Consider the following 72,089-nt stretch of genomic DNA (forward strand, 5'->3'; position numbering starts at 1 on the left):
AACACCTTTTTTGACTTCTGCATATGCTTCGTAGGGACCTCTACGATGCGTATTGGTTCTGATTTAAATCAGGAAAACCCCTACGCATCTCTGTTCTTCCCCAAATTACACCACACAAAACCCCTACAGGCGACTACGTATTTCCGACCGTATACACGCGAATTCGAAGTATAAACGAGGTATATACTAAACCTATTTAACTAATTTTGATTTTTTTAGTATTTTATCCGTAAATTAGGGCTGTATCATAGGTAAATTAGGGTTTACAGTGAACTAGGGGTGTTTGTTTGATTGTTGTGTATGGTTATTTCACCATATTTGAAGAGGTTAGGGTCAGAGCCGGTCCAAGTATAAAAATGGTTTGTTTGATATGTTTGATTAGGTTAGGGTTCATAATTTAAATTCTTGCATTTTTTACACATGCTAACATATATACGAAATATAATACTTTTAACATTCATAAAATGCAGAACTTATAAACTACAAAATTCATAAACTATATTTTATATAGATTAAAATTTGAGTTCTAATTTATTTAATTTACCCTTTTTTAAGAGGTTATTACATCCGAATGGGTCGGTTTGGCTTGTATTTTAACAAGAAAAATAAGGTAAAAAGAGAACAAGTCAGATCGGCTGTTTTCAGATTTCCGGCTGTGGTCTTTACGTACATTGGAACGCAGCCGTTGCTCCAGTAGCCGGCTGGTAGCCTTTCGGATTGGAACCATCCACACAACTGGTCTGGTTGACTGTTTTCATATCAGCTGACCTCATACATGGCTGTAACTTTTTGCTGCAGTGAAACCCATAACAATTTGTGCAGAATTTCATAAACAAACATATCAGCTGACCTCATAATATGTTTGTTTATGAAATTCTGCACAAATTGTTATGGGTTTCACTGCAGCAAGAAGTTACAGCCATGTATGAGGTCAGCTGATATGAAAACAGTCAACCAGACCAGTTGTGTGGATGGTTCCAATCCGAAAGGCTACCAGCCGGCTACTGGAGCAACGACTGCGTTCCAATGTACGTAAAGACCACAGCCGGAAATCTGAAAACAACCGATCTGACTTGTTCTCTTTTTACCTTATTTTTCTTATTAAAATACAAGCCAAACCGACCCATTCGGATGTAATAACCTCTTAAAAAGGGTAGATTATATAAATTAAAAGAATGACTAAATTACCCCTGTATCAACTTAGAGTAGTAGTCATTTTGGATGGATTTAGTTTAACATATGGTTGTATAAGTTTAACGTACAAGACTGATCTTGATGCATATAGTAAACCCTTATTGTCTGCGTATGTATTTTTTTTTTTAAAACAGAAAAATGGAGGAAATGGATTTAGAAGGAGATATTCCGGAGCAGCCGCAGCGGAAACGGCGGACACGTCCACCGCCGGATCCTCTCGAGAATCACCCGTATTTGGAGTTTCCTCCGGAGTCCGACGCTGCTCTCCGTTGCGAGAAGCTTCGGAAGATGCATATTGGTGAACATTTTACGGTTTCTTGGAAAACCCTCCGGAAGCTCGAGGTTGAAGATTGGGCGCGGGGGTTTGTTCCCGTTGATTCACCGTGGGATCGTCTGTTTGAGCTATCGTTTACGCCGAGCTACAGGGAGATACTGGTCGAGTTTCTGTCATCGTTCGAGTTTCATCCTCGTCGGCCAAATGAGGTTGTGGACCCCGCGCAGCCCCCTCCCCCGCCCGAGGTTTCTTTTCGCATGGCTGGCCAGGCGCGCGAAATGTCACTTGCACAGTTTGCGGTGCATAGCGGTTTGTATACGGAGGTTGAGATCGCTACGGATCTTTATACGAAGGTACGTTTAACACAAATTTTCTATTGTTATTATTATTATTTTTAATATATAACATTTAAGATTTAATATTAATTTAACGTTTAATAAACATTCGTGTAAACAGGGGCTCGTAATGGTTGATAAACCCACGCTGTTAGGGTTTTGGGATCAGATCGCGGACATCGCTCATTGGGACCACCACCAATCCAAGGGGAGGAGTACGCTGATTGAGGATCCGCTCTTCAGGTACGTTAGTTATTAACCAGCTTTTTTTTAAACAGATTTTTTTAAAACAAAATTTCTTTTTTTAATTATTTAGTTGATTTTTGTCATTTTGAAACATCAGGGACCATTTTTGTAAAAAAATGAAACTTCAGGGACCAAAGTGTAAATATATCAAAAAAGGGACCATTTGTGTCAATTTTTGAAACTCCAAGGACCATTTAAACCATATTTTTTTAAACATATTTTTTAGTCGAAGTCGAACCGTAACCGGCATTTGAACGACATATAAACCGTCAGCCGTTTGGGGCTGCGTTTGCAGCCGTAAACCAACGTTTAAACGGCTGCAAACACAACCCCAAAGGGCAGCGATTTCGCAGCTGTTTGGGGATGCGTTTGCAGCCGTTTAAACGCCCGGTTACGGCTGCAAATGCCACCGCAGACGGCAGCGAAAACGCAACCGTTTGCGGCTGCGTTTGCAGCCGTTTAAACGCCCGTTTACGACTGCAAACGCAGCCGCAAACAGCAGCGAAATCGCTGCGGCTGCGTTTGCAGCCGTTTAAACGCCCGTTAGGGACCTACGCGACTTACGGTTCGACTTCGACTAAATAATAAAAAAAATATAATTTAACGACGACGATCTTAGTTTTGACGCTTGTAAGGCGCGTACGGTCCTAACGAGCGTCGAAACTAAGTTCGTCGTTAAAATATATATTTTTTTATTATTTAGTCGAAGTCGAACCGTAAGGCGCGTAGGTCCCTAACGAGCGTCGAAACTAAGTTCGTCGTTTTATATTTTAACGAGGAACTTAGTTTCGACGCTCGTTAGGGACCTACGCGCCTTACGGATCGACTTCGACTAAATAATAAAAAAATATAATTTAACGACGATCTTAGTTTTGACGCTCGTAAAGCGCGTAGGTCCGTTCGAGCGTCGAAACTAAGTTCGTTGTTAAAATATATATTTTTTATTATTTAGTCGAAGTCGAACCGTAAGGCGCGTAGGTCTCTAACGACCGTCGAAACTAAGTTCGTCGTTTTATAATTTAACGACGAACTTAGTTTCGACGCTCGTTAGGGACCATTTGTGTCAATTTTTGAAACATCAAGGACCATTTTTGTAAAAAATTGAAACTTCAGGGACCAAAGTTGTAACGCTTCGCTTTTTCGTAACTTTCCTTAGTTAGAAAACGTGTCTTGTATTTTTATTTTTGGAAGCTTGTTTCAAACCATTCTAAATCCGAGGCTTCGATCATGATAAAACTTATTATTTATGAGAATGATACATTACCTATTCATGTTTACATAGTCGTTTAAATTCATATTCAAGTTTGATGCTTATTCGTCATTCGTATAAACACAATACTTTTGTGCACAACCACTCCATCCAATATTTACAACACGTCACCTATGATTGATATACTCCGATTTATACTTGAACCACGTTATACATACTTGTTACTACTTAACCACATACTTCCTTCTTTTCTTACCTGAAAACATATTTATTTTGTATATGAAATCTTAGGTTATACCTTAAAAAAAACATCATGTAACTAGGATAAGTAAAATATGTTATATGCATTACTTATATTGTTAAAACAAAAAAAAAAGAAAAAAAAATATAAAGATGGTAACAACTTCGATCACAACTCATGGTTGTGTAGTTGTTTTGTTTTTTTTTTCTACTCTCCCCACTACACATTGTTATAATTAATTTAGAGGTTAGTTAGGTGGTAAACTAATATAACATGACATATTAAATACCTAACTTATGTTTTTAACAAAAAAAAAAGATAAACAAGCATGGCCTTGCGATCGGCCAGCCTTATTGGCTGCAACTTATTGTTTTTTTTAATGTTAACATTGTTACTTTTGATTAATAGAAAGTGGTGTGATTAATAAATACTACAACTAACCTTTATTGCAACAAAAAGGATATATGTTGGTTGTATGCCTCTCGGCTGCCAGCCTCAAAAACAGCAACAATTTTATTTTTTTTAATTACTTAACACCCAACTAATTATCATTATGTCCACCAACCCAACCCTAATCCATATTCTATATAACCCAAGCCTCCTCTAAGCCATTTTCACTTTACAAACACCCTCACAACTCTCTCAATCATCTAAATTCGCAGCAACATCAGATTTTCGGCCAGATTCAGCAAGCTTCACTAAAGTGAGCATAACTTCTTCGTTTCTTATCCGTTTTGCCTCATTTTTTTTCCTATGTGCTTGGATTGACCTTAGCTTCGATCCCATGGGTTTTTCACAGTAAATAAGTCTCTGGAACTCTGGCAAAAAGGCTCCAAAGTTCACTGTTCGTTTTTGTTTTTATTCAAACTTTACTAAACTTGTTCAAACTTGAGTCTAGCTCATCTCAAACCTATGTCCTTATGCTTATAACCACTTTTATGGTTAGTTAGGCTTAAAAACAAGGTTGAGACATTCAAAATTAGAGGATTTATCCTCACAAACTTTCTGTTTTGTTCAAGGGTTTAACCCACAAGTAATGTTCAAGCTCAAAGCTTGATGTATGTGTGATATAGGATTAACTTGGGTTGTCCTACATAAAAATCCACACATTGCTTGATGATTTCTTATAGATTAGTTGTTTATATTCTTGTATTACTTGTAGTTCATGACCCTCCTTGAATGTTTTTACATCAAGTGTAGTGGTGAACACTTAGAGGTGCCTAAATGGAAGCGTGTTCTTCCTACCTCCTACATGAATTCTATGACACAATAGAGGTACCTAAATGAAGATTTATCTTCTACCTCATGCTTGACTAATGAACTAAATAATATCTATAATACTTATACATATATATACTATTCTAACCCTTGATGTTGGACTCGTGTTCATTCGTCAAGATATTAGAATAACATCACCTAAGACATAAGACTTGTCACGATTCTAATGGAACCTTGTTCCATGAAACCATATAAACTCCTTGGAGTACATAGTGTCAAGAACAAGTATCATATGTATTAGATGATTATTTTCACATGTTATTCTCATATGTTATTTTCATGATGTTTTATTCTGAATCTCGACTCTAAACATACTTGAACTTTAACCCCTATACATTCGGACTCTAAATCTCTACTCGTCAACAATTGGATAATCGGAAAGCATATGCAAACTTAGTGAGTACACTCGACCCATATACATTTTAAACCACTTTTGGGTTGTAACATGTTACCATACAAAAATTTCACTTACACACACTTAAACATACTTTGTGAACTCAATCCGTTATACATGCTACTTGTTATGCTAGATAATACATGCTTTATGCCATTACTATGTTATACCCTCGCTTAACAATTATAGCGCTATAGGAGTAGCACACCACCCGACGGGGGTTTGTTAAGTCAATATACTATACGGTCTCGTCACTTTTGTGGCGAGGGATGCTAAATACTAGTGGACACTTTGGGTTTAGACGTAATGTTATGCATGCTAGTTACCTTGTATACAAATTGCCATGTGGATTCGAGTAAAATGCTTTATACTTATGCTATACTATTTAAACCTTGTGTACTCGCCTTTGCTTTTGCATTGAATTTTATTTTAACATGTTACAGGTTGATGATGATGATGATGCTATGAAATGAAGTAGCGTTGATGCCTAGATACACATATAGACGTTTAGGTTTAAATGTTGTACCAATTTTGATTATGTTGTTATGTATTCCTTTCGAACTTGTTGTTATTTGAATTCCTTGTATTGTTGACAATTTAGTTTATGAAATGAAATCGGTTTATTAAATATTGACGCAAATAGTGTTATGAAGTCTCTAGCAATCTTCACACTTCGTCTCATCCCGATGTTTCCGCCATTGGTTGGGGTGTGACAAAAGTGTAAATATATCAAAAAAGGGACCATTTGTGTCAATTTTTGAAACTCCAAGGACCATTTAAACCAAATTTTTTTAAACATATTTTTTTTTAATTTTTTAGTCGAAGTCGAACCGTAACCGGCGTTTGAACGACGTCTAAACCGGCAGCCGTTTGGGGCTGCGTTTGCAGCCGTAAACCGGCGTTTAAACGGCTGCAAACAAAGCCCCAAAGGGCGGCGAAATCGCAGACATTTGCGGCTGCGTTTGCAGCCGTCTAAACGCCCGTTTACGGCTGCAAACGCCGCCGCAGACGGCAACGAAAATGCAGTCGTTTAAACGCCCGTTTACGGCTGATTATTATTTACTGACTGGTTTCCATTTATGCAGGTATTTGCACAAGATGATTTCCACTTCGATCACTGCTCGAAACAAAAGCCGGGAGTGGTGTACGAGTGGTGACTTGTTCTTTTTATATTGCCTCTTATACAAGAAGCCGTGCGCTCTCGCCTACGGGTTGGCGCAGTATTTCGCCTCCGCGCATCATCGACAGGAGCGCGGAATGCTATTCGCTGGCGCCTACGTGACCAAGATAGCCCATTCGTTGGGCTATCATCCGGAGAACGACCGCGGCCGTGTAGGCCCGGCGACACAGCCAAAGCGGATGGGGATGAACACAGTAAACGGGATGCATATTACCAAAGACTTTCCATGCGGGAAGCGGTTAAAGAAACTGGACGGCACGCAATACGAGCTTACACAACTGCCAGAAGAGTTCCCTCTGTTTTATCCCCCGCACGATCCGGAGCCGCCGGAGCCGCATGAGCCGGCCGCCGTTCTTCCGCAGCCACCACAGCCGCGTGGACCACCCGGGGCGCCCCAGTTCCCACGCCATGTTTGGCCCGGTCCTGACCCGTCACATCAGCGGCTGCTTCGAAACGTTGAAAGAAACAATTATTTGTTAGAGTGGGTGGCTGCGGCGCTGCAGCAGCATCGACAGCATGACGGGTTACCTCCACTACCCTTCATTGCGGATGCGGACTGGGATCAGCATCAGCAGCAGCAGTAGCACCATCAGGAGCAGCAGCAGCAGCATCAGGAGCAGCAGCAGTACTATTTTATCATTTTGTTATGTATGGACAAACTTTGTTATGTATATATCAAACTTCGGTGTAAACAGTTTCACATATTTTGAAATGTTATATTTTGAAATTCAGGCAGGTTATATAAACAGTTTCACGTATTTTGTTATATTTTAACGACGAACTTAGTTTCGACGCTCGTTAGGACCGTACGCGCCTTACGAGCGTCGAAACTAAGTTCGTCGTTAAAATATATATTTTTTTTATTATTTAGTCGAAGTCGAACCGTAAGGCGCGTAGGTCCCTAACGAGCGTCGAAACTAAGTTCGTCGTTTTATATTTTAACGACGAACTTAGTTTCGACGCTCGTTAGGGACCTACGCGCCGTTACGTGCGTTGAAACTAAGTTCGTCGTTAAAATATATATATTTTTTTATTATTTAGTCGAAGTCGAACCGTAAGGCGCGTAGGTCCCTAACGCGTCGAAACTAATTTCGTCGTTAAAATATAAAACGACGAACTTAGTTTCGACGCTCGTTAGGGACCTACGCGCCTTACGGTTCGACTTCGACTAAATAATAAAAAAATATATATTTTAACGACGAACTTAGTTTCGACGCACGTAAGGCGCGTACGGTCCTAACGAGCGTCGAAACTAAGGTCGTCGTTAAAATATATATTTTTTTTATTATTTAGTCGAAGTCGAACCGTAAGGCGCGTAGGTCCCTAACGCGTCAAAACTAAGTTCGTCGTTAAAATATAAAACGACAAACTTAGTTTCGACGCTCGTTAGGGACCTACGCGCCTTCCGGTTCGACTTCGACTAAATAAAAAAATATAATTTAACGACGAACTTAGTTTCGACGCACGTAAGGCGCGTACGGTCGTAACGAGCGTCGAAACTAAGTTCGTCGTTAAAATATATATTTTTTTATTATTTAGTCGAAGTCGAACCGTAAGGCGCGTAGGTCCCTAACGAGCGTCAGAAATATATATAGGTCCCTGATGTTTCATAGATTGGCACAAATGGTCCCTGTCAGGGACTATTTTTGTAAAAACTGAAACTGAGGGACTAATTTTGTACACCAGTTAACAAATACACTGCGTATTGGTCAATACTCAGCGTATAAGGAAGGCCATATACGCTGCGTATTGGTCAATACGCAGCGTATACAAAACTGGTAAACTTTTGATACTTCAAACCCACCCAAATAAATGACCCCATTTTTCCAGATGTTTTATATACGCTGCGTATTGACCAATACGCAGCGTATTGTTAACTGGTGTACAAAATTAGTCCCTCAGTTTCAGTTTTTACAGAAATAGTCCCTGAAAGGGATCATTTGTGCCTATCTATGAAACATCAGGGACCTATAATGTAAAAATGGAAAGATCAGGGACCAAATTGTAAATATATCAAAAAAGAGGGACCATTTGTGTAAAAGTCAATAGGATGCGTATTGATCAATACGCATAATAGAAACCTTGTTTTCTGTGCAATGATTGGTTATCAAGCACTGAGATCTAGGGTTTATCTACGCTGCGTAGTGGTCAATACGCAGCGTATAGGGTTAACCCAATACGCTGCGTATTGACCACTACGCAGCGTAGATAAACCCTAAATTTTGCTAGGGTTTGGTGTGCCAATAGGCACTTTAGTGTGCCAATAGGCACACTCTATCTCGATGTTTTCTCTCAATCCCAAGGCGATCTTCACAATGGTGATGATCACCTTGTATAACTACGATCGAGGCAGGCAGGAGCTTTGTTTCAAGATTCAACCGAACATGAAGGGCATGGGTTATGAAGCTTGCATGTTATGCTGTCTTCTTTTACAGTTCGCTTAGTTGGGTCAAATATGGGACCTGGTTCGAGGTGATATCAACACGGTTTGAGTCTATGATTATGGTTTGGGCATGAAGGTTCTATAGGTTGTTGTAGGTGTGTTGCATGGTGATTCTATAGGTTGCGCATGGGAGGTGAAAGAGTTACATGTGTGTGAGATGTAAGGATGTGGATCGGAAAGAATAAAAAAGAAAGAACGCCATGCACACCTGCTAAGTAATTCATGGGAGGTCCTCGGGTAAAGAAAGAAAGAATAAAGAAACAATAACACAAGCTAGCACATAGCTTAATTACTTACATCGGCAATATTGGAAAAGAAGCAAGCTAGTAAGCACCATGATTAATTAATTTATTTAAGCAAGCTAACAACCACGCCCCGAATTATTTGTGATGCGTGTATTTCGGTAAGGTTTCACTTGAGAACGTGGTTCGTGGCCGTTAGCTCTTGGATTTAGAATCTTTGTAACCGGTGAGTTCTAATTCCTTATTTTTCTTAAATATTTTCAAGGTTAGCATACATGCTTTTTACATTGTTCATACATGTTACAAGTTATTTAATTTACGAGCTTTGAGATTGTAAATGTTAGATAAATGTTTTCATCCGTTAATGGTTTTTATGAGGTATTAGTTAATTGGATTTTATTTGTCCGGCATAAACGTATTACATTTTTATAGTGATGTCGAGGTCGTAGGGGTATGAGGTGTGGTAGGTTTCGATATTAAAAGCACGACCTAGTCATGCGGAATATTAATTGGTATTACTATCATAGGTTTCAAACGTTAGGGGTAACAGGAATATGAAGGTAGCAGTTGCCGGGTAGTTGACATGCTTTAGACCTTATATGTATGTCTATGCTTTATGTGATTTAGCATCCTTGAGGTGCTTGATGCGGGTTACTCGTGATGGCGGTGTTACCTTCGGGGTGACGTCAGGTCACGAGAAACATCCTTGAGGTGTTTAAATGATTAGCCTTATTGGCAACACTTGATTCTTTGAGGGCAAATGATGATAAGCCTACGGGAAACATCTGATGTGTTAGGTTCCCAACTTATGTGCTTAAGTGTTTCACACTAGTTAAATGGTGGGTAAATGATGATTATTTGCCCAGTTGACGAATGATGTTAAATGATGCGAGCGATAAATGATGTTTTATTATGTAGTTGGCGAGTGATGTTAAAATGTGTTGTTCTCGGACGAGGTTAAGTTACAATTGAGCTTTTAGGCGTTTTATTGTTATTTCCTAGATACTGGTCGGTTTGATTAATCGTCCTATAAATTAAGATGCATTGTCGGTTATCCTTTAGTAATTAAGTAATCTTATCCACATCATAAATGATTAGTTATAAGATGATTGGATCTAGGATATGGGTAGAGTTTTGGTTGTTTCGGGTGAAGGGTTGGAGTCGTTAAACTTTAAAATGATGTTAACGTATTTTAATAAACGTTGGTGATTTTACAATGATGATGTTAAAATTTTCAAATAAAGCATTTGGGATGGGTTTTAAATGCTTCTACTTAAACTCTTAGGACTCACTTAGCATAGCTGACTTTTTCATGTATGTTAGATTGTTTTGCAGGTGTGTGATTGGAGTCGATGTTGCTCTTAGCTGTTGGATGAGATTACTCGTGATAGGTGGAAGACAGTTGGTTTGTTAATGATTAAATAACATTTTGCGTTTCAATTAATCATGTACTGTTTTAATTGAAAATTTCCGTTGCGTATTTCGAGAAAAAGTGTTATTTTCAAACTGTACACTTTTATGTGACCCAACAATAAGGTGCCCAGTTAGGGGGCCATACACAATCCCAGAAGACAACAGATATGCATAGCCATGCTTCATTTGGGGATGGTCATGCCTATTCCACATCAAGTCTAAAGAAATGAATCATGTGGGACAAAATAAAGTAAAGACAAACACAAGGCCTAACAGTTATTGTTAGGAGATAACCTGCAAAAAGGAAAAAAGAACTTTGTCCTTCTCGTTTCCCCTGGTACAACAAGTACTACCCTCTAGAAAGCTTTAGCCTTCAAGTATGTATAATATGCCAAAAATGCAGTCTCTGGAAGGATCAGCACCATCGTGCCCACATTAAGCACGGTCATGCATTAACCAACAATTCACCAAGACGTTAGTAGCTACGCATGACCATGGCATTTAAAGATAAAATTCAGAAGCATCGAGATCCAACAAAACTAACAAGATTGAAGACATAGTCAGAACACGTTCCCATGCACGACCGTGCATAATACCACACCTATGCCGAAACCATCCAGGGGGGGACCTGAATCTGCCAAAAGTACAAGATCGGTGGTTTGTTTGGAGACAACAAGTACACGTACAACTGTTCACTCGTACCAGACAACCACAATAAATAGAGGCCTTAGGTTCTTCATTTCTTCTCATCCCTGGAATCACATGATTCCCACACCCATCAAGGGGCTCTATAGCCCCCCAAATACCCCTTGGGGTTTGGGGATCACTCCACAACCCACTTGTAATAGACAAAGAGAAAGAGAAAAAAATTTGTAATTATTCATCTTCAAGAAGCTTTTTTTTTGTTATTGCACTTGTTCCTCCCGAACCTTGCCATGATCATTGTTTGTGAGCAAGCTTGTATGGCCCATGTTTGCTAAACTTCTTATATTTCTTCGGTTAAAGATGACGCTTGGTATGAATTAAATGTTTAAACTTTAGCAAAGTGGTGCGTTAGGTTTTGATAATTCTTTCGATCTTTTTTCTTTGTTTATGGGATTTTGTTATTTAGTTTTGGTCTTTGATCTTATGAGTGGTGTGAAGCTTATTAGTACATCTATGGTGTGTAACAACCTATATACTAGTAAAGGGATCCGATTTTCATAATGGCTAACCCATTTGTGGTTGAAAGATCACATCTTGATATTATCCCTTACTTATCAACAACTTCATTGGAGCCTATATGGTCCACATACTAGGCTTCAGTGTTAAGCCAAAACTTGGTTGACCGACATCGCCTACACAGTCTTTGTAACACCCCAAAAACCGAATTATTAATTTGCTAGTTTGTTATCATGTTTATCAAAATGAGGTATAATAACTGGGTTAGTAAACCTAGTTAAATGTCTAGCAAATTAAGTAAAGGAATGAAGGTAAGCCAAATATGATGGTGTCATGAATTTAAGGGGCTAAGGTTGCCAAATTAGAAACTTGAATTGGGTAAAAAAAATAATAAAAAGAAAAATAAAAACTCACACACATACGTGTGTGAGTCTGGACGATCGAACAAGGGAGCAGGGCAAGGTGAAACCCTAGTTTCACCAAATCCATCAAATTCAGAAGAGATTTCAAGGAAAATCGAATGCATGAGCCTCTATTCTTGAACATCTAACCTTGTTCATTGATGTGGTAAGTCCAATTTCGTGATTTGATGAATTGTAGGAAATGGGTTTCAACCCAATCATGAGTTGTAATATGATTTGTGTAAATTGGATGTTGGGACTACTCTTAGAACATAAATCATGTTCGATTTTTTTTAAGTTAGTTGAAATATTTTAGTATAAACCCATTTTGTGAGAATATGTTATGAGTAGGAGGATTGAAATTGATACAACTATGTGAAGTTTGAACTATTATGTTGTTAGAGAACTTGAATCTTGGACAAATGGGGGTAGGATGAAAGATTTCTATGAATTTGGTTGATTGTTAATATGTCACGTGAAGAATTAGTAGGAATCATGCTTTAAAAGCTTGTACATAATGTTTCGCAAATGCGAAACCCACCAAGTGTTCGATGAAATGCCTAAGAGAACAAATTTGTGAAATTGTATGAGATTTAGCATGAATATGTGTTAGAATCATCTTTGGAACATGGGTTAAGTATGGTTTTCGTTAATTTGATGATTTGGGATGAAACCCGTTAGTTAGGGTGAAGATGATGACTAGAATCACCTCCTATGTTCAAGTCTTGTTGAATGATTGATGTATTAAGTGGGTATGATGAATTATTGTTAGATGAATTAGGAGGAATATGATGATGCTATGTTTAATGTTCATTTGGAATGATATATGATGATTAGTAGTAGGATTTGATGGGTTATGTATGAGTTTAGAAGATTTATGTATGAATTAGTTGTACGTTATGCTTAAGAGGTGGTACACACACACACACCAAGCGTATGATAAGATGTATATAGTGTCGTCCGTATAGTCGATTATGATGTTACGGGTATATGATGATAAGTCGATAGTTAAGTATGGTTAATAGTTGACTTTTGAAAGTCAACTAAGTATAAGAAACATGATTTGACTCGTAGTCGTAAATGTAAGTTGATGGGAAGTCGTATGGTACATGTTATAGCAATCCGTGTTAAATGTAATGACATGATGAGTTACATGAGTTTAAACGTATACGGATATGATTATATGAGTTATGTTTGTTAGAAATGATTAATGAAAGTTGAGTGTGAAATATGTGATTGATATGATTGTTATCATGTACGAATGCATATGCTAATAGGAGTGTGATCTTGATGAAAAGAGAGTATAGGAATCATGTCAAAACGGACTCAAGCATAAAAGAATAACGGGTCAAGAAAAGGCGAGGAATTGGATACGAGCACGGACGCATAAGGTAAGTGATTCCGTAATCACTTCTTAGTTTGTTCAAGTAATGTAGCGTTTTAATTAATTAAACATGATGTATAATGTCAAATATGGTTTTAGTTGAATGAAATCGGTGAATTTTTCTAAGTAGACCAAACGGGTCAAAATGAGGTCTTATGATTATATCGAAATGTTGTATAAGAAATGGCTACGGTAGTATAACCGGTTAATGAGTAGAATTGCACATAAATACGCAATCCGGGAATCGGAGATGTGGTTTAATAGTCAAAAGACTCAGATGTGAGTTTGGTTTAATAGATATACATTTGCGCAAGTGGAGGTTTTAGTAACAAAGTTTGATTCGTAGATTTAAATGGAATGAATGAGTTTAATGAATACCGGGTATCGGGTGCGTAAACCCCAAGTACGAAACTCTGGATAAAATAAAAGTATTATGGTTATAATGTTCATGTATGTTTTGGGTTAAAACAAATGAGTGGTTTGATGAAAACATAAACGGGTCGAATAATTAGAAAATGATTATTAAGCCGAAAGCGCGTAAGTTAAGAATTTCCTTAAACCGAACGTGGGATTTCAAGTCCATATGATAGAGGATTAAATTACGATCACGTAGGAAAAAGAATCGGGTAAAACGGACAAGAAATGAGAAAGTTATGACCAAAACTGTAAAAATTCGTCATGCTGAAAGTTGCAGGTCTGAACCAGGCGCAAGGTTGCGCCCCCCTGGCACAAGGTTGCGCCCCTGACTGATGTCATCTGTATTGCGCCAGAACTGGCACAAGGTTGCGCCAGATTGGTTTCTTCTTGCGCCAATTGCTGGTTCTTTCATATTTTTCACATTCTTCAACTCTAAACTTGTGTGAAGGCTATCTAAATACGTTATATGCATTATATAACTATATGTAAGTATGTAAGAATGTACGTGTAGATGTGTTTATGTTTGCATGTATGTTTTCGGGTGTATTTAAATAGATGTATGACTATACATATATGAAAGTATGTACATATGTATTAAATGGGATTGAATGTACACAAAGGAATAAAGCTTGTATGTATGTATGTATGTATGTATGTATGTAAGTATGTATGTACATAAGTATGTATGCATGTATGTATGTAGGTATGAAATGTGTATGAACATACGTGTGTAGGTACTTATCCATGAAGTAGGATTTGTTGTGCATGAAAGAAAGGATTTTGTATATATGCTTATATATATGGCTCTAACATGTTTGAATGGTCATGTTACTAATGGCGTGCCATGGTGAATGAAGTGTAACGCAGGAATAGCAAAGAAGTCTCACCACGGGTCGTATGATCAGATGGAAAGCCGGAATGTAAAGAGTTAACGGAACGAAAAAATAAACGTGAATGAATTTTACATGTTTACGATGCGTACTGATGTTTATGAATTTTATGTGGTGAGCGCAGGTAGTACGAGATACGAAGGATCTTCAAGGGATAGAGATCAAGGACCGAGTCACAAGACAGATTGTACGGGAACGTTGGTGTTGAAATTTAGAAAACCCATGTCATGTATTTAATTGTAAATGAGTCGGTTGATGACTTCATGTGAAAAAGTTGTGTTAAAATGAAATTTTAAATAAGTTAAGGTATTTATAATGAAAGAAATTTTATGGCTTAAACTTCCGTTGCGACTTTTTGTCAATTACGAGTTAGGGTGTTACAGTCTTTATGCTAGGCTTTGGCGTGGTGTGTTCAGATTCCTGCAACGACGTTATAGATTCCTTGACCCACATGCTTGAAGTTCCACCTGTTAACGTGTGGCCTATCAACCCGGAGCACACACATACCCCTGACTCACCTGCAAAATTACAAAATGAAGGTCAAGCTCAATTAGATGTCCTAATGATGGACATAAAAGAGTTAAGGGATGGTTCGTACTCCGGATCACGTGCGCCACCAGTGCAAATGATATCGGATTATATGCTAAACAATTTAAAATCCATGATTTCGTATGAATGTTCGGTTATCATATATGTGATTCCATCGGATGCAGTTTTCTACGCCACTGTTGTTACAAACCTGAAGAATGTCTTTGAAAAGGTGTACCAGATCACCCTCACCAATGATAGGCACTGTGTTTTGGTAGCCACACCAGGCCCATCAATGCTTCCCACTTTCAGCTCTATTCAAGACGCCCAAGAATTTGATGCCACTCTGCTTAAGTCATCAATCCCCGCATTTACAAGAAAGCGACACCACTTGAGAAAATTCTAGATTCGTCCCCAGCAATTGTACATCCAACTAAAGCACCCTCTTTATATACACCCTCATTTTCCTCCAGTATCCAACTTGCTTGCTTTCTCGGTGTAAACATATCCGACCTTTCACCCACTTGGTGGAGTTTTCTGGCGAGTTCTAAAATCAATCCCACCACCATAAACCGATTTAACCAACACCAAAATAGGCCTTCGAAGGCTACTTTATCATTTTACAAATGTGGTGCGGTTGATCGTGGTGAAATGCAAAGAAGAGTCTTCCAAACTAACATAAGAATCGATAACGATGATCCACGTAATAACTGCTAATAGGGACGTGATGTGTGGCGGTATCTTTTTATTCGTTGTGATAATATGTCTTCTGCTTGGACAAGTTCTGCTATTGCTCTCGTGAGATTTATATATTCTAGCATATGAAATTTGTAAAATGGACTTTAATTTTTACATTGATCATAATTTTTGTCAAAATTCCTTCTTTTTATTTACATTCATATATTAAAATCAACATCCCTTCATTCATCTCTCATTCCTTTTGGCAATTCTGTTTTTCTTATTTTCAAGTTCGATCTTATTCCTTTTTGGTGATTCACGAGTGTTTACTGATAATGTCCCTATGGCTAATCCAAAGAACGTGAATGCGGGGGCATTTGGATGCTAGTCAATCTGCTAGTGATGTTATTGATAAATTCTTTAATATCCCTATGGCTAATCCATAGAAAGTGAATGCGACTACCATTGAAATTTACGATTATGAAACCCCATAAGAAATCTCTGGGTGTGAATTGGAAGGAGCGTCTTTTCAGTGAGAGGTGAATTCAATGGTTTGGCTAGATTTTTTGATGCATAAAATAGAATAAGTCTTGGCGTTATTTGAAGACGATTAAACTACCTAGAAGAGATGGGGCATGCTATCCAATTCATTGATGCTGCTTCCACGATGAATGAAATTTTTGTTGTAAATATTGAGATTTCTGAAACTGGAGGCACTGGGACCGAATTTCGGAGAAGGAGGAGGTACAAATATATCCCACATTATTATAGGCGGATTCCACAAAGAAGGTCATACTCCTAAATGACCCAAAGTCTGGGTTATTCTTTGATACCATTTTATAGTTTTATTTTCTTTGTGCATACTCCTTAAAAACATGTATATTACATGTGTTATTTTTTTAAAACAAATATAAAAAAATTGGGAGGTTAGAGTTTTCGGGGTTTTCTGAGTAACTATTAGTTTCCTATATATTCTCCATCTCACTACTAGAAAAATGGGCAATTGCAACCATAATTTGTCACCCAAAAAAATGGTAGCGAATTTAGGGACCGATTTCTCACCAAAATGAAAATTAAACACGCTTTCAATAATGCGGTGGCTAATCGGTGGAAAAATACAAATTAGGTGGCTAAAAAGTCCCAAATACAGAGAATTAAAAAGGTGTTTTTGAATTGCCACCGTTTTAGCGGTGACAACATGTGAAAATTAATTGAGCATGTTACAATTTGAATGGGCGGGCAAATATTTTCGCACTCCAAATGTTAGGGTTTTGAATAGAATCCCAAAATTAACCATTCATTCATATTCCAACTTGCTCTTCTCCAACACCTCCGTTTACTTCCTAAACCCTAAATTTGTTTCCCTCATTTCAGTACTCCTGCTGTTAGGGTTTTGGTGTGCTTGTGATGAAGAGTGATGGGAAAAGACATTCATGGCGGAAGCATACGGCGGAGGAACTTCCAGAAGTGGAACCTAGACGATCTTGTTCTTGCTATGGTGAAAGTATTTCCCGTTTGGCCTGCTACAGTATGTTTGTTGATTATTGATTATATGAATTTGGTAGAGGTGATGTCTGATGTATGTTCATTTGCATTTAGTTGGGTTTTGTTTGACTGGTTTGTTAGTGTTGAATAGATTATGCACTAGGTTAACTGAATGAGTTGTTGATGACGAACTGTTGTCTATTCTGCACACAGCCATTTCGGCTTCATTTAGAAGATCCATCTGATAGCATGAAATTGCGAATTAGTATCTGGACTGAGGCATTTGTGTTCCTTCATATTAAAATTGAGACAAGCATGTTAAAAAACAATTAGAGGTTGCTCTCAGTTTTGAAGTAACACAACAAAAATCCCGAGGATTTCCAGTTTGTATTTAAAGGTTGCTTTGAATCTACCAAATAGTATAATGAAAAAGGTAAACTTACCCTTCATTTTTATATGCACTGGTGTGCACCCAATTGCTTTCTAAAGTTATATTAGAGTTTTTGATATTTCATAGTGAGTATAAAATAGCCCTGTTCAAGTATCAATATGTTAAAATGAAAAAGGTCACCAACACAAATGGGCTAATCAAATTGATGCATGCTTGTTATTAGCATTTTGATAAATTCGGAGAACACCAGGCTAATGATGTTAGAGATTTGCAAACAAAAAATGTTCTTTCTTTTTTACAGAGTTTGCTGATTTAGGGTTTCATATCCCAAAACCCCAATTTCCTCATGACAAATCGATTATGACGTGATTTCAAACCATATTTAGATTGATCATCATGTTGATTATTGATATCCTCTGTCTTGGCTCGACATCCAAGCTAAGAGCATTGGAAGAAGATGAATCTGTTTGAATCACATATAATCTTTCTGTAAGTGAACATGGGTAATTGATGGATATATTATGTGATGGTTTAGGTAGTCAATTTGAATTTGAGCTTGATTGATGCTGAGATTAGTTTTTCTTTTTTTTTGCTGCAAGGTTTGCAAGTGAAAATGGCAACTCCTCTTAAGGAGCTTCTGATTGATGAAAAAAGGGTGGTGCTAAAAACGGCAACTCAGAGCTTGGTGGTTTTGTTGTCGTCGCCAAAGTTGGCATTATGGTTTAAAGGTACACTATTTTAGCCCTATTTGTTTTATTTTAGCCCTAATTATACTTCTTGCAATATGTTTTAGAGAGAGTCCTAGTATGCTCTATCAATATGTCTTGCAACATGTTTTAAAGAGATTCCTAGTATGCTTTCACCAGTTTATTAAACTATGCACAATTAATGTAGTCACTTTATTAAACTATGCACCATTAATGTTATCAGTTTGGTTTTAAACTGATAAAATAGTAAAATGTAGTCACTTTATTAAACTATGCACCATTGATGTTATCACCATCACTGGCTATTCACAAACTGAATTGAAATTGGGTAAAACTCGGCTGAAGCTCGAAATGTCAAAGGGAGCTGAAAACTTGAGCTTCAACACGGCTCGGATACAACTCGAGTCGATGCATGACTCGTTTTGACTTGAGACTTGTTCAACCAGTAATCAAACTCAATGCAGTCCGACCCGTTGTGGCTCACTATCCGACCTACATGACCTGCTATCTCTACTAGTGACTCACAGTTGTTATCTAGAAACTCCAGAGTTCATGGAACTAGAACCGTATTAAGAGGATTATAATGAACTCGTAGATATATATGCCTTTCTGATGTGCCTACTTGAATTGGTGACGTTTGGGTTTCCCTATACTGAATGTTCAAATGCTGTTGAAAGCCTGAAATATATAAGTGACATCTGTAAGTGTTTATGCCACCTGCTATGTCTGTTCATTTCGTTTGTCACATAGATTAACTTTATCAATTAGTAAGGTACATGTCTGTGTGTGTTATAAGAGATGCTTTATGCCTAGAAGAAATATACATTTCTTTACTATTAATTTAAGCTTAGAATAGTGAGTAAGACTGTCAACAACTAGCAAGTTTGCGAGTATTAAATAAACAGAGGCAGAAAACTTTGTTTCATCAATCTTAAGCTACTTTTAGTTATGGTTGCTTTAAAGGGTGTTTTGAGATGTAATTGCATCACTCCGTAGTTTAATATTTTCTATTTCAACACTTATAAAAATATAGTTAAATGCGGTCACAAGTCTCTTATGATGAGTCCTAGCTTTTGGGGATATTCATCTCAGCAACAAAACTTTTGACTCAGTTGTGGATTGCTTTTAAGGGTTCTCTACCCGTTTCACAAAATAGGGCGTGTTATCGGAAGGGGAGGGGCCTCTATTAAAAGTGTTAGAGAAGCTAGTGGTGCTCGTGTTGATGTTGATGACACTAGATGCGATGAATGCATTGTAACAGTCCAAGCAACAATAGTATGCATTTTATTTTGGTTTAATCACTCATAAAGATCCTTTTTTGATTCTTATCGTATTGTGACGTTTATTTGCAGTCATTGGATGATATAAAATATCACACCCCAAATTTCCACGTGTCACCGGTGGGCCCGGTGGGGGAGTATCATGACGTAGTTGATATCATCATAGTCAAACAACACAAATTATAATGCACAGCGGAAGCAAAAAGATAGATTTATTTCAACCAAACAAACTGTAATATCCAAGTATCACAATGTAGCTGAAATAGATCCACAGACGGATCAAAATAAAAAGGAGAATTGTTCAACAGATAAACGACATCCAAGTTTGCGAGACTCTAACGATGCTAAGAAGTGGCCATCCTATTACGTGTAGAACCTGCACTTAATCTTTTTGGGAAAGTACGTCAGTTTACACTGGTAAATACAATTTAACTGACTCATTTTGAAAACATTTTAAAAATTGATTTGAATGCACATGGCACAAAACTTTTTATAACTTGGGATAATTAATCAAATTTAAACTTGTAAAAGAATTACATGTTTGTTATGCGTTTAGTCGCCCGGTTCGTGCGGGGTTTAAGATTAATAGACACACCACATATTATAAATCTGCGGCGGGAAGCCAACGGTTATACCTTAATAAATATGGACACATTGTCGGGTGTACGCCTACACCCGCGTGTCAAGGTCGTGGCCATTTCATGAATGATGCCAAGGATATCCGGGACATGGTCATTAAACTCCCAAAGGCGTAAAACAAACAAAACAAATTTTCAAACGGGTCATCTTGATAATACTTAACCACTAATCGATTAAGGTCAAATGCCCGACCAAGCGGTATTTTATATACCGTACCCAAAGCCCGTATAAGGGAAAATAAGTTAAAAGTATTTACCCGAGAAAGTTAAACCACAACAAGCAAGTGCAAGTATCTTTTACTGGATCTCCTATTCTGGAACGAAGGTTTATAATAACATATTAGAATCCTAACGGGTCCTTTATTTAGCCTAAGCTTAGACCGGTTAGTTTCAAAGGATAAATACGGTTTAATCGCATGGAAGGCAAAAACCGGGAAGGAATGTGATTTAGGCCCAACAAGTTTGGAGACTTGTATAATATGGGTAAACTAAACACATTCTGGATTTTGAGACAAAGATGATACAGTTTGACCCGTTTCGGCTAATATGTGTAAACTAGTTACATAAGTCGATCCGAACGCGAAAGTGCGTAACGGGTAACCATATAAATCATATACAAGTTTCCTGAGATTATATGCACTAAATATGTTGTGATATCAGTAAGATATATCCTATTATGCCCAAAATAATTTTAAACTCAAATTATGCCTTATAAGGGCATTTTGGTCATTTTAAAGGGTATAAAAGGGTTAAACTAGTAACCTGAGCTACATATCTGAATAAATCAGCAAATATACTTAGTTTACTATGTTATAACAGTATAGTATCAAATATATGTGAATTTTATTAACTATAATCATTTTATGCACCGAAAAGGCATTTGTAATTTTACATAAGCCTAAAAGGTCAAAACTGGAAACCTGAGTTTCAAACTTTAGTTTACTGTTATTATATAAAAATTTACTGAATATATCAGTAGGTATCAACCCTTATACATATAAACTAGTTTTGACAAATACTATGTCGTAAAAATGCCTAAAAAGGCGATTTGGAGCCAATTCCGGGTTTTAAAAGAAAAGTTGATATTTTTATAATTTCAGAAGGCTAAAAATAATATATTTAATATAATAAATCAGTAGAAAAAGGTTTGAGGTCAAAATGATTTATAAAACTCATTTTATAGCCTATAAGGGCATAACCGACAATAACCGAATTAAGCCTAAAACTCTAAGTTATGCTCAGCCTAAAAATAAATAAAAATCTTTAAAAATCCCAAAATATTATTATATATCAGTGGTTATAAAGTTTGATATAAAAATTTGGGTTTAGAGAGGCTATATGCTAAATATGCTAATTAATTACTAAGAAAGCTTCTAATTACGCTAATGAGCATAACTCTCAATCTAGACCTCAAACTGATGTCAAATTTTAGGTACAAGTTTATAATTCAGTAACTAAGATGTCTACCCTTTTATATTTTCAAAAATCATATTTTATGGACATTTGGGCATAATGGTCAACATATGGGCATTTAACGGAAACTTGCATATTAATTAGACAACTAGTTAACCAAGCCGTATAATCACAGAGGGTTATACTTGAATCATGGGCCAGAGCTACTTGGGTTTAGCCCGCTGAACATCATTTGGATGGGCTCGGATACTAACATGTAACTAGGTCCAAAAGAAGCTCTAAGGCAATCCTAAACTTGGCTAAAACGGGTCAGAACTGAAAGTCAAAGCGAAAGTTAAACTATGCGACTTTCGGTTCCAAACCGGGTCTAAACAGAAAATTGTCGAGTTGAACATGTTGGGACATGTTCTTACATTAGTTACTGTAATATGCGAAATGTTTATAACCCTAATATAATAAATACTATAAGTTTTATGATAAGTTATTATGTCGGAATGTAATATTTGATTTTAATGTTAAGTAGTTTCTTAATAATAATAATAATAATAATAATAATAATAATAATAATAATTGTACTGTAACTATGTTTTCCCTTCAAATAGTCAAACCATTTAAATGCATATGCATTTGAATTAAAACGAAACCATATTCTCTAAACATTTAAATGCATGAAGATATTTACTATTGGTTGTTGGGTAGTGTTAACCGACAACAAAGAAAAGGAAATAATGAATTATTTGGAAAGTCAAACAATAAACCAATAACATCCTCTGCCTTTCTTTCGCTTTTCAAATTCGATTGACACGGTTTACCTTCTTCTACGATTCCAAACAAGGCAATGTAAATCTCTACAAAATCTATATCCCCTTCCAATTAGAAAATCAATCCTATTAATTAACCCATTCAATCCTATCATTATTCAAACCCTACAAGAGAAAAACCTCGCAAACAATCATAGCTGCACCACCGCACCGCCGTAGTAATCCGCTGTAACCACTCTCGTTCGTTGGAGCTTCTGTCCGCCGTCATCAGATTTGCCATCCATGGAAGCTACCGTGGAAGCTTGGATCGTTAGTATATCACGAGCCATGGTGGCTAAAATCGGGAATTCCGATTCTTTTGATTTCCACCATGACAAAATATCAAAGTTATTGTGTCACAGCCCCCGATCCATATCTCCCGGGAACGGGCGGCCGTGAGCCAGTTTCGGTGGTATCACATTTATTTATCCAATTTGGCAGCGGAAATTTTCATCAGGACCGTAGTTAGGAAATATTTTAATCAGAGTAAACCACCATGTTTTATAACATTAAACATATGGGTAAAACCCAAGTTTTCATTACACACGTTTCATAGGAATAAATCCTATTTATTTGAATAAAAACATCCATTTTATTATTAGGTAACTTTATTGCCACTTTTCCAAGCCTCCAGTGCTGTCCAGCTGACTTCTATTTGGCTTTCACATTTTGTTACCTGAAACGCGTTTTAAAAACATTTTGTCAGTGGGAAATACTGGTGAGTGATTCCCAGTTTAATCAAGTTTAAGTAAAAACCAATTTGCAGTATTGAGGGCACATCCGCAATTACATTTGTATCCAAGACATCACAATTAACATCAGTGGTATGGTCATACTCAACATATGGGATGTTACCACGCCAGTAACCCATTTTGTATACAAAACCCCAACATACCCACTATAATTGTATTCTTTACAAATACTCAATAACTGCTTTGTATATATTTAATTAAGTGAGATTTTGTAAAAACAGTAAACAAAAATTTACAAAAGATGGATCAACTCACATTGCTGTTTTAGGTTTTTCGTAAGGGTTTCCTGGAGATAATCTATAAATTACACAAATGCACGTGTGTTAGTATAATAACCCATTTTAACATTAGTAATACCCTCCCCGAGACGGCATTCCAACGACTACGTCGGGCACAACCACGACAGCCGTTACGGAACCCTAGATCAATCGGGCAGCGTATCTAATACGTCTCCAGGGGTTACAATACTTACATCGTAGCAGAACCTCGCTATTTTAGGGGGTATAATGCCCGGGTATAGTAACGCCACTACAGAAATTAAGAAAGAAAGAAAGTTGTGAGCGACGGAAACTGAAATCCCGAGGCTTCCTTATATAGGGCTGAAAACTGGTCCTCTCGCGGCCCGCGTGGAATATGGGCTGGGCTTTACGCGGCCCGCATGGCCTAGGGGTCTAGGCTAGCTGATCCGGGTCACCACCTAGGTTCAACGCGTGTTGGGCCACGTGGCGGCCCAAGGCTGCGCCACAATTCAGGACGCTCGCGGCCCGCATGGACTTAAGAAATCTTGTACGCGGCCCGCCTTAACTTATGGTTTTGGCGAAGTCTGGCTATATCCTCGCGCGGCCCGCGTTAAGTTGAGGTGAGGTCCCATGCGGCCCGCCTCAACTTAGTTTTTATTGTTTTTTATTTATATTATATGTTGTTTTGTATTTTGGGCTCGGTTTTCACATACGGGGCACATAAAAACACATTTGAGATATTTAAAATATATTAGGGTGTTAGAAATATTATGAGGATGTCTGTTTTACCGAGGGTTGTTATATCCTCCCCACCTTGTTTTAGAGCTCGTCCTCGAGATCTACTGGAACAAGTGTGGATATTTCTTTTGCATTTCTGATTCCAGTTCCCACGTGTATTCAGGTCCTCTTTTGGAGTCCCATTTCACTTTAACCAGAACTAATCTCTTATGCTTGAGATTTTTAATTTTTCTATCTTCAATCTGTAGAGGCTTCTCTACAAATTTGAGTTGTTCATTAACCTCTATATCCTTGAGAGGTACTACGAGTGATTCATCAGCTAAACACTTTTTGAGATTAGATACATGAAATACATCATGTATTCCTGCCATTTCCTCTGGCAGTTGTAGCTGATAGGCTATAGGTCCTATTCTTTTAAGAATTTTGAAAGGTCCAATATACCTGGGACTAAGCTTTCCTCTCTTGATGAATCTTACTACTCCTTTCCAGGGAGAGACTTTCAATAATACTTTATTTCCTACTTGAAATTCTAATGGTTTGCGTCTGTTATCAGCATAGCTCTTTTGTCGATCACGTGCTGTTTTCAGTCGTTCCTTGACTTGAATGATTTTATCAGTTGTTTCTTGTACTATTTCGGGTCCAGATAACTGTTTTTCCCCAATTTCTGCCCAACAGACTGGGGTTCTGCACTTTCGTCCATAAAGTGCTTCGAATGGTGCAGCATTGATACTTGTGTGATAACTGTTATTATAAGAAAATTCTATTAAAGTTAAGTGTTCGTCCCAATTACCTCCAAAATCAATTACACAAGCTCTAAGCATGTCCTCCATTGTCTGAATTGTCCTTTCGCTTTGTCCGTCCGTTTGAGGATGATAAGCTGTGCTTAGATTTAACCTGGTTCCCATTGCTTTTTGGAAACTTGACCAAAAATGAGAGGTAAAACGGCTATCCCTATCAGAAACAATTGATAAAGGAATGCCATGTAATGAAACAATTTCATTTACATACAATTTGGCTAATTGTTCCATACTAAAGGTTTCCTTCATTGGTAAGAAATGAGCTGACTTGGTTAACCTATCTACAATCACCCAGATTGTATCATTACCTTTCCTTGTTTTAGGCAATTTGGTAACAAAATCCATTGTTATCAATTCCCATTTCCAAACTGGTATTTCTAATTGTTGTAACAATCCTGAGGGCTTCTGATGTTCAGCTTTAACTTGTGAGCAAGTTAAACATTTAGAAACATAAGCTGCTATATCCTTTTTCATTCCTATCCACCAGAATTTTTTCCTTAAATCCTGGTACATTTTATCACTTCCTGGATGCATCGTATATTTAGACTTATGGGCTTCTTCTAATATACGGTGACGTAAATTTCCTAATTTAGGTATCCACATTCTCTTTTTATGGAACCTCCAAATTCCATCCCATCTGTTCCTTGTTCTAATTCCTTAATCATTCCTTTTAATTTTTCAGTATCCTCCTTGATTACTGATTTTTTGTGCTTTTCTAATTTGATTGTTTAAATCTACTTGTAGATTTAATTTAAGAGAACGTACCCTTTTTGGCTTTTCGTGATATTTTCGACTTAAAGCATCAGCCACCACATTGGCTTTTCCTGCATGATACTGGATATCACAATCATAATCACTAAGTAATTCCATCCAGCGTCTCTGTCTCATATTCAATTCTTTTTGCCCGAAGACATATCTTAAACTGTTATGATCCGTGAATATGGTAAACTTACTACCATAAAGATAATGTCTCCAAATCTTAAGGGCAAAAATTATGGCTCCTAATTCCAAATCATGGGTCGAATAATTTCCTTCATGACTCTTAAGCTGTCTAGATGCATAAGCTATAACCTTTTGACGTTGCATCAATACGCATCCATAACCTAACTTTGAAGCATCACAAAAGACTACAAAGTCTTCAGTTCCTTCTGGTAACGCTAGTATGGGTGTATGGGTTAATCTTTGCTTAAGAATTCTAAAGGCTTCTTCTTGTTTTGGTCCCCATTCAAACTTAACAGATTTACAGGTTAACTTAGTTAAAGGAATGGCTATTCTAGAAAAATCTCGGATAAATCTTCTATAATAACCGGCCAATCCTAAGAAACTTCTAACTTCAGTTGGTGACTCTGGGGTTTTCCATTTGGTAATTGCCTCGATCTTTGTTGGATCTACATGAATTCCTTCATGGTTAACTAAATGTCCGAGGAATTGTACTTGTTCTAACCAAAACTCACACTTTGCAAACTTAGCATAAAGCTTCTCTTTTCTCAATAAACTTAAAAGTAAGTGCAAGTGCTTTGCATGCTCTTCTTTACTTTTAGAGTAAATTAGAATATCATCTATGAAGACAATTATGAATTTATCCAAATATGGCTTACATATTCGGTTCATCATGTCCATAAATGCGGCTGGGGCATTGGTTAAACCAAATGGCATGACAGTAAATTCATAATGACCATACCTCGTTCTGAATGCGGTTTTAGGAATGTCCTCTTCCTGTACCTTTAATTGATGATATCCTGATCTTAAATCGATTTTAGAGAAAAATCGAGCTCCTTGAAGTTGATCAAACAAATCATCGATCCTCGGTAATGGATACCGATTCTTAATCGTGACTTTGTTCAATCCACGGTAGTCAATGCACATACGCATTGATCCGTCCTTCTTTTTAACAAATAAAATCGGTGCTCCCCATGGCGATGAACTTGGCTGTATGAATCCTTTCTCCAATAATTCGTCTAGTTGTCTCTTCAGTTCTTGCATTTCAGCGGGTGCCAAACGGTATGGTGCTTTGGCAATCGGTGCTGTTCCTGGTAATAGGTGAATTCTGAATTCAACTTCCCTGTCTGGCGGTAGTCCTGGCAATTCTTCTGGAAAGACATCTGAAAATTGGGACACTACTGGAATGTCTTTTAACTCTTTTCCTTTAGTGTTAGTGATTATAGAAATAAAATACACTATAGATCCTTTCCTTATATAACTTGCAATTTTCATCACAAAGATGAATTTAGTGGATCTAGATGGTTTATCTCCTTTAATTGTGATCTTTTCACCTCTTGGTGATTTTATCTGTATTAACTTTTGATCACATAAGATATTGGCTTTATTGGCTATTAACCAATCCATTCCTAATACGACATCAAATCCTACCAGATTCATTGGGTAAAGGTTTGCAATAAATTTTTGATTAAAAATTTCTATTCTTGCTCCTTGCAAGATTTCAGAAATTCTAACGGTTTCTCCATTTGCGGTTTCTACTAGACATTCTTGTGGTAGTTTAGTTAATGATTGATTTAGGAGTTTGCAAAATGAGGTATTAATAAAACTTTGGTTGGCACCAGAGTCAAATAATACTTTAGCAAAAATATCATTAACTAAAAGCGTACCAGCAATGACGTCCGGAATTAGTCTAGCTTCGTCTGCAGTTAGTACGAATGCTCTAGCATTTTTAGGATTTTTGTTGGTTGCAGCTGGAGCCAATTTCGGACAGTTTGTCCTAATGTGACCTTTTTCTCCACAATTGAAACACATTCCATTACTGGATTTCTTCTTGCAATTCTCTTCCTTGTGTCCTGGGGCCTTGCAAAAATTACAGTAAGTAGAGCATCTTCCAGAATGCTTCTTTCTGCAGGCTTTGCAGTATGGTGCAGAGGTAGAACCTATATTTCTACGGTTGGAATTCACAGAACGGAATTCTTGAGTAAGCCTTTGGGTTAGGTTTCTCCTCTGGTCTTCTTCTCTAGTACGGATTAACTCATCTGTCAAGGTATTGGCTAGTTCTACAGCTTCCTCTATGGTTTGGGGTCTAGCTGCCTTGACTACATGTCTAATCTCTCCAATTAATCCCCAGATATAACGGGAGATTAATACCGGTTCAGGTGATGCAAGGGTAGGTACTATTCTAGCATATTCAAAGAATGTGGTAGTGTAACCCTTACTGTCTACCCCGGTCATTCTAAGATTTAGAAACTTATTTGCTATTTGTTCCTTTTCATTGGGAGGGCAGAATTTCCTTTCTACCATATTCTTAAATTCCTTCCATTCCATGTTATAAATCCTATCACTTCCTCTTGACTGTAGGATAGTGTTTCACCATTCTAAGGCTGCGTTTTTAAACAGATTTGAAGCAAACATTATCTTATCTTCTTCAGCACATTTGCTTATTTTTAAAACAGCCTCAGTTTTCTCTATCCAGCGTAGAGCTGCAATGGGTCCTTCATTGCCCGAGAATTCTATTGGTTTACAGGACCAGAATTCCTTGTAAGAACAACCATATGACATGGTTCTTCTTCTTTTGGGAATGGGCGCTTGAAGTACATGTCCATTGTTCACGCTGTGTTCCGGTTCACTTGGTCGCTTACTGCTATGCTTACTTTTATTATTTGCTTCTTGAACCGTTTGAATAATAAATGGCATTGCATCTATAATTCCTTGTGCCACTATATGTTGAACGGCACTATTATCCATTTGGTTTCCATTGTTATTGTTGTCCGAATTCTCATTAACCACGTTAATGTTACTCTGGTTATCGTTATTCAGATTATCTTGATTTCCTTCGTCGGCCATCTGAATTTTAAACATTTACCAAATATTAATATCACAATTAATATTTGAATATAGCCAATCACATGACACGCACGTTTAACCAAAAACGTCGAGCATTGCGACTTTTACTCTATTTATATAGTATGCATCATTACACACTAGTACTGAAATTTAAATTACAATACCGGCTGAAATGTAAAGCTACAATACTAATAATAAGCATCCGTAGTTTTTTTTTCTAACACATACACACATATATTATTTTATTATTATTATTATTACTGTTTCTACCATCACCTTCACTGATATGGATTCATCCAAAAATCCATATTACGCTCATCGTATTTCCATACGAGGCGTTCTCCCACCTGTCGCATACGATCACTGCTTTCTAAAATTTCCTCCCCAAAAGTCCTAAGTTCCTGGACATTTTCTGCACTCATTGGAGGTGCAGGTTCTAGGACTGGGTTTGGAAACTGGGGTACGGGTTCCTGATATGGAGGCATAGGGGCCTGGTACGGGTATGGATTCTCTAAAATTTCCCTAACGTATGCATCACTAATGTTGTAGGGATCTTGAGGATCTAACCCTGGATAAGCTCCTAAGTTGGGCATTGGCACATTTTCCTGTATTGGGTTTTGTTGCACGTAGTCCCTAACATCGTCCCACCAGGGGTCGTAATTGTTTGGGTCTAGAGGATCAGGTGCAGGTACCCTAGGTATCTCCTCCGGGTTGTAATCAGGCATTTCTATCTAGTCTTCTATTTCCATGGGTTGGTCAGGATTTTGTGGTTGTGGTGCTAGCATTTGTTCCAGGTTTGGGTCAGCAGCAGTGGTTGCTAAAATATGGATATTAGCAATACCCCTATTGAGCATATCCTGATTATAAGCATCAGTCTCTCTTTTTGCTGCGGCTAACACTCGCTGTTCCTGCAACTTTTTCATTCTTTTCCTACGCTCGTGCGCTCCCCTACTGAACCATCCCCTCTTTTTCTGAGAAAATGGCTCTTCAGACTGAGCCTTAAACACAAAGATTCCTTCTTCTGTGTCAGCAGAATACCCTGAGAGGGCAGGCTGAGAAGAGGAGGTGCCTTCGCTCCTAGGCGAACCAGACAGTTGACGATAGGCGTCAGAAGGTCCTTGGTCGCTCATACTGTAAACTAACAAATAGTCAGATAACACATAGGAAGAAATACAATTATACACGTATTTCCATAATTTATTTCCTAACACTTTGAATTTTGATGTCAGCAGAACACTTCTGTGGCTGAATCAGTGGCATAGCTCTGATACCACCTTCTGTCACAGCCCCCGATCCATATCTCCCGGGAACGGGCGGCCGTGAGCCAGTTTCGGTGGTATCACATTTATTTATCCAATTTGGCAGCGGAAATTTTCATCAGGACCGTAGTTAGGAAATATTTTAATCAGAGTAAACCACCATGTTTTATAACATTAAACATATGGGTAAAACCCAAGTTTTCATTACACACGTTTCATAGGAATAAATCCTATTTATTTGAATAAAAACATCCATTTTATTATTAGGTAACTTTATTGCCACTTTTCCAAGCCTCCAGTGCTGTCCAGCTGGCTTCTATTTGGCTTTCACATTTTGTTACCTGAAACGCGTTTTAAAAACATTTTGTCAGTGGGAAATACTGGTGAGTGATTCCCAGTTTAATCAAGTTTAAGTAAAAACCAATTTGCAGTATTGAGGGCACATCCGCAATTACATTTGTATCCAAGACATCACAATTAACATCAGTGGTATGGTCATACTCAACATATGGGATGTTACCACGCCAGTAACCCATTTTGTATACAAAACCCCAACATACCCACTATAATTGTATTCTTTACAAATACTCAATAACTGCTTTGTATATATTTAATTAAGTGAGATTTTGTAAAAACAGTAAACAAAAATTTACAAAAGATGGATCAACTCACATTGCTGTTTTAGGTTTTTCGTAAGGGTTTCCTGGAGATAATCTATAAATTACACAAATGCACGTGTGTTAGTATAATAACCCATTTTAACATTAGTAATACCCTCCCCGAGACGGCATTCCAACGACTACGTCGGGCACAACCACGACAGCCGTTACGGAACCCTAGATCAATCGGGCAGCGTATCTAATACGTCTCCAGGGGTTACAATACTTACATCGTAGCAGAACCTCGCTATTTTAGGGGGTATAATGCCCGGGTATAGTAACGCCACTACAGAAATTAAGAAAGAAAGAAAGTTGTGAGCGACGGAAACTGAAATCCCGAGGCTTCCTTATATAGGGCTGAAAACTGGTCCTCTCGCGGCCCGCGTGGAATATGGGCTGGGCTTTACGCGGCCCGCATGGCCTAGGGGTCTAGGCTAGCTGATCCGGGTCACCACCTAGGTTCAACGCGTGTTGGGCCACGTGGCGGCCCAAGGCTGCGCCACAATTCAGGACGCTCGCGGCCCGCATGGACTTAAGAAATCTTGTACGCGGCCCGCCTTAACTTATGGTTTTGGCGAAGTCTGGCTATATCCTCGCGCGGCCCGCGTTAAGTTGAGGTGAGGTCCCATGCGGCCCGCCTCAACTTAGTTTTTATTGTTTTTTATTTATATTATATGTTGTTTTGTATTTTGGGCTCGGTTTTCACATACGGGGCACATAAAAACACATTTGAGATATTTAAAATATATTAGGGTGTTAGAAATATTATGAGGATGTCTGTTTTACCGAGGGTTGTTATATATTGTATTCCTCGGAGGTCATATTATGCGAGTAACAAGTTATTTTGTATCTACCGAGTTCGCTTGATGGTTCACTACCCCTTTGTTGTTTAGCCGTTTCATCTCTAACGACATTCAACATTGTTATGATAGGGTCGCTAACCGTTTCATCGCTTAAGGTCGAAGACCTAGATTTAAACAAATTCGTATGATTTTTTCACCATTCTTTTTTAAATAATGGTCATAAAGTTTGAAAGATTCTTTAACTTTATCTTTTAATGTTGGATCCTTCTCGTGCATATCCAACTTGTCGTAAATCTCCTCAATAATAGCTTCAACACTCGGCACGTTTAAAATTGGATTTAAAGTGGCGGCACATAGAAAAACGGGTGGTAAATCCAAAAAATATTTTTAAAATTTTTCAATCATAGGTTTCAACATGTTCCTCAACATGTCGCTTGAATTTTCAAAGTTTTTAAAGTTCGTTGCTATCAAATACAATTCGGATAAAACTCTAGAACCTGTAGGATAATACACACCCGAAATCACCGTTGTTGATGTTTTGAAAACTTTTAAAAAAGTACTTAATGTTTTAATATTTGACCAAGCCGTGTCGGGAAAATGGTCGACTTGGTAATCATCACTTAAAGTTGTATGAAATGTTTTTAAAGTGCCAATTTGTTTTAAAGCCATTTCAAACATATGACAAGTTGAATTCCAACGAGTTGGTATATCCCAATTAGGTCCAATCATTTTTTGGTTAACATCTTCACAAAGTTTTTTTTTTATAATCTTGATATCTTTCTTTTCCACTTTTGAAAATATCTTGTAGCATAACTCTAAAAACTTTAATAAAATCCGAAACAAATTTATCTTTAACCCGGTTTGCACAATTAAATTAATAATATGTGCAACACAACGAGTGTGATAAAATGCACATCAACAATCGGTTTATACTTCAACATTAAATTATCGATCGCCAATGTGTTGTTTGAAGCATTGTCAAATGTTATTGAACAAATTTTATCTTCTAAAGAATATTTTATTATTGTGGTGTTTATAATTGTATTTTTCTCCCGTATGAGGAGAAGGAAACTCGTCAAAAGCAATCGTACGCTTCATCATTTGCCATGTATCGGGATCTACCCAATGGGCGGTGACACAAATGTACGATTCGGGTAAACCATGTGGAGCCGACCACACATCACTAGTTAAGTTAACAACTAGTTTTTAAATTTTTAAAACAAACAATTAAATCTTTTCTAGCATTTTCCCATAACTTCAAACAATGGCGTTTTAAAGTACGACGACTTACGTGTTTGTAGCGTGCTTGAAGCGTCTCTCTAATAAGATTGGTAAGATCGGGGTCCTCGAAGTGTCCAAACGGCAACGCTTTTTTAATCACCAACTTGGCCATCCTATCGCGAGTTATGTTATGTTCATAACGAAATATCGTACTGTCTTTTGAGAGTTGCACTTGACAGGGTGTCGCCTCCTTTAATGCCTTACAATACTTCTTAACATGCTTGGTTAACGTTGAGTTAGAGTCCTTGCTTAACAAGGAGCCACAATGTTTGCATTGGGCCTTTTGCGAACCATCACTCAACTCGACCAAGTCATGTTTCAACGACAAATGGAGCGGATTGATCACCATTGTTGACGGATGTGGAGTTTGTAACTTTGGAATTTTTGGTAGCCATTATAGAAGAATAAGCTAGAAGAAGAAGATTAGGGAGAATTGTGTGATAATCTTGAAAAAAATGGCAAAGTTTTTATAGGTGGAACCGGTTCCAACGGTCAGGAATCGGCTCTAACGGTAAGATTTGTATTAAATGTTGAATTTGACCGTTAGAATCGATTCCAACGGTCAGAAATCAATTCCAACTGTATGATAGGCTGTGGGCTTTGCTTGATGGGCTCTGTTTTGGGAGTAGAAAGCCCGGCTTTATTAAACATTAATAATTAAAGTGGCACCGGGTACGCATGGAAACCGGGTACGGGTAGGAACCGGGTACGCATGGAAACCGGGTAAGGGTAGGAACCGGGTACAAGTTGGAACCGGGTATGGAACTTATTTTTTTTAAAAAAACTAGTTGATTTTCCGCCCGCGCGTTGCGGCAGGGATCCTATGTCTACAAAACGTGTGTCAGCAACGACAAGCATATATCTAATATCAAAACATAAATAAAAATGACGTAGTAAGTATAGTCACTCCGTCCAAAAAACGACTTTAAATAATCTAATATATAATAATAGGACCCACACGTCCTACACGTTGGAAATTCAGTTGTTTTTAATTAAGTTATTACGGTGCTAACATGTTAAAATATGAATGAGCTTGGTGCCGGTAACGGCACCGAAAGTACCGATCCGAAAAATCATCGAAATTATGTACCGGCACCGAAAATGCTCGGTACAATACGGTATGGTATTTGAAGGTAAAAATCAATGAATACAGATATGGTGCTAGACCGGTGTCGAACCGAAAGTAACGATTCTGAAAACGCCAAAAGGTGGGTACCAACTTGGTACCGAAAATGATTTGGTATAGTAACTTTGGTACCGATACGATACCGGTTTGATTACAGGATTTGATACGATTTGCTCATCAATAATCTAAATATCCAATTTAATTTTATATGCTACAATTCATTCTCATTCAAACGAAATACAATTTACTTACTGTGTGTATGAAAAGTAATCTAAACGGTGCATTTACTTGCATTGATACGTTGCTACAGGATTTGATGAGCTCGGTATCAACCGGTACCGAAAATATCGTTACCGAAATCCCCAAAAGTGGGTACCGGTACCGAATATACTTGGTATGGTTCGGTACCGGTCGGTACTTGTACGGCAACGGTATTTGAGGGTAAAACCGGTGAATACCGTTGCCGAACCGGTACCAGAAATACACCCGGTTTAGTAAATTTGATACCGGTACCCGTACCCTTACCCGATACTGTTTACTCATAACTTGATGATGTCACTATTGATGTTACTGTTCCTTTACTTGTATTTTTAATATATAGGGTAATATGGAACCAGGTAAGAACCGTCGGGTTTTTTAAACCCGGAACCGGGTATACTTTATACCGGGTTGGGACTGGAACCGGTTACGGGTAGGTTCTAACGGATCGAGTTTGGAACCGGTTATTATGCCCATCTCTAACTTTAATAGAAGTTAATGTTAAATCTTAAAGTTCCTACAAGATATTAACACATAACACATGTATGTAAATCATATGGACTATATTTTTGAGGGATTATTTCTAAGTTTAATGCATCACAAATATAGCTGAAAATATATGATAAATTAGTTGTAGCTAGAAAATTTAAAATAACTTAAAAATAATATACACACGTATAAGAAATAAGAAACTAAGGATAAACAGTTAAGTTGAATTATCAACGTTTAATAATTTAACTTAGAAAAATCAAAGATACGAATTTATCATTTATTTTTTAGCAAACAGTTAAGTTGAATTATTAGGAGTATTTAGTTTATCAACGTTTAATTTAACTTTAGAAAAAACAAAGATAAGAATTTATCACCAAAACATATTTTTTTTACCATTAAATTTTTTTTAAATAAGATCATATTTTCAAAAAACACAAATATATAAGCTCCGAAAGATATATTAATTTGCTATATAATATTTTTAAGAATTCATTGATAACAATATTTCCGAATACTTGGAACATAATTCTGAAGTAGGGTTTCCTTCACGTTTCATCAGCCGATCATCTTCTTCTTCTCCTCCCTCCGTTACTACACTGGAATATGGCGAATCTCCATATAGGCGATGACGTCCTTCGCAGCATCCTTGCTCGACTTCCAGGAAAGCCTCTACTACGGTTCAGATGCGCGTCAAAGCGTTGGAATCGTCTAATTTCAGACCCATATTTTATGAAGTCGAGATCACGTAGAATGGTCCTTTTCCCGTTACTAAAGCCTCTTGTTGCTATAGACGAAAACGTACCTGATGAAACAATGGTTAACCGGACAGGGTTAACACACTGGTCTCGTCAAGAAGGGTTAATCCCTTCCTCTCGGAGATCGCTGGCTGGGTCACCGGTGGATGATCTCCTGCACAAGGAAACAAGCCGTGACTCGTAACAAGGAGGATGGGGTGGGGGGTGCTCCTTGTTACCACTCTCCGGCGTGAGAATCAGTAGTTTGCTTGGGAAGCAAAGCAAGATAATAGTAGTAGTTAGAGAGTCGTGAAGAGATACCTCAAACCTGGTTTGGGGTCGGTATTTATAGCCGAGGAGTGAAGGAGGAGATTGATGGATGGGCTGACGACGAGCTGCACCGTTGCAGGTGTGTCAGTCTCGCCGGCCGTGGGGGTTACGCCACGTCAGCCCATTGCTTTAATAGCTCTGACAGGGGACTGTCGCCGGCGCCACTTGCCTCGTGGTGTCAGCCACTTGCCTGGCGTGTCAGTCCACTTGTTGGATATGCAGGGTGCGGTGCGAGCCGCATCGCCGCATGCGCTAACGCCTGAAGTTACCGCGTCTCCTACTTGTGATCAAGAAATACGCGAGATGCGGTGTTGGCCGCATCATCGTATGTGGAGACTATTTGCTCGCTTCCCTTGTCGTGACGAAAATGGCCATATGATGCGGTGCCAGCCGCATCGATATGTTCATCTTCTTTCGTACTTGGGTCAAGCTATTCATCTTCGAACCGCATGGGTTCGAAGGATGTGACCGCATGGGTGCGGTTTGCTTACTGGTAGGGGTTTGTTTGATGCGGGTAATGGTCGTTTTGGGACCATACCCCTTCAAGTCCCCCCAGTCTAGTGTTGCTACCTTGTGCAAGTTGCACGTGGGAGGAGTACTGGACTTATGGTGTAGGAAGGTAGTGTGGCAGTCTGGAGGAAATTCTAGGCCAGATCAAACTGGTGATCTGGTCAAAAATCCGGCTATGCCTCTTCCGTACCGGTGAAGGGGTTTCGCTTGATGCGAAATTCTCAGCCGTTGCATGTCATCAGGTGGGTTGCCACCTGTTGTTGTGTTGAAGGTCTGTTAGGGACCTTCATAGTAATGCTGCACAAACTTCGAACCAACCTCTGGGATGGTGGTTCGAAGGTTTGCACATGTTTCGAACCTCTTGGAGGTGGTTTCTTCTTCGAACCATTTGCCAGAATGGTGCACGAAGAAGAAAAGAAAAGCTTTTAAACCAACCTTTGCGGTCGGGTTTGAAGGTTTTGGATGTTGTGTTAGAACTTTGCTCAAGTTCTATGTTCAGCATCCTATGACGAGATGACCATCCCTTTTTTGTGGGGTGTTCGAGTTCATCTTGATAGCTCTCAAGTAACCGTACGTTCTTTGCGGTTACTTCGTTGCGTCATTGTTGGCCCTGTTTGGTCGAACAATGTGGATCTAAACTATGGGTAAATAAACATGGTCATAGGCAAGGGGGTGCCCATTGTTGTTTATTCCATGCGATCCATTGGTAGGTAACCAAAGTCCTAAGCAGACTTGTTACCGCGGTCCGTTGGCAGGTAAACAAAGTCATAGGCAGACTTGTTACCGCTGTTCGGACACTTGCTGCTTGATAAGTACTTGTTCAGAGCACGTATCTGCGTTCTTTCTGGAGCCACTTTCCTTCACGCTCCAATACCGAGTTTATAACGAGGTAGCCTCGTTCGGTGATGTGGAGTGAGCTTTGCTCTTCCGTAGCAACCACTCTGCGGAAGCTATGGTTATGTCTGTAGCTCTTCATGGGTGTCTGCGATGTTGCAGTCCCATTTTCGCTCAAAGTGTGCTTGTTGCACGGATGTAACTCTTGAAGGTTTAGGAGTCAGGGCTGCTGATGTGCGGGCGCGTAGATTCCGTTCCTTCTTTTTTCTGAAGAAGTTGTTCATGCACCCTCTGTGGTTGTGAACCGGACAGGAGGGATTTGAAGCTTGAAGAGAACGAAGGCAATGCGCTTTTCCTGTTCCTGAGATGCGGTTCAGTCCAAAGAACAACACTGGTTCTGAGCATCTGACACATCTGAATGGGTTCATGTGTGTCACTTCCGCATATTTCACGTGTGCTTGTGAGTGATGCGGAAAAGGTAATATATCCCTTTATAGTATAGATAGAAGGGTTAATCCTTTCCTCTCGGAGATCGCTGGTTCTGAGCATCTGACACTCCTTGGTGGGCGCCAATGATGAAACAATGGTTAACCGGGCAGGGTTAACACACTGGTCTCGTCAAGAAGGGTTAATCCCTTCCTCTCGGAGATCGCTGGCTGGGTCACCGGTGGATGATCTCCTGCACAAGGAAACAAGCCGTGACTCGTAACAAGGAGGATGGGGTGGGGGGTGCTCCTTGTTACCACTCTCCGGCGTGAGAATCAGTAGTTTGCTTGGGAAGCAAAGCAAGATAATAGTAGTAGTTAGAGAGTCGTGAAGAGATACCTCAAACCTGGTTTGGGGTCGGTATTTATAGCCGAGGAGTGAAGGAGGAGATTGATGGATGGGCTGACGACGAGCTGCACCGTTGCAGGTGTGTCAGTCTCGCCGGCCGTGGGGGTTACGCCACGTCAGCCCATTGCTTTAATAGCTCTGACAGGGGACTGTCGCCGGCGCCACTTGCCTCGTGGTGTCAGCCACTTGCCTGGCGTGTCAGTCCACTTGTTGGATATGCAGGGTGCGGTGCGAGCCACATCGCCGCATGCGGTAACGCCTGAAGTTACCGCGTCTCCTACTTGTGATCAAGAAATACGCGAGATGCGGTGTTGGCCGCATCATCGTATGTGGAGACTATTTGCTCGCTTCCCTTGTCGTGACGAAAATGGCCATATGATGCGGTGCCAGCCGCATCGATATGTTCATCTTCTTTCGTACTTGGGTCAAGCTATTCATCTTCGAACCGCATGGGTTCGAAGGATGTGACCGCATGGGTGCGGTTTGCTTACTGGTAGGGGTTTGTTTGATGCGGGTAATGGTCGTTTTGGGACCATACCCCTTCAGTACCGGTAGAAGACAATACTCATTCCATGGTCAGAATACCTCCTCCTTTAGAACCAGAATTAGTATCAGAACTTACCATTGTTGGAACATTCAGTGGCATTGTGCTTTTGGCTATTAGGCTATACGGTATGGGGGTCGGCCCCGGCCCGTCGCGGGTCGGCGACGGTCCAAACACCGTGCCGCCCCCATACGTCGCCGTCCTCAGCGTCCCTTTTCGGACGTTCTCGACGAAGCAAAATGTTGTGGGCCCCTCCATATGACCGTTTGAAATATTAATAAAAAAAAAAATAACGGCTAGTTTTCAAATAAACACCCATTTCAATACCATTTTTATAAATACTCACACCCTTAACCCCTATTTTCACCACTTTTCACCCACTACCACCCCATCTCTCTCACATTTTATAAACCACTCATTTCTTTTTATAAAAAGTCTTCATATTTTGCATCATTTTTTACCCGCTTCCACACCATTTCTCGCTAAAAAATTATCATGGCTTCACCCGTTTCTTCAATTTCCTCAATTTTATCAATGTCTTCATCGTCTTCGTCCGAGTGGTATTCATCATCTTCGGAAGAGGATGTTATTATGCACAACATGATTATGAACGCGGCTCAAGTGTTCATGTCGGCCGCTGAAGGGTCGTCCCAACCGCTAACCAGACGAGCAAAATATAATCGAGACCAAGAAGGTATTTTAATTTTTTTTGTATGTTTTAAAATGTATGTTTTTTTTGTATGTTTTAAAATGTATGTTTTAATTAGTTTCATTTATTTTTTGTTCTAAATTTATAGCCGGCCACGATAAACTAGTTGCTGATTATTTTGCCGACGAACCCGTGTACCCAGCCGAGATTTTTCGACGTCGTTTCCGCATGAGTCGTCAACTGTTCTTACGTATTGCAGGCGACATGGCACAGTCTGATCCGTTTTTTACATTGCGAAACGATGCTAGAGGGCAAAGGGGGTTCAGCAATTTACAAAAATGTACGTCGGCCATTCGCCAACTTGCGTACGGTTACGCACCAGATGCATTAGACGAGTACATTAGGATGTCTGACAGAACCGCACGTCGTTGTTTTTTAAGTTTAATTTTTTTTATGTTTATGTAATGTTTTATAATATTAATTAAAATATTTTATTACTTTATTTGTTAAATGTTTAAAAAAAGATGGAGATTTAAAAAAAAAAATATATAAAAGTGGTGGAGGATGATGACTAGGACCATCCTCCCATGCCCCCTAGTTTTGGAGGATGATCCATCCTTGGGAGGACTATGATGTGGCGCCTACGTGGCGGATCATCCTCCAAGGATGGTCCATCACCATACCATGTAGTCTTAGGCGGCCTCCAGCTATTCCTTGTCCTTGTTGGTTTTATTTATAAGTCCTTAGTTTAATGTGCATGGAATAAGCTGGATTCAAAGGTTCACGTGATATTGCATGAGTGGACTTGAAGCCTAAAGCATTTATTTGTGGTTTTATTTTATGTTATATTTTATAGTTTGTTAGGTAGAAGTGGTATTCTCAGTTGACCGGATCTCATGCTAGTGTACGTTGGGTAAGCACGTGTTAGATGAATGGGTCATTGTGTACCGGTTCTCTAGGAGCATTAGTTGGTTGGAATTGTTCCACGTTTCTTTCTTTGTACTGGCTATAAATAGCTTCAGCTTTTAGTTAATAAATGCATTCTGTTTTGTACATCTTCTACAAGTTATCTTCTGCAAGTTTGCTTTTCATTTTCAGTTTTCGTGAGTTTGTATTTAGCCTGATATCCAACATTTGGTATCAGAGCTTCGTTCGTTTTGAAGGGGCTGTGATTTTGAATCTGATCAAAAGTTGAAGTGTCACGAAATCAGCTTCCACTCTTGATCATCATCCTGTTCGTGATAAGGGTCTAACCGACGGAGGTGCGTGAAAAACGAACGTGAAAGATCCGTCAAAACAGTTGGTTTTGGATTTTGTTCGTTTAGCGGGTTAAAGAAAACGGTATAAGCGGTTGCTTGTTTTCTTGATCGGGTGAATAGAGCTCTTGAACGGGTTTGATCGGAAAAAGAGTTGAAGCTGTCAAAAGTCAAGAAAAATGGCGCTAGTACCTGTTAAAGAGGCTGGTTCGATGTCGTTTCAAGTTCTGGTTTTGACCCCAACAAACTATCCGGTGTGGGCGGTCAAGGTTAAGGCCATTATGGATGCAAATGGCGTATGGGAGACTGTTGAACCGAGGGCGTTAGGTGCTGAACCGGATGAGAAGAAAGCAAAACAAGCTTTAGCCTTTTTGTTTCAAGCTATTCCCGAAGAGATGGTGCTGCAAATGGCCAGCTACACCGATCCCAAGCAAGTGTGGGACGGACTGAAGACCCGGTACTTGGGTGTAGATCGGGTAAGAGCGGCTCGACTTGCAACATTAAGACGGGAGCTTGAAAACATGCGCATGAAAGAGGGTGAAGCGGTTGATGATTTCGTGGTGAAACTGAACGGCATAGCATCGAAGGTAAGGTCTCTAGGTTATGAACTTGAAGAGGTTGATTTGGTGAAAAGATTACTTGATTCGATGCCGAAGCCATTCTTCCAACTTGTGGCTTCAATCGAACAATGTTTTGATTTGGAAACAATGTTATTCGACGAAGCCGTTGGAAGGTTGAAAGCGTATGAGGAGCGCTTGAAAGCCAAGGAGAAGACGGAGGACATTCAAGGCGGTCTGTTGTTGGCTAGTCATGAGAAATCGCACGGGTGTAAGCATTGTGGCGTTGGAAGCTCAAACCGAGATGACTTTGGGCGTGGCCGGGGAAGAGGCCGTGGGTCCGTGAGGGGTCGAGTTGGTAACGAGCGGTTCAGGGATAAAAGCCACGTGAAATGTTACAAGTGCGGAGAATATGGTCATTATAACAACGAGTGTCCGAAGTTGAAAGATGAAGAAGCGAATTTGATTGAGGAGGAACCGACGTTGTTATGAGTGGTATGGAGAAACCAATTAAGGAGGTGAATGTTGGTTTAATTGGTTTTATTTATAAGTCCTTAGTTTAATGTGCATGGAATAAGCTGGATTCAAAGGTTCACGTGATATTGCATGAGTGGACTTGAAGCCTAAAGCATTTATTTGTGGTTTTATTTTATGTTATATTTTATAGTTTGTTAGGTAGAAGTGGTATTCTCAGTTGACCGGATCTCATGCTAGTGTACGTTGGGTAAGCACGTGTTAGATGAATGGGTCATTGTGTACCGGTTCTCTAGGAGCATTAGTTGGTTGGAATTGTTCCACGTTTCTTTCTTTGTACTGGCTATAAATAGCTTCAGCTTTTAGTTAATAAATTCATTCTGTTTTGTACATCTTCTACAAGTTATCTTCTGCAAGTTTGCTTTTCATTTTCAGTTTTCGTGAGTTTGTATTTAGCCTGATATCCAACAGTCCTTATAGGTTCCTTATGTGTGACTTGATCCTATACAATCCCTTAACACGTGCATCCAAGGTAGTTGCGAATATGAAACAACATTCTTTCATTGGTCATGTTTTATCCGATGTGTTTGGATTTGGCCATGGTGAGAACCCACATGACTTAAAGATTGTTAGATTTGACTATATGCTCCGTACCAAATGTTATCGATGGGACGTCTTTGATCTTAAAACTAGTTCATGGAGCACACCACAATTCACTGAACGGGGTTTTTATTTTTGGGGTGATGCGGGTGTGTTTCTAAATGGCTTTTTGTATTGGGTAACTTCAATACAACACCGTTTCAACATCTTGGCCCTCAATGTTAAGGAGATGGGATTTTCGAAGATAAAACTTTCTCATGGACTCGACCCTGAAATGCTTCTTTTGGGATCCATAGGTGGATGCCTTTGCACGATTAACAAAAGTACTACTGGATTTGATGTGTGGTTGATGAAACAACAGTGTGATGAGAACTCGTGGATGAAAGCACATTCATTCAATTTCGGTTTGGAAGGTAACAGGTTCTACCCTATTTGTGTTTTGGGTAACGGAAAAATTCTTATGACATGTAGCTCAATCCAATTTGTTATCTATGACACGTCAAAAGATTCATATAAGATGCTCAACGCTTTGGAAACTCTTGATCATATCGACAGGATGATTTTTGTTTGCAAGGGAGTATACGGTACTTCTCAATTCAAGTTTGTACGCTCAATCGAGTACGTGGAAAGTTGGGTTTCACCTTCTGAAATGTGTTTTATCTAACACAACCTTATGCTTTTTTTTTTTTTAAATCTTATGAGATGTACTGTTTTTAAACATCTATGATTTTTTTAGTTTCATTTCATGAGATTCGGATATGTAAACGTATTTGTATTTGATTATCTTTTGATATGTTTAAGACTTTTGGCTATTTCTTCGAGGCAATCATAATTTTTGGTTAAAGACTTGAAGTGATAAATGCAAAGCATATTGATGTAACTCGGCCAGTATGTTATATAATTTTTAATCAGAGTGAATAGTTTAAAAAAATATCATTTGTAAATGGACGTTTTTTTGGGGATTTTAAGATTTATTAACCTAAAAAAATAGGTAACAATAACAAGTATGTCTTTCATTTGATCTATCTGAAACAAAAAGGGAAATAATGTAGTACTTTTTACTATAAGGGTGAACGGAGTGTTAGCGGGGATGGTGTTACTCATGGTAACCCCGTCACCATCCCTATTTTGTGTGCGACAAACTCAAACACCTAGGGACTACTCACCACTTGTGCCATGTTGATTTTTTTTTACCTCATGACCCCTCAAATGGCTATGATTGGCTGGGGAGTGGAGAGGGCCCCCTTACAGTTAACGTGGCATAGTGTGATTGGCTAGATGGAGACGAGGGGAGCACACCTTACACCCTAAGGCTATAAAACCCGAGAACCCTACTTGTGGTAAAATTGTACCACACGTAGTTTTTGACTAAACTTAATCAAACACAACATAGGGCCTTACAAAAAACGAAATGTAAAGTATTAGATGTCATCAAAACTCAAATGCCAACATAAGTTCTGTTAGGGTTATTTACACACACGATTAAACACAAACACGAACAAGAGATTTACGTGGTTCGGTCAATGTGACCTACGTCCACGGGCTGCAACTAGGGTTAGGATTTTATTTCTAGGGTGATAAGAATTACAAAGGACCTATCAACTATTTATAATACCCAAATTAGGGTTTACAACTTGTTGACCAAGAAAACCGGTAAAATAGGAAACTGTATAAGGCTTTAATAAATTTAGCGTATCTGCTCCCATAATAGTAGCGTATCTGCTCCATAATAGTGCATCCCACATATTAGAGAAACTGTCCACATATTAGAGCATCTGTTATCTGTTAGAGCATCTAATTAGAGCATCTAGTACTAGAGCATCTATTAGAGCATCTGATTAGCGCATCAAACAATAGAGCATCTGCAGATGCTCTATCCTCCTGCATTGCTGTTTTCTAAGCCTACATTCTCTAACAATCTCCCACTTGGAGGCTTCGACAAACTTCGAAACTGCCATTCACCACTATTGTCCTTTCCTTTCGTAATCTCTTATCCCACTAGTTGCAGCCACCTTCTCAACTATTCTTGAAGGCCAGCTGAAGCTGCACACAGCTTCAGCTTATCCAACGGTACCACCTTAGTGTACATATCTGCTGGATTTATCTTTCCATCAATCTTCACGAGTTGCAAGGTACCGTCACGAATCAGTCCTCTGATGAAGTGATACCTCAACTGAATGTGCTTCGTCCTTCCGTGAAACACCGGATTCTTTGCAAGATGTATAGCACTTTGACTGTCAGAGAATAGATAACAGTTCAACTGTTTCTTACCAAGTTCTTCAAGAAAATTCTTCAACCAGATAAGTTCTTTACTGGCTTCAGCTATAGCCATGTATTCTGCCTCTGTAGTTGAAAGAGCAACGCTTTTCTACAATCTTGACATCCAACTAACTGCTGTGCCTCCCACTGAAAAAATGTACCCTGTGGTGCTTTTGTAGGATTGCTTGCAGCCACCCAAGTCTGCATCTGCATACCCCCTTAGCACAACATCTTTTCCCTTAAAACACAATGTAGTTTTAGATGTTCCTTTCAAGTACCTGAGTAACCATTTCACTGCCTCCCAATGTTCTCGTCCTGGATTAGACATGAACCGACTAACCACTCCGACCGCATGTGCTATATCTGGTCTCGTGCATACCATTGCATACATAAGACTACCAACGGCTGATGCATAAGGAACCTTAGCCATCTTTTCCTTTTCTTCATCTGTCTTTGGTGATTGATCTTTGGAGAGCTTAAAGTGGTTTCCCAATGGTGTGCTTCTGATCTTTGCATCTTTCAAGCTGAATTTCTCAAGAACCTTTCCAATGTACTTTTCTTGAGATAGTTTCAGAGAACCATTTTTCCTATCTCTGATAATGCTCATCCCAAGTATTTGCTTTGCTGGACCCAAGTCTTTCATCTCGAATTCTTCAGACATCTGTTTCTTCAGTTTAGTAATCTCTTTCATGTCTGACCCAGCTATCAACATATCATCTACATAGAGCAGTAGAATGACATAAGATTTCTCAAACTTCTTGAGATAACAACAGTGATCCATCTCACATCTTTTAAACCCGTTTCTGCCCATGAAGTTATCAAACTTCAAGTACCATTGTCTGGGCGCTTGTTTCAGACCATATAAGCTTTTCTTCAACTTGCAAACCAAGTTTTCTTTGCCCTTTGCCTGAAAACCTTCTGGTTGTGCCATGTAAATGTCTTCATCTAGATCACCATGTAGGAATGCTGTCTTGACGTCTAGCTGCTCTAGATGCAAGTTCTCTGCTGCTACAATGCTGAGAACGAGCCTGATGGTAGTCATCTTCACAACTGGAGAGAAGATCTCATCGTAGTCAACCCCCTTTTTCTGTTGAAAACCTTTGACAACTAAACGGGCTTTGTACCGCTTAGACCCATCGTGTTCTTCTTTGATCCTGAAAACCCATTTGTTTTGCAACGCTCTCTTATCTGGCGGAAGCTTAACCAAAACCCAAGTTTTGTTTTTATCAAGAGAGCTCATTTCATCCTTCATAGCATTCTCCCACTGGCGAGAATCTTTCACCTTGACTGCTTCAGAGTAACTGTCGGGTTCGCCATTTTCAGTCAAGAGAATGTAATTCACTGAAGGATCATATCTTTGTGGCTGTTTTGTAGCTCTGGTGGATCTCCTAACCCAATGATCATTCTGGTCAGGCTGCTGTGGGGGCGGTTCTTCCTCTGAATCTGAGCTCCCACTATCAGAGGTTTCCTCCTCATTATTACCACCAACTTCAAACTCTGTGCCGACATTTTCTGGTTCGGGAATCGGTTCAGGGACCGACCTAGCTTTCTGGTTTCCTGTTCCTGTCTCGAACTCTACCTGCTGCTTTTGAACCTTAGAGTTTGATCCCAATGAGTCTTTGTACAATTCAGCCTCATTAAAGGTAGCATGTTTGCTGCGAACTACCTTCTTGCTTTCCAAATCCCAGAGTCTATAACCCATCTTGTCAGACCCGTAGCCAATGAAGGTATACTTCTTGGCTTTTGCATCTAGCTTGTCTCTTTCTTGATCCAAATCATATGCACTACACCCAAATATCCTCAGGTGGTTATACTTCACAGCTTCACCTTTCCACTCTTCTTGTGGGACTTTGTATCCCAACGGAACTGATAGGCCTCGATTAATTAAGTAAGCAGCAGTATTAACTGCATCTGCCCAGAACATCTTTGGCAATCCAGCATTTATTCTCATGCTTCTGGCTCGTTCATTCAAGGTTCTGTTCATCCTTTCTGCAACCCCGTTTTGCTGAGGTGTGCCCGGGACAGTATTAATCATTCGAATGCCATGTTCAGCACAGTAATCAACAAACTCCTGGCTGACATACTCTCCTCCGTTATCGGATTTCAAAGCTTTCACCTTCAAGTTAGTTTCATTTTCAACAGCAATTTTCCATTTCTTAAAAGTATTAAAAACATCAGACTTATGTTTCAGAAATTTAACCCATACCTTGCGTGTTGAGTCGTCGATGAAGGTGACATAATAGTGAGCTCCGCCCACTGAAGCTACTGGAGTGGGCCCGTATACATCTGTGTGAACGAGCTCTAATTTCTGAGCTTTCGGTGCTTTACCCGTCTTGGCAAATGATACTTTCTTCTTCTTGCCAAATACGCATGGTTCACAAAATTCAGACTTGACCTTTTTAAGTTCTGGAAGCTTTCCTCTAGCGACAAGCATTTTCATCCCTTTTTCACCCATGTGGCCGAGCCGTTGATGCCAAACACTGGACGGACTCGGCCCTTTAGCCACTGTATTTGCATTCCCTGCAGGCACTTCAACCATATACAGAGTACCCTGTTTCTTTCCCTTAGCAATTACCATATTACCCTTGACAACCCTCCATTGTCCACCCCCAAAGTGAACGTCGTACCCCTGGTCGTCTAATTGCCCAATGGAAATCAACATTCTTTTTAATTCTGGAATTACCCTGACATTTTTCAATGTCCAGACAGTACCCAAAGATGTTTTCAAATCAATATCCCCAATCCCAGTAATGTCAAGCATTTTATCGTTAGCAAGCCTTACCTGACCAAAGTTGCCCAGTCTGAGATTCTTCATCTTTCTCGAACTTGAGATAGCATGAAACGATGCTCCTGAGTCCATAATCCAAGACTCTACTGTATCTTCAACACAACAAATTAAAGCATCATCTGAATCAGAGGCAGTGGCAGAGGCAGAATGTATCTCTTTCTGGTCTATGGATGATTTAGTGCATTGACTTCTAAAGTGCCCGTTTTCATTACAGTTCCAGCACTTTATATCTTGCCTCTCCTTCCTGGGTTTAGAATTCCCTCTCTTGCCTCTGGATTTAGATCTGCCACGATTACTGCCCCGTTCTTTCTTTCTACCTCTTCCCTCAGTGCTAAGCAAAGAACTGGATGATTCACCTGTACTCTTCCTTCTAATATCCTCGCCTAGGATAAAATCACGGATGCCCTCGAATGTGAGTTTGGTAGTTCCAGATGAACTACTAATGGCAGTGACAGATCCTGACCAACTCTCTGGTAAAGAGGATAAAAGTAGTAAAGCTTGTACTTCATCATCAAATTTAATGTCAACAGATGTTAAACGGGAAATAATGGTATTAAACTCATTAACATGGGCAGTAACAGACGCACCTTCCCGCATACGGGTGTTAACCAACTGTCTAATCAGAAATACCTTGTTAGACGCGGAAGGTTTCTCGTACATGTTAGACAAGGCTGTCATCAGTCCTTTTGCTGTGGTTTCTTTCACAATGTTGAAGGCAACGCTCTTAGCTAGAGTGAACCTGATAACAGCAAGGGCTTTCCTATCCATGTCCTTCCACTCGTCATCTTTTACCTTCTCAGGCTTGTCACCAGTCAGAACCTGCAACAGATCCTTCTGACACAGCAAGTCCTCGACTTGCATCTTCCACCAGGCGAAGTCTTGCCCATCAAACTTCTCAATACGAGTCTTAGCATCTTCAGACATCATCTTGAGACACGAAGCTTGAACAAACTGTTCAAAGAACCTGATTGGCTGCAATCGGCCGGAACAGGGAAGGCGGCAGCGGCGACGATGGCTTAGGGAAAAAAAAGAAACTAGTTCCGGGGCGTGAGGTTTCCAATCAGTGTGAAAAAAAAAACAACTAGAACCAAACTGGCTCTGATACCAGTTGTTAGGGTTATTTACACACACGATTAAACACAAACACGAACAAGAGATTTACGTGGTTCGGTCAATGTGACCTACGTCCACGGGCTGCAACTAGGGTTAGGATTTTATTTCTAGGGTGATAAGAATTACAAAGGACCTATCAACTATTTATAATACCCAAATTAGGGTTTACAACTTGTTGACCAAGAAAACCGGTAAAATAGGAAACTGTATAAGGCTTTAATAAATTTAGCGTATCTGCTCCCATAATAGTAGCGTATCTGCTCCATAATAGTGCATCCCACATATTAGAGAAACTGTCCACATATTAGAGCATCTGTTATCTGTTAGAGCATCTAATTAGAGCATCTAGTACTAGAGCATCTATTAGAGCATCTGATTAGCGCATCAAACAATAGAGCATCTGCAGATGCTCTATCCTCCTGCATTGCTGTTTTCTAAGCCTACATTCTCTAACAAGTTCAGCATGAAATGCCAATGTCTAAAGCAAAAGCCAGGTAACCAAATCAAGACATGCCGTTGAGAAGAGTATATTTCAGCTGGAATACCAACCATAATCCACCTCTCTGGCTTTCATACTTGCCACCGTTTCCATCAATTTGGTGATGACGTAAGTGGCTGTGAAGTCGCAACCGCGAAACAGGTGCGGGTCGTGCAAGCGATGGTGTGGGTTTGATGGGGTTCATGTGCAGGTGTGGAACAACGTTATGTGGGACCCACAAATATCTGGAGCAACAAGCTTGCAACTTTGATATCAAGACCATGGGAAAGGAGGTGATCGCTAAAGTGAAACCAGTGGTCAAGGGTGTAAAACTGGAGAAGATATGAGGCGATCTCAGTGGTTGATTTGTTACTGGTCGTATGGTCTGGGTATAGGGTAGGCGATTGCTTAATGGTGCGTGTGAAGTGTTATATATATTAGGTGTATATTTTAAGCTCTTTTTACACTTTTTAGGCAAGTTTTAAATTTATAAAACACGATATTTACTAACACTAATCACACATATGGGCAAATGCACCCATCGTGGACGTAGTATAGTGTTGGTAAGATACCGAGGTCGTCCAAGGACACAAGAGCTTTTAGTACCGGTTTATCCTCAACGTCTAATCAAATCAAAATGTTAGAAAAAGTGTTTTTAAACTAGAAAAATAAAACTAACTAAAATGCTGAAAAATAAAATAAAAGTAAAAACAAATAGACAAGATGAATCACTTGGATCCGACTCGTGTGTAGTGTAACCTTTGATTATTTTCGCACTCTTGCACTTGTTTAAGAGATTATCTTAGTTATTGTAGTAGGTCCCTCTTTTGAAGGCGACGTTACCCTCAACCCAGTAGTTTGAGTCAGCAAGGATACAATCCTAAAGGGTCGGATTATTGAAATATAATTAATTAAGTTATTAATGCATAATGTGGTAGGCCCCTCTTTTGAAGGCGACGTTACCCTCGGCTAAGTAGTCTGAGTCAGTAAGGATACAGTCCTAAGTAATCGGGTTAAAGTTTTAATAGTAATTTAACTTATGAGGGGATCAAAGAGTTTGGACCCCCGTCATCCAATACCAGTGGGTATTGAAGGAGGTCCTACTAAATTTGACCCAGGTCCTTTGCAGGATCTATACACTGAACAATGGTAAGACTCTTACCAAACCGTTCCCTTAACCCGCGACCAGGTAGCCAACATACCTCCATATAGACCGTGAAGATATGAATGGTTAAAATATTTTATTTTATATAGACAGTAAAATAATGCCAAGACACCACGGACAAACGATAAGGAAGAATCACCTTCAACATAAGAAACTAGTTATTAAAGTCATTAATACATAACCAAATAAAAAGTGCAAATGATTAAAAATAAAAAGTATTACACTAAACACTTGTCTTCACCAAGTGATGTAAGAGACTTAGGCAAACATGGCCTTTGATTGTCAAGAACTCTTACGATCAATCTTGGATCCTGAGACGACTCACACACTCTACGATGGACAATGGATGATGGTGGTGGATGATGGTGTTGTGATGGTGGTGGGTGGTGGGTGAAGTGTGAGAGAGGTGGTGTGCCAATGGATGAGTTGCAAGAGCTCCAAGCACTCATATTTATAGGCTGAACAGAAGCTCGGGCACGGCCCCGTGTCCATCCTCCTCTCTTTCTTCATTAAATGCAGTTTGTCTGCATTAGTTGACCACGCCCCGTGTCCGCTGAGCACGACCCCGTGTGCAGAAGCATCTTTGTACTATCAAGATTTGCCTGGATTTCGCGAATCTTATAGTTGACCATGGCCCCGTGTCCGCTGAGTATGGCCCCGTGGTGGGCAATGGAAGCTTTTACCACTTTGTCTTTTCTGCTGACACTTGGGCACGCCCCCGTGCTCATTGAGCACGGGGCGTGTTCAGCCTTCTGTTTCCTTGTTTTGCTTGGGAAGATGTTGTCGGGGGGTCGGGAATGCCACGTTTGTTTCCTTTTCTTGTATTTGTGTTAGATTTAGTTGCCTTTTTGCTTCTTTTGTTCATTTGAGCTCATTTAATCCTGAAAACACAAAAGGAAGACAAAAGCACACTTTTTCCAACATTAGTACTAAAAAAGGGTTAGTTTTATGCCACAATTGATGTAATTTATATGTTGCATTTTGTGCACATCACTTAGTGTAGGGCTTTCCCCTATAGTGTGTGTGTTGATTTGCGAAATTGTACCTGTTTCGGATTCAAGCTGTCGGCCATAATGTATGGCCTGCCAATTCCTCCTATCTTATTCTCCTCTCCTTTGCTCTTCATATCTCAACCTTCCTTCAACATTAGAAGTTTTGTGTTACCGACATGAGAAATAGGTAAAGATTGTCCATTACCAAAGTAAGAATGTTTGTTACCTTGAGTGGGATTGAAATTTGGAACAATATCACTGTTGGGTACCCCATGATCAGACGCACCGTTGTCACATGTCCAATCTGGTATATTATAATTCATGTAGCACTAGGCATGGAACGCCTAAGCGAGTTGAGCATCAATGGGTGTCACGGATGTTGCAAAAGAGGCTCATTTAGAGCATCCAGTCGCATAATGGCCTTGGGTGCGACACAACTGGCCCATCGATGGCCGCCTAGGTCGATTAGTGGTTTAGTTCTGAGGTTTGTTTGCGTTTCGCTGTAAGGAGGATGGCTGAGTAATATTGTTTTCTGTGGTTTTTTCCATTGCAGTTTTTGTATCTTAACAACACTAAATGGTAACAAAGATAATAAAAACAGAGACATCAATAAGCTATTGGAACTTAAGAGGTTAACTATGAGACAACAACAGGAAATACAGAAAGGTGGTTTAGGTTGGGGAAGCTTAGAGAGTTGTACGAAGGTGATGCTGTATCTTCACAGGCGAGCATATATCGTGAGAGAGTTATAAATGAAGCTCATCATTTTGTCGGCAACAAAAAGAAGATATAGATGTGAAAATTCTAGTTGTTTGTTTCTTTTGTTTTGTTTGGTGTTAAGCTTTTGGTTAGCGTTCAAGTGTTTTGGTGAAAAAGTTTAGAACATGAATCGTTTCGATGGTTGATGTTTTTTTGGTTGTTTGCCATATTATAAAAAATAAATTTTTGGTGGTTCAATTATGCATAACATCCTTGCTAGTGCATTTATTGTTAAAACGAATATTCATTATATTCCTATCATGTGTGTATACACACTTATAAGTTAGAACAAATTTTTTAACTCAGATTCATGTCAGTTTTGACTGTTGTGTGGTTATGCACTTGTTAGTTGACGAAAACACATATTACCACTCGTACGTACATATTTGTAGTATTCATTTATACACCTGTGTGTACTGGACAATATAAATATTCGAAAAGACGCCAGAGACTCTTAAACGAATGAACCATAAAAAAATAACTCATCTTCGTCTCCTTAACCACCAAGCCCGACGTCGGTTGCAACACCAATGACTACCAAAGATGAAGGGCTTTGATTTTTATATATAAATAAAACGTAAATAGTCACTGACCGACAAAAAGCCATTGACCAAATGAAACAAAATTGAATAGACAAAATCAAGAAATTCACAAAGAAAAAGTTAATTTAGATAAAATGAAGATAAGATCCTTATCGGTTTCCCTTTATTGGTGATATAAAATATTTTTTTTTTCAATAATGTTGGTAGTAAACATTTTTATAGTAATGATTGAGCAGTTGATATGGAAGAAGTTGATGAATTTGAAGATGGACGTGGGTTTTGATTTTGTTTTGATTGATGCTTCCAAATTCATAATGATGTTTTGATCCCAATAATCATTTTTCGACCTGATTAAAAGTTTGATTGTAGATTGGCTATTTTGGGGTTCCATGCCCATGGATTGCCTTATTATAGCTTTTTTAAGCCTTCAGCTAAGAGAAGGAGAGATTGGATCTAGAAAGCACTACAAACATGATCAATATTAGGCACCAATTAGAAAAAATGTTGAAGTACTGTTCCGAGTCTCAAGTTGCGTTCAAGCTAGGTTCACGTCTAGTACGTTTCATGTATCAAAGTATCAAGTATCAAAGGGGTGGTTAAGATACATATGGTAACTGACTATATTAAATTTAAAAAAAAATAGTATTTAATTGTGTAATTACAATCCTACCCTTATAATTCTGAAACAAGATCAAGGGCTAGGATGAGTTCGTTTTGTTCACAAATATAACAATGTTCACAAATGAACCTAACCCATGTGCTTAATTGACAAATATTTTAGGTGCTATGTAATAACCAAACACGAGATAGAGTGTATATTTCTAATATCAACAACAGGGCCGTCCCTGAGAATCGCTAAGAATTTTTAGGCCCTGTGCGAGTTGAAAATATGGGCCCTACATATAAACTTATTTGTATAAAATTAGTAATAGGACAATGGTTGTAATAACTGTTAAAAGAGTATATTTTTTATAACTATTAATTCATACATTAAACTTGTTATTAGTGTGACTTGTTGGACTGTTGGACTTATGGTTACAGGTTGTTGGGCTCTTGTTATAAGGTTGTTGGACTCTTGTTATAACCGTATGGGCTCAAGGGTTTAAGTGTAACTATAAGGGCTGTTGTTGTAACTCTGATGAAAGTTCAAGGTTATGGTTGTAACGTGTTTGACATCTAGCTATATAACACATGAGAGAGAAGGTGTTCAATCATTCATTCCAGATATTTCTTAGGGTTTCATCTTAGTTCTTCTCCGTGTTCACTTTGGTCATCCTGCTGATCAGTTGATCAGTTGTTCAGTTCGCCTGGTGCTTGAAGAGTTTTCATTCTCCGGTGTTGTAGATCTCTGTTTAGAGATCATTGTTGTATTTGAGATCATATTGATCTCAGTTTCTTTTCTTGTATTGTTTGTATTTGTCTTTCATATTCAACAGATCTAACAATCTGTTGAATTTGTACTTTGTATCATACAGATCTCAGTTATTTGAGATCTAGGGTTTGGTTTGGGTACTTTTCTGGTTTGGGTTAATAATAAGATTTTGTCACGTTTTGTCACTATATTGTTGTGGTTGTTTAGATCTATACCATTTTACATGGTATCAGAGCATATCAGGCTCTGAACATCAGATCTAAGTCTTCCGCTGTTGTTTTTTGGTTGTTGATTAGTTGTGTATTGATTTAGTTTCTTTGTTGTAGATCTGGTGTTATCTTCGATCTTGGAAGTGTTACGGTGTAGATCTGGTTTTCTTTGAAGGCTGTGTTGGTCTCTGAACCCAAGAAGGTTCAGGGCAAACTAACCAGTTTAGGGTGTTTTTTGATATTTGTAACCCTAGAAGGTTACAATATTCAAATTCTGGAAGCTGTTGCACCCACTGTGAGGATATCTTCTTCCCATCTCTGTTATTATTTTTTCTTGTTTGTTGATTGGTTAGTTGAAGTCGGGGTAGTGAGGACCGGCACCTTATCTGTTGTTGTTTGTCTGTTGCTTGTTATTTCTTTTTTTGATTATCTGTTGTATGCTTGTTATTTCTTTTTTTGTTTAGCATCTTATATGTTGTTGGTTATTTGTTGTATGTTTATTGTTTGTTGTTAGTGTATTGGTTACATAGTTCGGCTCCTGTATTAAGACCTGTCCAGGCACTATAAGTGATGAACCTGGAATCTGGACACTGATACAGCTTCGCCCTAGGTTGTGTGTATTTCTGTGTTCTTGGTTCACTTTTTGTGAGTCTTTTCTTTGTTTGTTTGGTTTATTGTGTGTCTTGTTATCATGGTTCAGCCAGAGCCAGATGCTAGCACGTCTCAGACCTTAATAAGTAAGTTGGATATTGGAGATCCACTGTATCTTCATCCTAGTGATTCTAGTGCTCTTACTATTGTTAGTGTTAAATTGAAGGGTACTGAAAACTATTCTGTGTGGTCTACTTCTATGAAATTGGCTTTAGAAGCCAAGAATAAGTTTGGGTTTGTAGATGGTAAATGTAAAAGATCCACAGAGGATGATGTTCTTGCTAGTCAATGGGATAGATGTAATTCAGTTGTGTTGACTTGGCTGTTGAATTCTGTTTCAGAGGAGTTATTTTTGGGTCAAGTGTTTTCTACACTTGCCTCAGAGGTTTGGGAGGATCTAAAAGAAACCTATGACAAGATAGATGGTTCTGTGGTTTATGATTTGTTTAAAAAAGTTAATTGCATTTCACAAAATGGTTCAACTGTAGCTGAATATTATAACAGGCTTACTACTATGTGGAAGCAGTTTGATGCTATGCTCAAACTGCCTACATGTTCATGTAAGGCTGCAAAAGACTATAATGATTTTTCAATGCTAATTAAACTAATGCAGTTTCTTATGGGGTTGGATGATGTATATCAACCAGTAAGAACAAATCTATTAACCAGAGAAGTTTTTCCATCTGTCAAGGTTGCTTTTTCTGTTGTGTCTAGAGAGGAGTCTCATAGGATGTCAAGTGGTAGTGGATCAAAAGGCCAAAGTGTTTCTTTTGTTTCTAAATCCAATCAGTCTATTGAATCAAGAAAGAAAACATCTAATCAAAGAGGACCTAATCCTGCTTTTAAATGTACACATTGTAATATGATAGGTCACACTGTTGATAGATGCTTTGAACTAATTGGTTATCCTCCAAATTTTAGGAAAAAATCTAATAACTCTTCTGGTAAAACAAGTATAACTAATAAATCCAATGCTGCTGTTGGATCTTCTTCTAGTGTGTCCACTGCTGGTTTGCCTTTTACACCTGAACAGATAGCTAAGTTGTTAACCTTAGTTGGGGATAAGTCTGCTAATGTGTCAAGTACTGGGCTGGAATCAACAAATGTAGGAGGTGAGTCTTGCTTTGTTACTAGTGGTGTTAGTTGTTCTAGTTCTATGTTTTTTGAAGGTATAATTAGTTGGATAATTGACTCTGGGGCTAGTCAACATATGGTAAATAGTGATAAAGATATGTTTAATATAGTTGATGTTTCTGATTTTGATCTTAAAGTTGGTCATCCTAATGGAACAAATGTTAAAGTTTTAAAAATTGGTAATGTCAAGTTAATGGATGGTATTATTTTAAAAGATGTTTTCTATGTCCCAGGGTATCATGTTAACCTTATATCTGTTCATAGGTTAGCAAAGGATAATAACATTAGTGTTGTGTTTAATGAAGATAGTTGTGTGTTACAGGATTCCAAATCAAGGAAAGTCCTGGTGACTGGTAGTCAAGATAGTGGGTTGTATTTTGTGGGAAAGAATGGTAATTCTGTGAATGTTTGTTTTAATAGTTTTGTTAAATCAAGTCTGTGGCATAGCAGATTGGGTCATCCATCTGATCAAGTTCTAACTGTGTTAAAAGAGATGTTTGATGTTAAAAGTATAGAGCATGGACCTTGTGATGTGTGTCATATGTCAAAACAGGTTAGGGTTCCATTTCCTCTTAGTGAACATAAGTCTAAAACAGTAGGTGAGTTAGTTCATCTAGATCTTTGGGGTCCATATAAAGTTACTAGTTATGAAGGCTTTAAATATTTTTTAACAATAGTGGATGATTTTTCAAGAACTGTTTGGTGTTATTTGTTAACAAATAAAACAGAAGTGTTTGATAACTTGTGTAACTTTTATGAACTTGTGTTAACTCAGTTTGAAAAAAGGATAAAGGTTATAAGAAGTGATAATGGTACTGAGTTTGTGAATAGTCAGATGAACTTGTTCTGTAAAAATAAAGGTATATTACATCAGACTTCATGTTCTTATACACCACAGCAAAATGGTGTGGTAGAAAGGAAACATAGACATCTCTTGAACACAGCTAGAGCATTATTGTTTCAGAGTGGTTTACCTCTTAGATATTGGTCTGATTGTATATTGACTGCTGTGTACTTGATTAACAGGTTACCCACTTCAGTGTTAGGAGGTAGATGTCCTTATGAAGTTGTGTATGGTTTTAAACCCTCATTTAGTCACTTAAGGAACTTTGGATGCTTGTGTTTTAGTACTATTTTAAATGAAACTGATAAGTTTGCTTATCATGCTGATAAGTGTGTTTTTATTGGTTACTCTAATGTGAAAAAAGGATACAAGTTGTTAAGTTTAGAAAGTAGAAAAGTTTTCTTTTCTAGAGATGTAAAGTTTTATGAAAGTGTTTATCCTTTTAAAACTGTTTTAACTCAAGAACAACTTAATAAAACAGATCTAAATCATATTAACTTTTTTGATTTTACTGAAACACTTTTGTCTGAAGTTCTAACTGCTCCCAATGATGAAGAGGGTGCTACTGGTGCTCAAGATCCCTATAGTGAGGGTCAGCAACCAGAGTCTCCCTCTACATCTGCTGCTGCTCAAAATGTTGAGGATAGGCAACCTGAAAATGAGCAGTTAGGTAGTAGTAGTATGGGAAATGATGGTGGGGCAGACAACACTATAGGGTCAAGTGATGATACCAACCAATCTGAGGGACAGAATACAGTTAGGAAATCTTCAAGGAAAGTGTTATTTCCACAAAAATTTAGTGAATATGTTGTTGAGGGTAAAGTTAGGTATGGTATTGAAAAGGTTGTTAACTATGCTAAGTTGTCTTTTGAAAATTTAAGTCTAGTTTCATCCTTGAATAAATTTGTTGAACCTAACTCCTTTAATGAGGCTGTTAAAGATCCTAGATGGGTTGAAGCCATGAATAATGAAATGGAGGCTTTAAATAGAAATAATACTTGGATTGTTGTTGATTTGCCTAAAGGTAGAAAACCTATAGGCTGCAAGTGGGTATATAAAATCAAATATAAGGCTAGTGGTGAAGTTGAAAGGTATAAGGCTAGATTGGTAGCCAAAGGTTTTAATCAAAGAGAAGGGATTGATTTTGGAGAGACTTTTTCTCCAGTTGTTAAAATGGTAACTGTTAGAATTATTCTAAAACTTGCTGTTAATAATGGCTGGCCTTTGTATCAATTAGATGTAAATAATGCTTTTCTATATGGGTCTCTGTCTGAAGATGTTTATATGTCCTTACCTCAAGGATATTTTAATGATGATAAAACTAAGGTGTGTAAGCTTGTAAAGTCTCTCTATGGGCTTAAGCAAGCCCCTAGACAATGGAATGAGAAATTGACTTCTGTTCTTGTTGACATGGGTTTTGTTCAAAGTTTGTGTGATTATTCCTTGTTTGTTATGTGTAAAAATAATGTTTTTTTGGTATTATTGGTCTATGTTGATGACATTGTTATCACTGGTAATGATATGGCTGAAATAACAAAAGTTAAACAGGGGTTAAGTGATAGTTTCAAAATAAAAGATCTAGGGGTGTTAAAGTACTTTCTGGGCATAGAAGTTTTGTATTCAAATGATTCTGTTTGTTTGTCACAAAGGAAGTATTGTTTAGACCTCCTTAGTGAGTTTGGTTATTTAGGGTGTAAGCCGGTTGGAACACCTATTGAACAATCTCATCTTGTTACTAGTAAAACTAGTTAAGACTCTAAGTTTTTGGATAATGTCACTGGTTTTCAAAAACTTATTGGTAAGTTAATATATCTGTCATTAACTAGACCAGATATAAGTTATTCTGTTCAATTTTTAAGCCAAATCAAGTTCACCTGGATATTGCTTTAAGGCTGTTGAGATATTTAAAGCAATCTCCTGGGAAAGGTGTTATGTTTAGGAAAACGGATAACCTGGATATCACAGGTTATGTTGATTCTGACTGGGGAAAGTGTCTTTTGACCAGAAAGTCTGTCACTGGGTTTGCAATTTACCTGGGTGGTACACTTGTATCATGGAAAAGTAAGAAACAGAATGTTGTTTCTAGGTCCACAGCTGAGGCTGAGTATAGGGCTATGTGTTCAGCCACATGTGAAATTATGTGGATAAAAAATGTGTTAGAAGAGTTGAAGTCTAAATGTGTTTTACCTGTTAAACTCTTTTGTGATAATAAGTCCGTAATTTCTATTTCTTACAATCCAGTTTTCCATGAAAGAACAAAACATTTTGAACTTGATTTACATTTTTTGAGAGAAAAAATTGTAAAAGGCTTAATTGAACCACAGAAAATTGCTACTGAAATTCAGATAGCAGACATTTTTACTAAAGGACTTAGTGTTAATCAACACAATGAGATGTGTGGAAAGTTGGGGCTGTTTGACATGTTTAATGTATGAATTATGGGGGGATGTTAAAAGAGTATATTTTTTATAACTATTAATTCATACATTAAACTTGTTATTAGTGTGACTTGTTGGACTGTTGGACTTATGGTTACAGGTTGTTGGGCTCTTGTTATAAGGTTGTTGGACTCTTGTTATAACCGTATGGGCTCAAGGGTTTAAGTGTAACTATAAGGGCCGTTGTTGTAACTCTGATGAAAGTTCAAGGTTATGGTTGTAACGTGTTTGACATCCAGCTATATAACACATGAGAGAGAAGGTGTTCAATCATTCATTCCAGATATTTCTTAGGGTTTCATCTTAGTTCTTCTCCGTGTTCACTTTGGTCATCCTGCTGATCAGTTGATCAGTTGTTCAGTTCGCCTGGTGCTTGAAGAGTTTTCATTCTCCGGTGTTGTAGATCTCTGTTTAGAGATCATTGTTGTATTTGAGATCATATTGATCTCAGTTTCTTTTCTTGTATTGTTTGTATTTGTCTTTCATATTCAACAGATCTAACAATCTGTTGAATCTGTACTTTGTATCATACAGATCTCAGTTATTTGAGATCTAGGGTTTGGTTTGGGTACTTTTTTGGTTTGGGTTAATAATCAGATTTTGTCACGTTTTGTCACTATATTGCTGTGGTTGTTTAGATCTATACCATTTTACAATAACTATAAACATAAAAAATAGCAAAATGATCTTTGTTAAATAGTTAAACGAATCATGAGGTTCTCCATTTGTATTCAACTAATGAATAAGTTGCCAGGGTCCGACGGCAATTTGCATGTCTCAAAGTCCACGGCTAGCAACCAAAATTTTAATATGCACATCATATGTTTCAATCAAAATATAGGATTTGAGTGTTATCTAAAAGATCTGTATAAAGATGAGCACACTTAGTTTCAGAATGGTTTATCAGTTGTCACAATTATCCATGTTCATAGAATGAATACACATCTCAAATTAGCATTAATTTAAACAATAAATCCAAGTTTTATGTTACAAATAAATTAATACACCTAAATTAGTTTTAACACCCTCCAGATAAGCAAAAGTTAACGAACACTTAAAACGAACACTTATATATTTCCGGCCAAAAGAAGTGTGATATGTGTAAACATATTCAAATTAGTTTGATAACACGAACTTTTCACAAATAAATAAATTATAAACTATATATTGAGTTCTACTTGCTTTATATTTTAAATGGTTATATAAAAATGAGAAACTAAAAAAACTTACAAATTCAAACAAGAAAACATGTACACCCTTTTTTATGTAAATGGTTACATAGAAAAAAATTACACATTTAAACAAGAAAATATGTAAAATTTATTATGTAAGTGGTTAAATGAGGAACTAAAGACTAAAAAATAAGCTTTATGGATCTTTCACCTTGTTAATAATATAATTTGAATCAGCCCCTTGAGGCCCAACCAGAACATGGAGCAACTGAAGAAAAATAAAAAAAAGAATAAAACACGTTAGTAGGATTAGAAGTCTGGACGGCCATGTACATATACAAGTGATGTTTCCATTCGGCCAAAGGGGAATTCTTATTCATCTCTCCTACAATAGGCTTATATATAATAAAGATATATTTACTAAAAAACTTTGGGCCTCTCAATAGTTTGGGCCCTGTGCGGTGGCACCTCCCACACAGACCCAAAACCGGCTCTGATCAACAATACAAATAACACACCCATCTAATCGGCACCCATGACAATTGACAAAGACCATTTAAGTTGGCCAGCCCATAAGACACAAACAAGCCCATAAGACTATTTAAGTTGACCAGCCCTAGAGTGACCCAAATGAGAAAAAAACATATTAGAGCCCACTCACAAGTAACAAACAGAGGGTCACCCCTAGCATCAAATAAACTTGATTCCTTTCCTATATTGGACGACAACACTATCCATAAAAGGGGATTACGAAATCTATACTATATAAGTTCCGAAAGATATATTAATTTGCTATATAATATTTTTAAGAATTCATTGATAACAATATTTCCGAATACTTGGAACATAATTCTGAAGTAGGGTTTCTTCCTAATAAACACGTTTCATCAGCCCGATCATCTTCTTCTCCTCCCTCCGTAGTTGCCACTAAAACACCACTGGAATATCAATCTATGGCGAATGTCCATATAGGCGATGACGTCCTTCGCAACATCCTTGCTCGACTTCCAGGAAAGCCTTTACTACGGTTCAGATGCGCCTCAAAGCATTGGAATCGTGTAATTTCCGATCTATATTTTATGAAGTCGAGATCACGTAGAATGGTCCTTTTCCCATTACTAAAGCCTTTTGTTGCTATAGACGAAAACGTACCGGCAGAAGACAAGACTCATTCCATGGTCAGAATACCGTATTCTTCTTCAGAACACTTGCCGGAATTAGTTTCAGAACTTACCATTGTTGGAACATTCAGTGGCATTGTGCTTTTGGCTGTTTGGCGGCCTCCAGCTATTCCTTGTCCTTTTAGGTTCCTTATGTGTGACTTGATCCTATACAACCCCTTAACACGTGCATCCAAGGTAGTTGCGGTTATGAAACAACATTCTTTCATTGATCATTTTTTATCCTATGTGTTTGGATTTGGCCATGGTGAGACCCCACATGACTTGAAGATTGTTAGATTTGCCTATATGTGCCGTACCTCATGTTACCGATGGAACGTCTTTGATCTTAAAACTAGTTCATGGAGCACACCACAATTCACTGAACCGGATTTTTATTTTTGGGGTGATGCGGGTGTGTTTCTAAATGGCTTTTTGTATTGGGTAACTTTAAGACAACGCCGTTTCAACATCTTGGCCCTCAATGTTAAGGAGATGGGATTTTCGATGATAAAACTTTTTCATGGAGTCGACCCTGAAATGCTTCTTTTGGGATCCATAGGTGGATGCCTTTGCACGATTAACAAAAGCACTACTGGATTTGATGTGTGGTTGATGAAAGAACAGTGTGATGAGAACTCGTGGACGAAAGCACATTCATTCAAATTCGGTTTGGAAGGTAATAGGTTCTACCCTATTTGTGTTTTGGGTAACGGAAAAATTCTTATGACATGTAGCTCAATCCAATTTGTTATCTATGACACGTCAAAAGATTCATATAAGACGCTCAACGCTTTGGAAACTCTTGATCATATCGACAGGCTATCCAAGATTTTTAATTCCAGGTCGGTAGGCGGTAGTTCTCAATTCAAGGTTGTACGGTCAATCGAGTACGTGGAAAGTTGGGTTTCACCTTCTGAAATGTGTTATATCTAACACAACCTTATGCTTTTTTTTTTAATCTTATGAGATGTACTGTTTTTAAACATCTATGATTTTTTAGTTTCATTTCATGAGATTCGGATATGTAAACGTATTTGATTATCTTTTGATATGTTCAGGACTTTTGGTTAAAATGATTTCTTCGAGGCAATTATAATTTTTGGTTAAAGACTTGAATTGATAAACGCAAAGCATATTTTCGGACCGAATGTCATTTGTAAATGGACGTTGTTTTTTGGGGATTTTAAGATTTATTAACTTAAAAAAAAATAGGTAACAATAACAAGTATGTCTTTCATTTGATCTGCCAAACAAAAAGGAAAGAATGGAGTACTTTTTACTATAAGGGTGACTAGGGTGTTAGCGGGGATGGTGTTACGCGCGGTAACACCGCCGCCATCCCCATTTTGTGTGCGGCAAACTCAAACATCTAGGGCAGTGGCGGATCTAGGATTCCGACCAAGCGGGAACGTTTTATAAATAGGCGGTAACGAAATCGAAAAAACGTCAAATTTTTCTAAAATTTACACTAAAAACGTCAAAAATTTTCCGACCAAGCGGTAGCGGAGGCTACCCCTTGTTTAGCTATATATCCGCCCCTGATCTAGGGACTGCTCACCGCTTGTGCCATGTTGATTTTTTCGACCTCTTGACCCCTCAAATGGCTATGATTGGCAGGGGAGTGGAGAGGGGCCCCCTTACGGTTAAAGTGGCATAGTGTGATTGGCTAGATGGAAACGGGGGGAGCACCCCTTACACCCTAAGGCCATAAAACCCGAGAACCCTACTTGTAGTAAAATTGTACCACACGCAGTTTTGACTTAAAACTTAATCAAACACAACGGAGGACTTAACAAAAAACGAAATGTAAAGTATTAGATGTCAACAAAACTCAAATGCCAACATAAGTTCAACATGAAATGCCAATGTCTAAAGCAAAAGCCAGGTAACCAAATCAAGACATGCCGTCGAGAAGAGTATATTTCAGCCGTAATACCAACCGTAATCCACCTCGCTGGCTTTCATACTTGCCACCGTTTCCATCAATTCGGTGATGACGGAGGTGGCTGTGAAGTCGCAGCCGCGGAACAGGTGCGGGTCGTGCAAGCGATGGTGTGGGTTTGATGGGGTTCATGTGTAGGTGTGGAACAACGTTCTATGGGACCTACAAATATCTGGAGCAACAAGCTTGCAACTTTGATATCAAGACCATGGGAAAGGAGGTGACCGCTAAAGTGAAACCAGTGGTCAAGGGTGTAAAACTGGTGAAGATAAGAGGCGATCTCAGTCGTTGATTTGTTACTGATCATATGGTCTGGGTATAGGGTAGGCGATTGCTCAGTGTAGGGCTTTCCTTCAATGAAATCCCTATGGTGTCTTTGTTGATTTGCGAAATTGTACCTATTTCGGATTCAAGCTGTCGGCCATAATGTATTTTAATTACTATTTTCGATGTATAATTCATTATTTAATTAATGACCCATTACATAATTAGAACAAGGAATGAGAATTTAGCTATATATCAGTAGTAAATGCAGTTGTGGCATGCACTTTAGTAAGTGACTAGGCAAGCTGACAATGAGTGTTAATTGTGAGAATTGCACAACTCTCGAGTATGATATAAGTATAAAGAATAAAGAATTTTGGTACCTAAATTCCACATCATTTTCTTCGATATATGTATAAAGAATTTTGGTACCTAAATTCCACATCATTTTCCTCGTACCATTCACTGTTTGTGTAACATCTTCTTGACTGTTGAGTCCTTCTTGTTGCAGTCCTTCTTGTTGTGATTCATTTGTGCTCACGTCTCTAGTGTTATCGACATGTGCTTGAGTGTTTGCAGTGTTACCATCTACACTTGAAACACCACCTACTCTTTCTGCATCCATATTATCTAAAGTAAAAAAATTATAAGTACCTTAACTAATCAACAGAATCTGATAAAACATTAAGCAATATAACATGCTTTTTCAAATAAAAAAGACGAACTAAATTAAGTGATTAACATTCTTAACTAATGAAGACTTGATATACAATAATAATTAAAGCAACAATATTATCAGTTCTACATACCTTAATATCAATCAGAAACCCACAACTTGGAACATGGATGGTCTGACTATCGACAACAAAAAGGGGGTTGGATTTATACTCCATTGATTATTGTAAATTTGTATATGGAATGATTTTTTTGGGGAAACAAAACTTAGAAGAATGGAAGATCACGAGCTAGGATTGGGGGATATTAAGAATTAGGGCAGGTGGAGTAAAATCTTTTAATACCTTGGAAATATAACAACTATCATTAATTATTATTGAAGTAATTCATGCGGGTCGGGTATACGGATACGGGTTGGGTTTCGGGTATAAGGGTCGGGTATACGGGTTTCCCTATAAAACCATCCCCGGACCCGAACCCGCAAAAAAAATTAAAACCGTCCCCATACCCGACCCAAGACCCGCAAACCCGGCCCCGACCCGGCCCAATAATGTCGGGTTTCGGATTTCCCCATCGGGTACGGGTTTTTTTTTTGCCATCCCTACTGGGGAGAAAGGCGCGGTAGATTGTATGACGTGGCTAGACGAGATGGACACCGTGGTGGACATCAGTGGTTGCGCAGAGAAAGATGTGGTAAAGTTTGTTTCACAATCATTCAAGGGCGAGGCCCTGGCTTGGTGGAGGTCTCTGGTTCAGGCCTCGGGGAAAGCTGTTTTATACAGCATGACATGGGAGGAATTCATTTCCCTCATCAAGGAAAATTTCTGCCCTCAACATGAGGTTGAAAAGATCGAGTCCGACTTCCTATCGTTGGTTATGACGAACCTTGACTGTCAAGCTTACCTCACGAGCTTCAACACAATGTCCCGGTTGGTTCAATATCTGGTAACCCCAGAGCCAAAGAGAATAGCTCGTTTTATCGGTGGTTTAGCCCCCGAAATAAAGACAAGCGTAAAGGCCTCTCGGCCAGCGACCTTTAGATCTATAGCTGACATTTCTTTGTTCCTCACTCTGGATGCGGTCCGACAAAGATCGCTGAGGAACAAAGAGGCTGAGAAGAGAAAGCGTGAAGATGATACTTCACGAAGGTCGAACAAGAAACACCGTGGAAACGGTGACAACAAAAGAGGGTCTGAGTCAAGGAAGGATGGGCAACAGTCTGGTAAGAAGCCCAAGTGCAAGAATTGCAAGAGACACCATTATGGAAAGTGCAGGCTCGAATCAAACTCGTAAACTCAGTCAAAGTCATTTGCTTGCGGGTTATGCAAGTCCAAGGACCACAAGACCGTGGATTGCAAAAAGATAAAGGATGCAACTTTCTACAGTTGCAACGAGAAGGGGCACATTAAAACCAACTGCCCTAAATACGCCAAGAAGCCTGAAGAGACCAAGAAGACCAATGCGAGAGTCTTCAGAATGGATGCGAAAGAAGCAGTGCCAGACGATAACGTGATCACAGGTACTTTCCTCGTAAATGATATCTTTGCAAGAGTAATTTTTGATTCGGGCGCTGATAAGTCTTTCGTAGATCATAAATTTTGCAAATTGTTGAATATGTCTGTCAAAACCTTAAATGTAAATTATGAGGTAGAGCTAGCAGATGGCACCATAGAAACCGTCTCCACTGTGTTAGATGGATGTGTGATATCCATTAAGAACCACTCTTTTCCTATATCTCTGCTTCCCTTTAAATTGGCTGGTTTTGACATAGTTCTGGGTATGGACTGGTTATCTCACAACCAGGCCCAAATTGTCTGCAACAGAAAGCAAGTGGTGATAAAGACTCCGTCTGGTGAATCGCTTACCATTCAGGGAGATACCCAGTACGGATTGCCTGAGCAAGTGACTATGCTCAAGGCTTCAAAATGTCTAAAGAAGGGTTGTGTCATCTACACGGCACAGGTGATTTTTGATGAGCCTAAACCGAAGATAGAAGACATTCCAGTCATTTCGGAATATCCAGAAGTTTTCCCTGAAGATCTACCTGGTTTGCCACCAGATAGGCAAGTAGAGTTCAAGATCGATATCATCCCTGGAGCAGCACCTGTTGCTAGAGCACCTTACAGGTTAGCACCAACCGAAATGAAGGAGTTGAGGACCCAACTAGATGAACTGCTAGCTAAAGGTTTCATCAAACCTAGTTCGTCTCCCTGGGGAGCACCAGTCCTGTTTGTCAAGAAAAAGGACGGATCGATGCGTCTGTGCATCGATTATCGCAAGCTTAATAAAGTCACGATAAAGAATGGATATCCTTTGCCGAGGATCGGCGATTTGTTCGATCAGTTACAAGGGGCAAGTTATTTCTCGAAGATTGACTTGAGGTCAGGCTACCATCAACTGAAAGTCAGAGATGAAGACGTACATAAAACCGCATTTAGGACTCGATATGGTCATTATGAGTTCCTGGTGATGCCTTTTGGGCTCACTAATGCACCGGCTGCGTTCATGGATCTCATGAATCGCGTTTACAAGCCATACTTAGACAAATTCGTCATCGTTTTCATCGAGGATATTCTCATCTACTCGAAGAACCGAGCTGACCATGAGAAACACCTTCGTTGTATTCTCAAACTCCTGCATCATGAGAAACTCTATGCCAAATTCTCTAAGTGCGAATTCTGGCTTCGAGAAGTCCAATTTCTTGGACATGTCGTCAGCGAGCGTGGTATCCAAGTAGATCCCGCTAAAGTAGAGGCTGTCATGAATTGGCAAGAGCCAAAGACGCCTACAGAGATTCGTAGTTTCCTGGGGTTAGCAGGTTACTACAGGCGATTCGTTGAAAATTTTTCAAGGATTACTGCGCCCTTAACTTCTTTGACAAAGAAGAAAATAAAGTTCGTTTGGGGCCCTAAGCAGCAAGAGTCCTTTGATATTCTGAAACAAAAGTTGAGCAACGCTCCTGTACTGACATTGCCTGAAGGTACCGAAGAGTTCGTAGTTTACTGCGATGCATCACATACTGGCATGGGATGCGTGCTCATGCAGAAAGGAAAGGTTATTGCCTATGCTTCGAGACAGTTAAAGGTGCATGAGAAGAATTACACCACCCATGACTTGGAGCTGGGTGCCGTTGTGTTCGCACTAAAACTGTGGAGGCATTATCTGTATGGTATCAAGTTTGTGATCTATTCTGATCATAAGAGCCTTCAACATCTGTTTAATCAGAAGGAATTAAACATGAGGCAACGCCGTTGGATGGAGACTTTAAATGATTATGATTGTGAAATCAGATATCATCCCGGCAAGGCGAATGTAGTCGTTGATGCCTTAAGTCGAAAGGAAAGGGTGAAACCCATCCGAATCAATGCCAAGAGCATTGAAGTGAAGAATAATTTGATTGAAAGTTTGTTAGCTGCACAAAGAGAAGCTGTGTTGGAAGCTAACTATCCTAAAGAAAAGTTAGGAGTAACTGAGGAGTAGTTAACTCTTAGCAAGGACGGAATTTTATGATTAAATGGACGAATATGGGTTCCGATTTATGGAGGACTACGAGATGTTATCCTCCAGGAAGCTCATAGTTCCAAATATTCTGTTCACCCGGGAGCTGATAAGTTGTATCAGGATCTAAAGGCGAATTATTGGTGGATAGGCTTGAAAAAGTCTGTAGCCGCTTATGTAGCCAAATGCTTGACTTGTGCGCAAGTCAAAGCTGAGCATCAAAAGCCATCAGGCTTGCTACAACAGCCTGAACTTCTCGAATGGAAGTAGGAATGTGTAACTATGGATTTCATTACCAAGTTACCCAAGACGAGGAAAGGAAATGATACAATATGGGTTATAGTTGACAGACTGACTAAGTCAGCACATTTCTTACCCATCAAGGAGACTTATAGCTCCGACATGTTAGCCCAGTTATACGTTGATAAGATTGGAGCCTTGCATGGCATACCTGTGTCTATTATCTCTGATAGGGATACTAGATACACGTCTCATTTCTGGAAAAGCTTCCAGCAATCTTTAGGCACACGTTTGAATTTTAGTACGGCTTACCATCCTCAGACAGACGGTCAGAGTGAGCGTACTATTCAGACGTTAGAAGACATGCTACGTGCATGTGCTATCGATTTGGGTGGTAGTTGGGATAAGAACCTGCCATTAATCGAATTCTCCTACAACAATAGCTACCATACCAGCATTAAGGCTGCGCCCTATGAGGCATTATACGGTAGAAAGTGTAGATCGCCTGTTTGTTGGGCGGAAGTTGGAGATGTCCAATTATCAGGACCAGAGATAGTCTTCGAAACGACGAACAAGATTGTCCAGATTCGAGACCGTCTCAAAGCTGCCCGAGATAGGCAGAAGAGTTACGCAGATCCAAAGCGTAGAGATTTTCACTTCGAAGTAGGTGAAAAAGTGTTACTTGCGTTTCGGTAAGAAAGGCAAACTAAGCCCGAGATACATAGGACCTTTCGAGGTTATCGAACGTGTCGGATCCGTTGCCTATAAGTTGAACTTACCAGAAGAGCTCAATGGAATTCACAATGTGTTCCACATCTGCAATCTGAAGAAGTGCTTCGCTGATGAATCACTGGTAATACCACATACAGATGTGCATATAGATGAGAGCTTGAAATTTGTGGAAAAACCTTTGTCGATTGAAGATCGACAGGTAAAGAAGCTTCGAAGGAAGCATGTACCTATTGTTAAGGTCAAATGGGATGCCCGTAGAGGTCCCGAATTCACATGGGAGGTTGAAGCCACGATGAAAGAAAAATACCCTTATTTATTTTAGTAAATCTCGGGTCGAGATTTATTTTAAGGGGGTGAGGATGTAACACCTCGAAATTTTGTGTCCAATAATGTGTTGACACGTGTCATGAGTTTACACGTGGTATTAAATACTAAATAAAGGACTAAAATTGACAAACCTTGAAGGTATGTAAATTCGAGGGTTTTAAATGTCAACAAAGGGTAAATATACTGTATAGTAACCCTAAATGATGCTCGTACCTTCAAACGAATAAATCATGGATCGTACGGAGCGAAACGCGGGAGAAAGTGAGAGGTTACAAGCTACAGGGGTTAATTGTGTCAACATGTTTAATTTATACCTCTGAGTGACCCTTTGACGAACCCGAGGCTTTGTAACAGTAAAATACGCTCACTAGAATATACGATATAAATTTCGCGAAGTTCTGTTTTAAAACGAGAAAGTTATGATCAAATTCGTATGCGAGGGGTTAAAAGCGTCAACAATAAAAGTTAAGGCTTTTGGGATAGTAATTAAACTAACCGGGGACTTAACAATGCGGGTAAAAGTCACGAGGCCCTTAATTGTAAATAATCGAGGGCCAGATCGCAAAGTTACCCCTTCGAAACCGAAAGGTCAGGTTAATCATTACAAAAGATTTGAAAATCTTGGAAATCAACCCTCAGGCGGGCCGCGTGAAGGAAACAAGCAAGCCAATGCAGGCCGCGCGCCACCTGAAGATCCGTTTACTGACATGAGGATTCAAGCGGCCCGCATCCATGTTGTCTGATCTCTAATGCGGGCCGCGTGGGAGTCCCAGATGCAGAAAGTTTGGACAGATTCAATGTTTGAACTTGTGAACGATCATTTGGGCATTAATTGAAGCATGGGCGCCCTCTACATGTCCCCTAGCACCTTAGGACACCTGCTGATCATCCATGAGCCATTGTAGAGTGAGTTGTAATGATCTTGTGCATGAAAATTCACTATAAAAGGCACTACATTGCACACAATTGAATCACACCTCAAACCTGCTCTCTTGACCATCTCTGGAGCTCTCAAGCATTCTTCTAACATCCGTAGTCGTGCACCAAGCTTCTGTAAGTATGCCTACCCTTTTATGGCTTAGTTTTTGCATAGTTTAGCTTAAAAGTCAATCCGTCGTAATTAACGATTGACTTTGCGATAAATCACAAATGGTCCAGTGGTTTGTCGAATCAAAGATAGTTATATGATGGTAATCATGTGGGCATTAAACCCCTAAAAGGGCACCGTCTGATTCCCACTCTAACTAGTCCGAATGTCGAGTCAAACGTGCTTAGAAAAAGTCAACAGAAATGCTATTTTGCGATTTAATGCATCATCAGTAATGTAGATGATGTGTAACCTGTTTAAACACTCATAAAACATCATAATAAGTATATTAACTAGTCTAAGCTTGTTTGATCCGACCATTTACTGTTTTGACCCGGTTCGGAGCCGAAAGTCGCAAAGCTTTGACTTTTGCACTGACTTCAGTTCTGACCCGTTAAAGTATGATTTAGATATGCCTTAGGACTCTCTTAGGACCAGGTTACATGATGGTATAAACCTCTGTGACCGGTTCGTTGTTTGTCCGAGTCTTTTACACAATTTCGTTAAATGCTTAAAAGTTGACCGTAACACCCTTTTTAAATTAAAACGAGAATTTCAGACATGTGAAAGGATCATAACCTTAGTTACTGATTTCTAAGCATGTCCCTAAAATTTCACGTCAATCCGAGGTCCAGAACGGGAGTTATGCTAAATAGCGCAAATTACGGAAACTTTAGTAATTTAGTAGCGCAATTAGCATAACGCCCATCCAAACCCAGATTTCGACACCAAACCTTTTACACACTGATGTAAGATAATATTTTGGGATTTTTAAAGATTTTTAATTATTTTCAACCTGCTCATAACCTGCGGTTATGGCTACGGTTCGGTAAATACCGAATATACCCTTTTCGGCCATAACTTGAGTTCTACAAGGTCTTTTGACCCGATTCCAGTTGCTACCGATTTTAAATAATAAATAAAGTATTATAGACTTTATAAACTGTTCGGGAAACTCAGATTTCCTGTAGAACTCAGAAACCTCTTTTATAATCTTTAAAAAGACCGAAATACCCCTACGGGGCATAAAATGGATTTAAACTCGTTACGAGCATTATGGAAGGTATTCTACTGATACCACAACCTCTTTAAAGCATATTGACTTAGGAAACCAGTGTAGGACTCTTACGGTTACCCGTTGCGCCTTTTGCGCGCACCGTTCGGCTTGTGTAACTAGTTTACGTAAACTAGCCGAAACGGGTCAAACCATATTGTTTTGACCCCAAAATCCAGAGTGCGGTTGTTATACCCATATAAAACAAGTCTTCAAACTTGTTGGGTCCAAGTCACATTCCATTCACGGTTTTCGCCTTTCACGCGATTAAACCGTAACTATCCTTTGAAACTGACCGGTCTAAGCTACGGCTAAACTAAAGACCCGTTAGGATTCTAATAGGTTATTTTCAACCTTCGTTCCAGAATAGGAGACCAGTAAAAGCTATCTGCAATTTATTTCGATTAAGGACTTATACTTGCAAAGGTAAATACTTTTAACTTATTTTCCGTTATACGGGCTTGGGTTACGGTATATAGCATACCGCTTGATCGGGCATCAAATTCTCCACCGTTGAGTGGGTAATTGAATAAATTTGATCGGCTCGTTTAAACAGACTTGTTACTTAAAAGCCTTTGGGGGGTTAATGACCATGTCCCGGATATCCCTGGCATCATTTTACGAAATGGCCACGACCTAAGCGTGGAGTGTAGGCGTACACTCGTCAGTGCATAAATAGTCGCTGTGGTGTGTCTATTGATCTTTAACCCGGACTTGATCCGTGCTACTGAACGCATAAGGAACATGTAATTCGTTCACAAGATTATATATTTAAATAATTCTCCCAAGTTATAAAAGAGTTTGTGCCTTGTGCATTCAAATCAATTTTAATAAACATTTTTCAAAAGTGTCGGTTGAATGTATTTACCAGTGTAAACTGACGTATTTTTCCAAAAAGACTAAATGCAGGTACTATGCGTAATTGGCTGGATATTCTCCTTAGCATCATAAAGAGTCTCGCAAGCTTAAGATGCCTTCGTCTGTTGAACAAAACTTATATTTTTACTTGATCCCCTGTGGATACTTTTCGACTATTCGTAATACATTTGATATTAC

General features: G+C 38.8%; 3 protein-coding genes and 1 long non-coding RNA gene across 10 annotated transcripts; all 4 read left to right on the plus strand.

The window, feature by feature from the left end:
* Nucleotides 1-11,220: 11,220 nt before the first annotated feature.
* Nucleotides 11,221-15,003, plus strand: LOC110889209. The gene is made up of 3 exons (XR_002563455.1): nt 11,221-12,178; nt 13,311-14,733; nt 14,828-15,003. It is a non-coding gene; the product is annotated as an uncharacterized LOC110889209 (long non-coding RNA).
* A 2,112-nt stretch (nt 15,004-17,115) lies between these two features.
* LOC110889207 lies at nt 17,116-19,949 on the plus strand. Of its 7 annotated transcripts, none has more exons than XR_002563454.2 (3): nt 17,116-18,274; nt 18,385-18,513; nt 19,526-19,818. XR_002563454.2 is itself a non-coding variant. In XM_022136718.2 (3 exons), exons 1-3 carry the CDS (start codon nt 17,317-17,319, stop codon nt 19,853-19,855), a joined length of 261 nt encoding a protein of 86 aa, XP_021992410.1. In that variant the 5' UTR covers nt 17,116-17,316; the 3' UTR covers nt 19,856-19,949. The 7 variants fall into 7 exon arrangements, 6 of the variants coding, with proteins under 6 accessions (XP_021992410.1, XP_021992405.1, XP_021992409.1 ...); XM_022136718.2 differs by lacking the exon at nt 19,526-19,818 and adding an exon at nt 19,845-19,949 and having other exon boundaries at nt 17,116-17,437; XM_022136713.2 differs by having other exon boundaries at nt 17,116-17,437.
* Nucleotides 19,950-40,683: 20,734 nt separating this feature from the next.
* On the plus strand, nt 40,684-41,553 carry LOC110887551. The gene has a single exon (XM_022135130.1). It carries the CDS (start codon nt 40,684-40,686, stop codon nt 41,551-41,553), a length of 870 nt encoding a protein of 289 aa, XP_021990822.1.
* A 526-nt stretch (nt 41,554-42,079) lies between these two features.
* LOC110887550 lies at nt 42,080-42,799 on the plus strand. Its single transcript, XM_022135128.1, has one exon. The coding sequence runs from the start codon at nt 42,080-42,082 to the stop codon at nt 42,797-42,799; it is 720 nt and encodes a 239-aa protein (XP_021990820.1).
* The last annotated feature ends 29,290 nt before the right edge of the window (nt 42,800-72,089 follow it).

The sequence above is a fragment of the Helianthus annuus genome, chromosome 14, assembly GCF_002127325.2.
Source record: "Helianthus annuus cultivar XRQ/B chromosome 14, HanXRQr2.0-SUNRISE, whole genome shotgun sequence".
Lineage (NCBI taxonomy): Eukaryota > Viridiplantae > Streptophyta > Magnoliopsida > Asterales > Asteraceae > Helianthus > Helianthus annuus.

What these genes read in the sequence shown, in the direction of transcription:
- LOC110889207 (XM_022136713.2), top strand. Translation starts at nt 17,317, where the DNA reads ATGAAGAGTGATGGGAAAAGACATTCATGGCGGAAGCATACGGCGGAG. An exon ending in TTCCCGTTTGGCCTGCTACA is followed by an intron (nt 17,438 to 18,384) that starts GTATGTTTGTTG and finishes TTTTGCTGCAAG; the next exon opens with GTTTGCAAGTGAAAATGGCA. An exon ending in GTTGGCATTATGGTTTAAAG is followed by an intron (nt 18,514 to 19,525) that starts GTACACTATTTT and finishes ATAAAAATATAG; the next exon opens with TTAAATGCGGTCACAAGTCT.
- LOC110887551 (XM_022135130.1), top strand. Translation starts at nt 40,684, where the DNA reads ATGGCGCTAGTACCTGTTAAAGAGGCTGGTTCGATGTCGTTTCAAGTT.
- LOC110887550 (XM_022135128.1), top strand. Translation starts at nt 42,080, where the DNA reads ATGAAACAACATTCTTTCATTGGTCATGTTTTATCCGATGTGTTTGGA.